This window comes from Taudactylus pleione, unplaced genomic scaffold, assembly GCF_031769625.1.
Source record: "Taudactylus pleione unplaced genomic scaffold, aTauple2 ptg000233l, whole genome shotgun sequence".
Lineage (NCBI taxonomy): Eukaryota > Metazoa > Chordata > Amphibia > Anura > Myobatrachidae > Taudactylus > Taudactylus pleione.
Genome location: NW_028284635.1, coordinates 1,300,828 through 1,372,916, shown reverse-complemented (window position 1 = coordinate 1,372,916; position 72,089 = coordinate 1,300,828). Strand labels below are relative to the sequence as shown.

The following is a 72,089-nucleotide window of genomic DNA, read 5'->3' as shown; positions in this document are numbered from 1 at the left end:
TTTTATCAAAAGGCTGAAGAAACCATTGTATCCATGAGTTCATTTTTAAATGAGTCATGACCAATCAGAACTTCAATAAATCACCATTATTCATTTGAAAGCTAATTGTATACCATTACCTCATTGTTGAAGGTTTAAAATACATTTCAACATACTTCATTATTAAGCAATTAATTATTTAAAAACATACTATACAAATCCTTTTTTGATTGAGACTCTTGATGGGTGAATATAGAAAAATATTAAGAGTATCAATCATCAAAAATGATAATCAAATATATATTCTTTTATTAGTTTATTCAAAAACCTTCATAAATATATAAGATATATAGATGCCCTCCAGTTAAATAATATATTGAAATAAAACAAACTAAAAATATAACTACATAAGGACAACAACCATAAAAATAATAATGAAGAAAATATTAAACACTGAGTACCTAAGAATAAATTATTATAAAGAATATATTATTAGAATTTAATGAATATATGAAAAAAAATAATTTTTTTATTTTTCATATACAAAAACCCTCCAATATAGGAAAACTCATCCATATATATATATATATATATATATAAATAGATAAGCCCCCTATTGTACAAAAATAATAATGTTTTGTAATCTAAAAAATCTAAAAAAAAATTTTTATATATAAAAATATATATATACATAAATGAATGAATATAAACAAAAGAGATCAGAAATCTAATTCAACCATTTCGTTAAGCCCCTCTGGATATAAAGTCCATAATGAATGCATCCAATAAGCCTCGCGGATGCATAGGTTACGATATCTATCCCCCCCTCAAGGGTGGGGGGGATAAATTCAATGCCTATAAGTCTCAAACCTTCAGGGTTCCCAGAGTGTTCCAACCGAAAATGTCTTGAGACACTGTGTGTATCTAAACCATTAAGTATATTCCTTCTATGTTCTAAAAACCTTGTTTTTAAACATCTTGTGGTACGTCCAATATATTGCAAAAGGCATGGACACTGCAATAGATATATAACATAAACACTGTTGCAGTTGATGAAAGACTTAATAGAGTGCTTGACAAGAGAATATTTAGAAGAAATGGATAGAGTTTTATTCTGGATGTAACCACACGTAATACACCGTGATTGGGAACATTTGTAGCAACCGACAATTTTAGATAACCAATCTGTTTTCATAGATTTAGCTTCCACTATCTGTTTTCTCTTAAAGAAGCTTGGAGCTAATATGTTCTTGAGGTTGTCTGCCTTTTTAAATATTATAGTCGGTTTCACTTTCAGCTCTTTTTTCAAAAGTGGATCCAAAAGTAATGTTTTATAATTCCTCCTAAAAATGTTCCCAATCTGATGAGAGCAACTGTTATATTTGGAAATAAAGACAGTCGATTTGTCCAGACCTATTTGGGAAGCTTTCTTCTTGGGGGGCTTTAAAAGAACACTGCGATCAAGATCTTTTAAGAGAATCATGTAGAAGGGATTCAGGGTAATTCTTTTCCCTAAAAACTTCACAGAGATGTGTGGCTTGTTGGTTGAAGACATTCCTCGATGAACAATTCCAACGTAGCCGTCTGAATTGACCCAAAGGAATGTTTTTCAACCATTGTTTATTGTGATTGCTGGAATAGTCTATATAATTATAGGAATCCACTTCCTTATGAAAAGTGCTAGTTTGAATGGTTCCATCTAAGATCGTCAATCTAATATCCAAGAAGGTAATTGTGGAGGAATGAAACATACTAGTGAAGGTGAGGTGATAAGCGTTATTATTCAAATAATCCAAAAATTCCAAAATGGAATCCTCATCTCCATCCCAAACAAAGAATAAATCATCTATGAATCTTTTATATAGGACCAGGTTTGCGCCAAAACACCCCCTCCAAATGAGCTCCTCCTCGAGGGAACCCATGTAGAGGTTGGCAAAACTCGGCGAAAACCTGGTCCCCATAGCCGTGCCAATGCGCTGTAAAAAATAGGTGTGGTCAAAAATAAAATAATTGTGATTCAGGATAAACCGAATAGATGACAATATAAATTCTCGCTGGCCCCCTGTCATAGTATCATCCAACAGGAGATACTTTTCCGCTTCTTTAATTCCTCCTTCATGAGGGATGTTAGTGTACAAGGCAATAACATCGCATGTCAAAAATTTATAATGGGGTAACCACTCAACCGTGGATATACAATTCAGAAAGTCTGTAGTGTCTTTGAGATGTGATCTCAAAGTCACTGTATGAGGTTGCAAAAAGTGATCTATAAAAAAAGATAAATTGGAAGTGAGGGAACCAACACCAGAAATAATAGGACGACCCGGTGGATTGTGTAGGGATTTGTGAATCTTGGGAAGGTGGTAATAAGTGGAAGTGACAGGATGTGTAGGAAACAAAAATTGAAATTCCTTCTTGGATATGATTCCACCCTCCAAGGCCCCATCAAAAAGCACCCTCAATTCATTATGGAAGCTTACAGTAGGGTCCTGTTTGAGAATTATATAAAAAAAAAATTCTGAGAGTTGCCGCATAGCTTCTCTCAGGTAGTCAGACGTGTTCTGTATAATCACAGCTCCACCCTTATCGGCCATTTTGATAGTAATTTCAGGATCTGAAGATAGATCCTTCAGTGCAAAAATTTCATTTGGAGAGAGATTATTTTTATACTTAAAAATCATCTGTTCCCTTTCACACATAACTCTAAACTCCTCTAAAGTTTGTTTATAAAAAGTTTCGATACAAGAGTTTTTGTATTGTAAAGGAAAAAATTGAGATTTTTTTATAAATTTAGAATGAGTATCTATCTATATTCTCAATATCAAATATTTTAATTTTTCTATTTGTCTCAACCTGTACATCTATTAAAGACTCCAGTGTTCATTTTGGGACAATGGCCCACATTCAGAGCCATTACTGCGCATGTGCATACGGCATATTGCGAGCTTTTTTTCTCTCGTTCGTCAAATAGCGAACAGGAAGTGACATGTGAAATGTGATTGACAGAAAAGGCCGTTTTTGGGCGTTGACGGGGGTGGAGATGGAAAAACGCAGGAGAGGCGTTTTTGGGGCGTACATAAAGTTTCAGATGCGTACGGCAAATGTGTTCGTACCAAGTCATACGTCACTGGCTGATCCTCTTTCCGTTCAACTTGCTCGCACAGCTTGGGGTGTGGATTACTCGACCACAATGGCGATGGCCTTGTCCTCTGGTCCGGGCCTCTTCGATGTTTCATCGATTTATCACGGATTGTCAGAAAAACAATCAACTTTGAATTGCAAACCAGCTTGTAATGTGTTTTGAAACGAGTTTTTTGGATTAGCACAAAACCGTACACAGGTGAAAATCTCAGCTGCTAATTTCAGGATTACATAATCAATTAGCGTACATTTGTTTGAATGTTTTTATTTTTGGAATTTGGTTTTGTGCTATTGTAACAATAATGTCATTATGTTTGTGTGTATTTTACCATTTTGCTTAGGAAAGGAGATTTTGCATCCTTTTTTTAATTTTACAGTGTTCCTTAAAGAACCCTTTTTTTTAAAAACACATTTTTTTTTTATTTGGAGGATGTTTTTGGCTTGTGGGCCAGGATTAACTCTCAAACAATTTTTAAATAATGTCACAATACAATGGAGATCATTTGTCAATTTTTTATTTTCAGAGACAATTTTTTCAAGTTTTGGGGTGCATTTTGCAAATACACTTTTTGGGCAGTGTTAGGCAATAATAACGTAAAAAAATCTGTAAAACATATTACCAGTGTTGGCCAACTTAAACAAACACATTAAAAACAATTCACAAGAAAGGAGAGGGAAGTTTTGGCCCGAAAGGAATATGGGGCAAGCACAGAATGAGTGTGGGAAAAGTAGCCAGTGCTGTCATCATTTTTTTCCATGTTTGGCTGGGGTAGGGTGGGCGCCAGACCGTGTCCGGGATCTCCTCTGGCTGGCCTGTCCAGAGGCAGATGTTGGGGCCTCTGGACTAGGCACAGGGCTAGGCACATTTGGAGGAATGGCTGTTGTTGTGCCAGAGGTGGAGGATCCTGATGTTCCGGCAGGAAGGGAGGTCGGCTCCACCATGTGCTGGTGAACGAGCTGCTCCAGGGCATTGGCTATTCTGATGTTGGCCCTGGTATTTTCAGCCAGGGCCTGACCAATGGTCACGTTGGCCGTAGCATTTTGCTCCAGGGCCTCAGCCACCCGTAGCAGACTGGCGTCCATCCTCTGCAGAATCTCTGTATGGTAAACCGATTTAAAATTGAGTTCTGTGAAGAGTGCCACTGCCTGCGAGGGGGATTGCCCTGGACTGGCTTCTGCAGGGTCCTCAGCCGGATGTACTGGTTCCTCCCCTGCAGAGCCAGCAGAAATTCTGTGGCCAAGGCTCCCCTCTGGAGCAGACTCATCCGCCTGTGTCTCTGTGAGAAAAAAGAGAAAAGAGTCACATTAGAATCTACATATTGTCACAATAACATTTCAGAGTTGGTTACATCACAACATTTACCTGGGACAACATGAGGAGCCGCAAAGTCTGGCATGTCTGTATCCATGTTGGACACGCCAAACACCTCCACATCCTGCACACACCCCTGTGCCAGCTCTTCCAAATCATTCAGCTCCAATGACACAGCGGTGGGACCCCCACCTGTCCCCCTTGCATGCCTAGCCCTGTCAGCCAGTTTTTGCTTCAGGCGATATTTGAAGTCTTGCCATCTGTATGTGAAAAAGTAGGCATTATTCCTGCATTATTTTTCCCTGTTTTTATTTTCTAATTTAAGTTTTCACTTACCGCCGTTTGACATCCTGGGCTAGACGGACATAATCACCCACCCTATTGACAGCACTGGCTATCTCCTCCCACATTCTCCACTTCTGGCTTACACCCATATTCCTGTCTGCCTGTGGCAGGATGTCCACACACTTCTGAACCAAAACCTCCATCTCCTTTTTTGTGAATTGTGGCTGCCTTTTCTTTTTGCTAGCTTTGGTCGGAATACTGGACCCAGCAGCCTCTTCCATGTCATCCTCAACACCTATTTACGTTAAATTAATTTGAATTTAGATGTCAATCTTTCACTATATTCTGTTTCCAAATCAGCCTTGATTAGAAATGTGAGAAATACTTACCGCCCACCTCTTGGCCATTGTTTCGCTGGTCTGTAGCCATTTTTCAAGCAAAAACAAGAACTACACCAGACCGTTTGTTTTTTTCCGTGACGTATTTATACATGCGTCCTTATTATTCGACCGCATCATTGATTGTGCGTTCCTATGATCCGTCCTTAATTTGAGTGGGAAAAGAAACACTATTTATGGCTTTTGGCGACTCGAGTCGAGGTGGCGGTTGTTGTTTGTTGGAGGTTACGTTGTACGGAGTGGTTTGTTGGAGGGAGTTGTGTTTGGCGGATTTTTGGATTGTGTTAGAGGCGTTTTTTTTTGGATAACTTTCCGTTCGCATTTTTTGGTGTGGTTTTTTTTAGTTGTGGTGTTTTTTCTGTGTAAGTTTTTTCCCCTCATCCTTTTGTAAAATATGGTTCTCCTTTTTTTTGGTTTGGCCCAAAAATTAATTTTTTGTTTTTTTGATTTTTGTAGGTTTCTTTTGGCTGTGCCCCAACGACGTTTTTGTTCTGTGACTTCTTTATCGTGTATTGGTAAGTTTTGATTTTAACTTGTTTGTTAAATGTTCATGTCTTGTTCTTCGCATATTTTGGGGTCTTTACGTTTTTTTCCCGGGTTTTTGGGGATGTGAAAAATGCGAACCATTTAGCGCACTTTTGTAGGCTTGATTCCCCTTGTAAAAATGCGAACCATTTAGCGCACTTTTATAGGCTTGATTCCCCTTGTAAAAATGCGAACCATTTAGCGCACTTTTGTAGGCTTGATTCCCCTTGTAAAAATGCGAACCATTTAGCGCACTTTTGTAGGCTTGATTCCCCTTGTAAAAATGTGAACCATTTAGCGCACTTTTGTAGGCTTGATTCCCCTTGTAAAAATGCGAACCATTTAGCGCACTTTTGTAGGCTTGATTCCCCTTGTAAAAATGCAAACCATTTAGCGCACTTTTGTAGGCTTGATTCCCCTTGTAAAAATGCAAACCATTTAGCGCACTTTTGTAGGCTTGATTCCCCTTGTAAAAATGCGAACCATTTAGCGTTCAAATTCTGTCTTTTTTTGTTTCTGTCAAATTGTGAAAGTCCTCTCAATGTCGGTTTCCTATTTTTCGAAATGTGTGTTTACCCCCTTTATTTTTGTGCATTTTCAAAAAACAAGATTACAAAATGGCCACCACAAAATCTTAACTTATTATGGTCTTTTGAAATGTAGGTTTTTGAAATCATGACAATACCCCGGCATGTAAGCATCTTTGGATTGTATCGTAAAGATAAGTATTTTTTTTGGGGGGGGGGGCAACATACCTTAACTACAATTCTTACCATTTCAGGTTGATGTTGGTCGTATTATTGTGGCCATACTGCCGGAAGCCGACCAACCTCAATCTCGTCCCAGGCATAGGCATCGTAGGCGTGCTCGGCCCCAGATATATAGAACACGTGTCACCCTTTTTGGAATGCCCGATGTTGAGGTGTTAAGGCGCTACCGTCTTCCGCCCCAAATCATCATAGACACTCTCTCATTAATAGAGAGTGATCTTGAGCGGCAAATTGACAGTCCTACAGCAATACCACCACTTATACAATTTATGGCGGTGTTACATTTCTGTGCCTCAGGATCCTTTCAAACCACGGTGGGAATAGTTGCGGGAATCTCCCAATCCTCCTTTTCAAGGATCCTGAGGGCAGTGATGGAGGCCCTTTTCAAGCACCTCCATCATTTTATTCAAATGCCTTTGGATATGGGTTCCTTAGTGTGGCGAAGGCCAATTTTTACCAAATTGCTGGCTTCCCACACATCATAGGGGTTGTGGATGGTACTCACATACCACTTCAGCCTCCAGCATGGCTGGAGGCCATTTTTCGGAACAGAAAACACTATCACTCACTGAATGTAATGGTGGTATGTGACGCCTCCCTCCAGATCCTGTCCCTGAATGCAAAATTACCCGGGAGTGCACATGACTCATTCGTCATCCGTCAATCAGGGATTTGGCATAAATTAAGCAACCTACAAGCTGGTGATGCATGGCTTCTGGGTAAGTGTAGACCTTTTTAAGAAAGCAATGCAAAGCTTGATACACAGTGATCCTGATTTTGTAATTTCTTGTTCACAGGAGACAGTGGCTACCCTTGCACGTCCTGGCTGCTCACTCCTTATTTGGCTCCCACACCAGGGCCACAAAGTGAGTATAATTCCGCACTTACAGCCACCAGGCAAGTGGTGGAGTGCTGTATCAGCCTTTTAAAAGGCCGATTCAGATGCCTCCACTGCTCTGGTGGCGAGCTCATGTATTTGCCGGATATGGTTTCGAAAATTGTGGTCCTGTGTGGGATATTTCACAACATCGCCATAAGGAGTGGTGTCCCAATGCAGCCAGAGGATGCCTTGCCTAAGGATGGCCCCCCGAGGTTGGTCGGAGGTCTGTATGTGGGGGGGCCATACGTGATGATGTTGTGGCCCGTTTTTTCAGGTAATTATTGACCAAAATGAAGTGAGATGACACAATGTCGACATGTAATAATGTAATTAACAATTTTAATTTTTGTTTTGTTTGTGTGTTTTATTCCATAATATTTATCGTGAAAACCATGACTACTACCTGTTCTTAAAAAATGACTTCATGTGGACACATTGGATTTAACTTCTGGACCAAAATTGTCGTCAACTCATTTGTGGAATCATGTTGGCATGCTACTTCGTCAAACAGTTCTTGATTGTTTTGTTTTTGTATATTTTTGGTGTAGTCTGTTTTTTGACGAGTGTTTTCACTGTGTGTATTGTTTGTCCTTAATCACTTTGTGTTTCTAATTTTTTACTTAATAAATTTTTGTGACATTATAACAAACATTTCCATTCGAAATTACATGCAAGTGTAACGTGGTTCCCAAATTGGAAACTTGATTAAGGACTAATCCATTTATGATTTAAATTGTGCAGTATTTTACCATGCTTAGTGGCTCAAATCAAACACACCAAGGTATTATGGTGAATCAGTATGTTTTGGATTCTCGGCCTAAACAGGTTTCATTTAATATTTACCTTACCCCCCAAAAAATAAAAATAGTTATAACAAACAAAAAATACACCTATTTGTTTTGTTAGGTGTTGAATGTGCCAGCTGACCGAATTCAGATTTCTCGATTCTAAGTTACATTACTTTTAAAAATTTGCTGCAATAGTCGACTTAGGTAAGGTTAAACAATATAATATTTACAGAGAAGGAATGAGACTTCAAACGAATCTTTTTTTTTTTTTTTTTTAAAGTGTCAAAATTTTGTAAAATGTAAAAAATTTATTCCGCAGGATCCCTGCCATGTGATCGAGGAATTTAAAAATTGAGGTACTTAATCAAAAAATCCATAATTTTGTTTGAGAAACAACTGCCAAAGGAAATGCAATTTTCAAACCCAAAATAAATTGGACAAACATTACAATTCAAAGCCAACATTCTTTGCCCAAGTAAATTCGAAATAAACACGACAAAAACAAGAAATTGGAAAAAAAAAAGAAAAACACCGAAAAACTACTTTGGTGGGTACCGTAAACAAGAGATACAAGAATGAGTGTTTGGACATGTGTGATATGTGTAAGGGCCAAACATCATAGACATTTCTAAAACCAGATATATCTAACAAACATTTCCAAAAATTTAACAAATAAAAATGCACAGGCAAAGGAGAACATCCCCCCCAAAATGTTGTAAAAACAAGGAAAAAGGGAAACATACCGTTAACAATGCTGCCTGGACCTGAAGCATCACCATCGTCCTCCTCGGAGGTGGGCCAATACAGGTCTGTAGGAGGAGGGGTGATTTCTGAAGGGGGGGAGGGGGTGGAAAAGAGAGGGGTGGTTGGAGGGGAGGGTGATGAAAAGAGAAAGGGGGGTTGAGGGGAGGGTGAATTTTGAGGGATGGGAAGTCTACTAGAGGGAGGGGCGTCCGGGTCTGGCCATGCTGGGTTGGAGGGTGAATTAGGGGTAGGGTGGGGAGAGGATGATTGGGTGGGAGTTGGGGATAGGGGACGTGGCCGACGGCGTTGCTGCCGATGTCGGCGTATTCTGCGCTCTGCCCCTAAATGATGAATAACAATTTAAGGTTGAATTAATTTTTAAACTTTATCACATCCTGAAAAAATATTTAGAGACGAAAAAAATAAAAACAAACCATGCACACGCAGATATGTATTAAATAAACAAACAGGGCAAGAAGGAAAAAATGCACATGCAGATATGTAGTAAATAAACAAACAGGGCAAGAAGGAAAACATGCACATGCAGATATGTAGTAAATAAACAAACAGGGCAAGAAGGAAAACATGCACATGCAGATATGTATTAAATAAACAAACAGGGCAAGAGGGAAAACATGCACATGCAGATATGTAGTAAATAAACAAACAGGGCAAGAAGGAAAACATGCACATGCAGATATGTAGTAAATAAACAAACAGGGCAAGAAGGAAAACATGCACACGCAAATAGGGCCACAAAATGAAAAAAAATACGAAAAAAAAACTTACTTTCAGCTATCCGCTGTCTGAAACATGCCAGCAAGCGTGGCGTGCGTCGTTGCAGATCCGACCACCAGCGCTCCAGCTGGCCAATCTGTCAGCATGAGCCGAAGGAGCGCAGGCGGCGGCGGGCCTCCGCATAGGCGGATCGCTTCTCTCTGTTGGTGATGGGGGGAGGCTGGCAGGTTATCCGCCGGTCCATTACCTCCATCAGGACTAGCAGCTCCCGCCTGGTGAACGCAGAGGCTCTCATGATGGCAATGGTGGATTTCGGAGAAAACAGTTTTAATAAAGCCAAGAAAATAATTTTGATTGGCTAATGTATTTGGAAAATTAACAGGAACCATTCTATTGGTTAGTGTATGAGTCATGTGTTCGACAGGCTGAAAAATCTAATGTGAGTTATGATTGGCTTAATGCAGTGACATGCGTTAGCTAATTTAAAGCAAAAAATGAAACAAGTAAAATATGCGTCAGACAAAACACGGAAAACAATATGAAAAATGACAAAAACATGTATTTTGGATAAAGGAAACCATTGTTTAATCCATACGTATTCTGCGTGAAAAAACAAACACGGACAAGAGTAAAGTTTATTGCAAATGAAAAAAAAAAAAAATGTGAAGAGCAATTAAGCTAATTGATCTGTTGATTGGCATGATACGATTAAAGGATGTATGCAGAATGAACGAGCAGGTAATCGAAAACTGACAGGCCCACTTCCGGTTTGGACTGGTGCGAGTGTTCCCTGCATGCAAAATTGGAGATGTACGGTCGCAATTTGGCTCGCTCGTTAGCTAGAGGAGGGGTTGGTAGACTATGGGGCGGAAGATTAGCTGCGTACAAAATTACGAGCGAGCGCTTGAATTTGCATTTTTCGTCTCGTACGCCATAAGTGCGTCCAGCCACTTGAGGCCGGGTCTGAATCAGGCCCAATGTTTTGTTTTTATTTCCTGTGGACGGACATTGTGTTTGTTTTTTTGCTGTGATGGCCAATGTTATGTGTGTTTTTTGTTTCCTGTGGGGGCCAATGTGTTTAATTTTTTTTACTGTGGGGGTTAATGGGTGATTTTGGCAGGACAGTCCCCACACTCCTTGCTGTGAGGTCACACTCCCTTTTTTTGCAGGCACGACCCCTTTTTCTGGCTCGTGCCTTAGAAAGCCTGGTGCTGGTTGATGAAAATATGGGGGACCCCTACATTTCTTTTCTCACAGAGCCTTTTAGGGGGGGACCCCATGTTATTTAAAAATATTTTTTTTACTTTTATTCACTTTTAACACAGAAGTTGGCACTGATCTCACTGATCTGTGCAGGCTTCTGTCAAGCACGCTGCTGCCAATGGTTACATTGGCTATCTTGCACCTTGTAATGAAACTTGCACTACAATAGGTGAGTTTTCCTACAGTAACAATAATATAAAACTCACATTTCAGATAAACTCGCACCTTCCAACTCTCAGGATATTAAATACTGCAAGTTTCAGAACAATCTTGCATCATACAGTGAGACTATGCGATTCTATACTTGCACAAAAACTCAGATCTATTACGTTCCCCCCAAAGTTTCTTTGAGGTGTAGGACTTTTTTGGCTATTTTGGATTTCCACTCATGCATTTGATTTTCACTTCGCATTTCTTGAGTTTGCCTCTTGGATATCTTGTGGTTCACTGAACGTAATATTTCCAAAATCCTCATAATATCTTTTTAGTGATTTTCCACTGTTTGTTCATGCAGACCTTCCCTTCTGTGGTTGGATGTTCAAACTGGTAGCTTTTGGTTCAAATATGTCTCCAGCTGCTGACATAGCTAGTGACACAAACTTATGCTGCATTTCCAACTACATATTTTCTTTAAGTGGTGCTGTCTCTTGTAATATAACATTTCATGACTTGACAAGCTTTCTAGTATTTAGATTCCAGAGTCTGTACCCTTTACTCTCTTGGCAATATCCAAGCATTATGCACTTCATGGACTTTGGATCAAGCTTACATCTTTTTTTGAGGATATGTACATATGCAGTACACCCAAAAATGTTCATTCAGACTACACTTCTATTGGTGTCTTGTCATTTAAGGCATCTGTGGGAGCACAATTCTGTAAATAAATCACAGTAGACACTGCTTCCCCCAAAAAACACTAGTTTTGGCATGCATCTTTTAGCAAACAAACAAAATAAATTGCTAGGCGCAATGTTAATTGAACTCAGTCCGGAGAAATATTAAACAATTAATTGCCAACAATGTAACTAAGTAGAAAGAAGAGGTATATACTACTTCAGAACATGATAAAATGTATTCATAAAAACTATTCATTAAAATACAATCACAATAAAATTGACCATATATAAGCAAATACTAATTAATGTCCATTTTTGAGTACCACACTGCAATCAGTCTTATAAGTGTCCCAGGGCCATGATCCAGCCAAGTGATTTTAATTAATTGCAGTCCTGCACATATGCATATAGCTGGCTTAAGTTTTGTAATGTATTGATCAAAATCATTATCACCACCTTAATAGTATTGCTATTATCCACTTGGTGTCAGAAACAGTATTTATTAGTGGTCTGTTCCATACATGGGACTCGGGTACAGCAACTGCTTGTCACATGGGGAAAGAGCAAACACATGATTAGTTGCTTAAACGGTGCTCCAGTCAGTACCCATATCCCCGGCTGCAGTCTGCTTGAAAAGAACATTTCTCTGTGTCTAGGTTCTTTATCAATACCCCAAATCTGGTCATATTTGGAATGAACACAATAGAAGTGTATGTCAACAGCATGTTTAACATTAGCGCCTGTGTCATCTGTGCATGCTTCTGTGTGTAATAAAGGCATTAAATGGTTAAAAAATTATGTGGGGTTCCTTACCTCCTTGAAGAAGTCAGAACCCCTGCCGAAACGCATTGGGGACCCCACTATGCCCACACTCCAGACCCACAGCCTATTCCCACGAAAGCTCCTCATCCCCACAGGGACCTCCGGTTGGCCTCTGCCGTCCCATCCTCACCGCCCCCGCACTTGCAGGTGCAAGCACCTCCACCCCTACCATACCTACCGCAGAAGTGTAACACATCGAGCCCATCCTGGGCAGTCCATCTACCTGCCAGAAGGGTGACTCACACCGCACCCCTGGCTCTCACAGGGGTCCGACCCCCCACCCCAGTGATCCGGCACCAGCGGCAGTTTCCACAAGCAGCTTACCCCCACTGCTGCATCCACAACCACCAGCATCACCCGGTCGCTGACCACCGCACATTAAGAGATCATCGTGAACAACAGCTATTCATCTTCAACACCACAGCATCTTCACTCAGCCAATAAGAACTGCAGCAATGAGTTACCGAGTTCAGGCCATGCCTACCGGTAGGTATAAGACTTCGAGACTCTGATTCACACGCAGGATGCCACCAGGTGATTACACCCACCCACCACACCAATTATCTATTCCCTCTCCCCCCTCCCACCCACCGAGACGTAAAAGACTGTCAACCATAGTGTCCAGCAGGGGTAACGTGCTGGTCAATTGAACCGCACGGAAAGGAGCCCCCTAAAAGGGTCAACCCACCTCCTCAGTCTCTCCCCCTCTCTCACCCACCACCACACCCACCTTGTGCCTGGGACTACATAGGAGAAGCACTGTAACTACTCCAATAAAACAGTTTACTCCCACCCTGTGTCTGCCTCATTCCTTTGGTCCACCCACCCCCACTTATCCACATCATACACACAAGAAACCACATACACATTCCTTGAAAACAAAAACACAAACAACAAATTTGGGCGCTCCAGAAATGGCTGAAAGATGCAAATCTAGATGCAGCTCACCACTAAGGGGTAGGCAGACCCCAGAGAGACTGTCAGGGAGAAATAAAAAGGTGTGGGAGTGCTAAATGATTTGAAGCTGCAGCACAGAAAGTATAAACATCAATAAAATTAAACACATTTATTAATATAAATCTTTGTATAATATGTATAAAACCTGGGAGAGATCTCTAGGTAGAGAGAACATGTATACAAAAAGTGAATAAAGTCTTATTAAGTCTTAAGAGAGAACAAATAAAACATAAAATATCCAATGTCCATAGGAAAAAAAATTAAAAATGATATAAATAAAAATCGGATGGTAGATAAGTCCTCAGAGAGTCCTGGTGATTGGTATGAATTATAGATGTAGATGAAACACCTTATGGTAAAAACCTTTTAGTGGATAATGTTAGCTTACCCGCTGTACCCGCGAAGTAGCTTGAATGCCTGTGTAGCAGACCAATCGGAGGGGGTAGATTCACTTGTGGATCCCGACCGGGAAATAGAGATGTTAGTGCGCAGGCAGAACGGCTCCCAGTGTGGATAGTAGTTTGATGCTGCCGATGTAGCGGCTGTAAAAACCGGCCCACTGTTGTTAAAATGGGCAGTGGCTTGCTCAGAGGCAGTGTCTGCCAGAGAGCCTGACAGGGAGCTCACTTGCAGGGAATAAGCGTTGCCGTGCCTGATTATTGCATGTGAGTGCCACCTCCGGAGGACCCTTTGGAAACCAAGTTCCATACCTCAAGAGGGGGTTCTGAGCCACTCACCCCAGGAGGAAGTCTGTGTTCTTGCATCCCAAAAGGGGGTTTCATATTGCGTACCCCGAAAGGAAAAGCCAAGTCAGCTTCCCCAGAAGGGGGTTTTAGGTCCCATACTCCAACAGGGAGTGTCAAGTTCTGTACTCCAGGAGGGGGCCTTGAGTCTCTCACCCCAAAAGAAGGTTTCAAATCTTGTTTCCCAGGAAGGGGCTTCAAATGCTATCCCCCATTAGGGTGTTTCTAGTGTTATACCCCAAGAAGGGATTTCAAGTGTCACGCCCCAAGAGGAAATCCTCATTTCAAGTTCTTTACCCCAGGAGGGGGTTTCAAGCCTCTTACCCAGAGAGAGGGTTCCTAGTGTCCTTCCCTTAGAGGGGACTTCAAGTGTCTCACCCCAGGATGGGGTTCCCAGTGTAATACCCCAGGAGGGGATTTTCAGTGTTACGTTTCAAGAGAAAGTTCTTGTTTCAAGTTCTTCACCCCAGGACAAGGGTCCAAGTATCCTACCCCAGGATGGGGTTTCCAGTGTTATACCCCAGGAGGGGATTTCAAGTGTTACGTTTCAAGAGAAAGTCCTTATTTCAAGTTCTTCACCCCAGGAGGGGGTTTCAAGCCTCGCACCCCAAGAGGGGGTTTCAGTTTCCTCACCCCAGGAGGGGATTTCAAGTGTCTCACCCCAGGATGGGGTTCCCAGTGTTGTGCCCCAAGGGGGAATTTCAAGTGTTATTCTCCAAAATGGGACCTCAAGTGTCTCACCCCAGGATGGGGTTCCAAGTGTTATACCTCAAGATGGGATTCCCAGTGTTATACCCCAGGAGGGGATTTCAAGTGCCTCATCCCAAGATGGGATTCCCAGTGTTAAACCCCAGGAGGGGATTTCAAGTGCCTCTTCCCAAGATGGGGTTCCCAGTGTTATACCCCAGGAGGGGAATTCAAGTGCCTCATCCCAAGAAGGGGTTCCCAGTGTTATACCCCAGGAGGGGAATTCTAGTGTCTTACCCCAGGATGGGGTTCCCAGTGTAATGCCCAAAGATGGGGTTCGTGGTGCTATTCCCCTGGAGGGGACTTCAAGTGTCTCACCCCAGGATGGGATTCCTAGTGCCATCCCCCAGGGGGGGATTTCGAGTATTACATTTCCAAAGAAGAGTTCAAGTGTCTTACCCCAGGAGGGGGTCTCAAGTTTTGTACCCCAAGAGCAAGGGTTTCCAAGTGTTACTCCCCAAGATGGGGGTTCAAGCATCATACCTCCAGAGGAGGTTTCTAGTTATGTACCCTGGCAGGGGGTATCAAGTCTCATAGTCCAGGGGAAAGTCTCAAGTTTTACATCTCAAAAAGGGATTTCAAAATCTGTATCCCAAGGAAAGATCTCTGGTTCTTTACTCAAGGAAGAATCTTCTAGTGTTGTGTCAAAGTCAAATGCTTTAGTGCCCAATCCGTTAAGAGGTTCACAAGATGATGCTACCACTACATTTAAAGGTATACCTCAGGATCCATCTGATGTTTCTATGTCCATTTTTTTTTATGGAGATATAACGCAGTATTATGCTTTGGTGGATCATTTCATCGCTATTATGAAATCCTCTCCATGGTCTGAAATCAAGCCTACTAATGTAGTAAAATTTATAATTTCATCTTTCCGAGGTAAAGCTTGGGACTGGGTTGAGCCTATTTATGATTCAAAGGATCCGATGCTGTCAGATTTAGTAGCCTTTACTGCGGCAGTCATTAAAGAATTTGGTCCAACTTATCCTTACAGTTCTCTCGAGGATACTCATCTCAACAAAGTCTCCAGTTCTGGGGTACCACCCTCTGCTATTAAGCTCAGATGCATTTCTTTGAGTCCTTCTCAAAAAGATCCAGTACAAAAACAACCTGTCCAGAAGGATAAGACTCAAGGAGGCATAAGGATGATGAATTATAACACAGATTCTGACTATGATCCTGAGTACGATGAAAAAACAATTTCGGTAGTTCCCATGAAAGACACTTTGCAACTTAAGTCTTCTTCTTCTTCAAGTGGTTCGAAAAAGTCTCGGAAAAAGAAGAAGAATCGATGACATCTTGGTGACCAACCTTTCTTGGACCAAGTTGACTATTTCTTCCAATTATTAGTCTCAGAATCCATCTGGTATTGGGAACCTTGTTCTTCTAAATTTTCTAGTTCTTATTGTATCTTCAATCAAGATTTTTGAGTTTCCTGTGTTTTTCAAATATATTTTTTGTGCGTTTCTGAGGAGTTCCAGTTGAGCCTTTATGGGTGTTCGGTGCCCACCCTAAAAGGAAGGGTTACTGTCAGGGTTCAGCCTAGGATCGGCCTCTCTCACCTCCTTGCCGGCGTCCCCTGACTTCCTTGCGGTCAGATGTCTGGTGCAGTGATGGATGTGGGCTGAGTATTCTGCCTTAGGTGCTTTTTGCGAGCTTCCATGGTCGGCTGTGTGTGCTGGGGATCGGAGTTCCCATCATGGGCGCCGCCATGACAGTTCCTCTCAGGTGACAGTACTCCTAACCTATGGTAGCATGATTTCAGTCAGCTGATGCTGTGCTCCAGTAATCTGCTACCCCTGGGTATAAATCCGCCTCCAGAACTCCAGGAAGATGCTGTTCAACTTTGTTATTCCAAGTGCCTGTGTTACTCCCACTGTTGCTCTGTGCTAAATCCTTCAGCGTGTTGCTTCAGCCTGCTCACAGTTTACCAGTTTCCATGCTAAACCTTACTGAGACTTTAGCTTTCTCACAGTACTTCAGTGTTTCATGTCCCTTCCCTGTGTGTCTTTTTATATGTGCTGCTAATTCTATTGCAGCTTTCCTGTGGCTATTACCCTGTATCACTGAAGTGTCAGATTACCTGCTGGTATTAATTAGCTCACAGCTGGTCCTCCCAGCACATGTCTTTGTCAATCTGCTCTGTGTCTTGTCAGTGCAAATCTGCACTTGCAGTTAGCACTCTCCCAGTGTATGCCTATCTTCTCTATATGTCTTGTCTGTGCAATCTGCACCTGCATATATAATTATTCCCAGTATTTTGCCTTTGCCCAGTACCAACATTTCTAGCTCTCCCAGTATTTGGCCTTTGTCCAGTACCACATTTCTAGCATTCCCAACATATTCCTTGAGTCCACTCTACTCTTGTATGTGCAATCCCTAGTATATGTTTGTGTTTTACTCCAGTACCTGCCTGTGTCCACATCTCCCTGAGCTGCTGAGCTAGTCAGCTCCTGGATTTCTTAGTGATTCTTAGTACATTCTCAGTAATCTCATGCAAGCCGGTGATCAGGATTTCTAATTGTGTTCCAGTGTATCTCCAGTGTTCTAGCAATAACTTAACGTAATATAGTTTCCGGTCTTCTGCCATTCCCAGGTACCTGTCCAGAGGGCCGCGACCTGCTCACTTGGTGCAGCGGAAAACCAAATCCCAATTGGAGGGGTCACTGGAGAAAACCACCAAGTGAGTTAGACTCCCCGCCTCTGAGCAGGTCTAGCCAAACCTGGGTTCGGCCGCAAATAGGAGACCTGGCCACAGACACTCCGATAGTCACCTGAACCCCCCGGCTCACCGTCCTCCACAGAGGATCACTTTCACCGGATTGTGACAATCACCTTACAGTGTGGTGCACCACTGACCTATCTGGGACCTTTGAGTATAAACATATCTCACTGTCTGGATGGGTCACTGATGCACCGCATGTTCTTTCATCTTTTTTTCAATCTTATCCTTGCTTTTTTTTAAAAAAAAATTATATATATATATAAATATTTTTTTTTTTATATTTTATATTTTATTTTATTTATTTTATATATATTTTTTTTCATTCTTGCTTTATCCATCTTTGGTTTTTTCACTCTTCCACTTGTCTATTTATGTATCATATCACACGACAACAAGTCGTTTTAATCACATCAATTATATCCATTATATAATTCTACTTTCATCTTTTATGAATTTGTTTGGGTCTAACATAATTGGAAATTCACTATATTATTAATTCACCATAGTAAGTTATAGTAATTGATCATTCAATCACTTGAGCTTTATATAGATGTTTAGTAATTATTATTCATTTTTAATTTTTAATATTTATAAGCCACTTTATTTGCAGTTCCCATTCAAGTTTTGAATGGGTCACATATATATGAACGTGATTTTATTCATGATTTTTTTCATATTACTATTGGGTCCATTAATTTAATTTATATTTATTTTTATTAATTTAAAATTTTTATTAATTTAAAATTTTTTTAATATCTTTCTGATTGACTGGTGTGTATATATATATATATATATATATATTTATATGAATTGATTCTATTTGGGTTAGTATTATGTAATTAATTTATATGTGTATTCATTAATTCATTACTTATTTTTTATGTGTTCAAAAAACATATATCTATGTGTATCTTTATGTTTAAAGACATATATTTTATATATATATATATATATATATATATATATATATATATATTTTAATGTTCATACGAATTGGACCCCTTTTTGAATTTAAATGAGAATATTATTCTAACATTAGATTGATTAATATGATACATTTAATACAGATTATATATTATATAGAATTATTTATTTATTTTTCTTATTCATTTGTCTATGTATTTTTAATTATTGTAAGTAAAAGCAATATGTACTAAATAGAACATTATGTAATGATTTAAGAGTTTAAATAATAATAAATGCTGACTAATTGATAATCACAGCATTTAAGTTAAACACCTGTTACTATTGAACTCTTTAATTAATTCATTAGTAACACTATATCTGACAAGTCTGGCATGGTGAGACACATTGCCTCTGGGAAAACGGCCAGTATTTGGAGCCGAGAAACGCGTTAGGACAGGATTCTCATCATCGGACCGGTCTGATTGCCAGATCCACTTTCCTTGCAACCCGCACATCACGGTCTCCTTTGCTACCTAGAACCATATTTTTGCATAAGTGTAGGAGACCGGCAGATGCGGCAGGACATTCCAGACACCACGTCTATTCCTGCCACTCAGAACAGCTGCCCGACTGCCGCTACACACAGAGCACCTGCACGGCCAGTGCACGTGCTGTGGGAGACCGCTATACAGTGCTGGGCATCAGCACACACGGCACACACATCGCGGGAGACCCTTTATACCAGGCGGCTTGCTGTTCCACACAGGACCATTGCCGTGACTTTTTTCACCTTGGCAGGCAGCATACATCTGATGCTTATGGGCTAAGCTGTTCACCATCATCACAGTCATCCCTATATGAGACACAGCTTTCCATTGAATTACTAACATTTGTTCTGAATTGGTATCACATCTCTGAGTACTCATCATCGCCAAAGTTACGCAAGAGGTATACCTTTTTATTCAAACTATTTTTTGTTTCCCGGCCGGGATGAACTGTGACAATTAAGCACATGTCTTATTAGATTGACTATCAATAATCAGATTCATTTATCATTATTATTTACTATAATTCATGCATGTATATTATTCTATCAACTGTTGATTAATTGGTCCATTACCAGTGTCAATGTACTATATTATGTCTATATATTTTTAGATAATTTTTTAAATTTATGTGTTTATTTTAATCTATCAAGATATTAAATCATCTAATTTTCAACCTATTCAGGTTCATTATTGCTATACAAAGTAGCGCTCCCTGTTCCTTTGTTTTCTCTGCCTAGCACATGGATTTGCCTATCCATAGGTGAGCTGCTGTTTGTATATACACATTTAGTATTTGGTGTGCCCCTCATTGTGTTGTCTTTGTCTTGTTTTCCAAAGATAGAAAGGGCCAACCACAACACAATTTGAGCTGGGTGCTAATTAAAGACATAAATGAAATAGAAAAAATAGCAGCATACACTTGGTTTCTGTAGACCTACTAAAAAACAGACTATCCAAAGATAGTCGTACTGAAACTGTAATACCCTTGGAGTGATGTTGCGCTAATACTCAGAATAAAAATAATTTGTATACATTGACATGACAGAAATGAAAACCAAGACCCCAATTTATATGTTCAAAATACAATTTATAAAAAACACAATATCAATATTACTATAAAATATAATCATGCATAAGATGTATATCTCATATGAAGACCACACCAGAAATCCTTATATGGCTATATAAATATATAAAACACTGAATCAACAGTGCAAAGAATTTCCTCACAGGGCATCAATTTTAGTTTGAAATTTTGTATCAAACTCATATTTCTCACCGGACTTGTATACAGGGTCTTTTAGTCCTCATTAATCAGACCTCTAGAACTGTAGTAGTAGTAGGAGCCTAGATATCTACTACCGATATTGCCACTCACCTTGTATCTGTCTTACTATACGGAGTGGGAGCTGTGCACCTATATGTGGAGACAAAGGGCCTAATTCAGACCCGCTTGCGAGCGCTGAGCGCTCGCAAACGGGTCGATGTTGGCCCAGTGTGCACGAAGGACCTGGCTCTGTCGTGCGCATGCGCGAGACCTGGATAGCGATGGGCAAGCCGTCGCTATGGGTCTCACTACAAAGGGGGCGTGCTGTCGATGGTGAGTGACAGCACGGCCCTTTTGGTGGGCTGGCCGGGGGCGTGGCTGGCCAGATGGAGGCGTTCCCATGGGAACGCCTACCATCTGGGGCCGGCTCCACTGACATCACAAGTGATGTCAGTGGGAGTGCTTTTGGCTCTGATAGAGCCAAAAGCACTCCAGGGCTTGCGGCCATGAGACCCTACCACAAGAGTCTTGTCGCAAGCCCGATGGTCGCGATGGTCTTGACCATCTTCCTGGCCGCTCGCTATAGCTGTGGGTGGTCACTCACAGCTATACGAGTGGATAGGAGGCCAATCTACAAATGAAGGACAGCCCTGATTCAGAGCGAGTGCTCTGTCAGAGCATCCGGCTCTGAATCAGGGCCAAGGACCTTAATACCTGGATTACCACGGCCGCTGGATAAAGGCGGTCTTGAGCTGACTGAATTTCTGCCTTCAAAGCCACGCAAGCCGGGACCATTGGGCGGCTTTGCCCTTAAGCTGGGACTCCCTATTTCAAACATTTCTAAGGACCGCTATTTACAGTGAGCCTCATACTACTACCGTTCTAGAGGTCTGATTAATGATGACTAAAAGATATATTTGCGCATCTGGCTGTGTGTACGGGCAGTCTCCCGATCACCTGTACATTTGCTGTAGAGACTGATGTTACAGCTGTGACGTCCGGACGACATGTTGAGCAGCCAATCGGTAAGTGTGTAAACCTAGCTTAGGAGCTACATATTGCACAATTTACCTGGATAGGTATCCTCTGGATCCATCCTTGGTAACACTCGCGTATGCACTGTCTAATGAGCACGCATACGCAGTGGATACACACCATAAAGTAAAGCAATTGTTGACGCGATCACTTTACTTTACACATCGCAGGGTTGGGTTCCTATCAGACCCTGTCCCTGGATGGAATTTTTAATACATCTGTGTAGAAAAACATTTCTTATTGCCGCAAATAGCAGGGATAAGAAATTCTATTTATCTGTTCTAAAACGAAATAAATAATAAATGGGTGTCTTATTGTTGTCATTTTATACTAATAAACCAGGGCTTGACAAATCCCAGGGGCCAGGTCGCCATGGCTACCAGATTTTGCTGCCTGGCTGCTAGATTTTGCAGTGAGGGAGGAAGCAGATCCTCATCAGCTCCGGCGGAAATTTGTGCCTATAGTATTGCGGTGTTCATATCATGCACAGGAGTGCATGTGCTGAGTGTCGCCTGCAGTGACTGCTGTGCCTCTGTCCGTCCTGGCCTACACTGACTACTCCTTCCAATCCTGGCCTCCTCTGATCCCTGCTATCTGTCCCAGTCTACGCTGATCCTCCTGTACGTCCCGGCTGTCTACTGTCTCCCATCTCCGGCTGCATAGAGCTCTCCGGTAGTAGAGTCTATGCGTGGCCAGGGATTGCAGAACGGCTTCAGAGGGATAGTGGTGTGACCACGAGGGGAGAGGGGTTTTGTTTTACTTTCTGGCACCATTATTTTATGTGAAATGTGGTCCGTTATTACTGTAGGGTGGGTGGTGGAGCTGTGCAGAGCAGTGAGGAGGCCTCCATTTTACTGTATCCATTCAACTGTGACCATTTTATGGACTAGTATAGTGTGTATAACAGTTGCATAACACACAGAGCTGTGCTCCTCACTCACTGCTGTAATTTTTTTGGAGGGATGGTGGTCTGGCTCCTACACTTTCATCTTGACTCCAAGATTTAGAAATATTTGTCAAGCCCTATAATAAACTATTATCTGCATTTGATATATAAGGAGCTTTGTCCATCCCCATAGTGTCCTCTAAGGTTTTTTCAAAATAAATGTGTGCGTGTGTGTGTATATTTTTTATATATATTCATTTTGATCTACTATATATCTAGTAGATCGAAATTAAATTATATCTTGGCCCCCCAACCTAAAAACATTTTGGTGCCTCTTCAGGTGGTGCCATTGTGCTAACTTGTCATTTATTAGACTTGGTGAAGCCCTCACAGCAGATGGGTTCACAGGGCCTGATTCAGAGGTGAATGCATTCGCAAATGCAATTTCGGATGCAGCAGAATTATGAAAACATGCTAATGACTCAGCTGATGTCTTGTGCACAGAGACGCCCACCTCGGGCATCTCACATCCGTCGCTTACATACAAAAAAAGGAAACATTGGTTACACATCAAACATTTGAGCAACCCTATGCTGTGTCAGAATGCCCGTCTCGCTTAAGAAACTAGGTTCTCTACAGCTGCGTAATTTGCAGAGGCTCACTAGGTCACACCCAGAAAACAGTTCCAACAAGGCTGTGTTTTTGCCTTGACAACGTCAATGACAGTGATAAAACCAGTTGGTGAAATCTACACATGGACTGACATTTCCGCAACACTGACATCACACTGCATGTGGTCATAGTACACATTCTGGATCCCGACGGCTACCAATAGGGAAAGGTAAGGAGAGTTGCAGTGTCTACGTTCCTCATGTCAGTTGTTGCGAGCTTCCCCTTACATAGATTCATAAAGGGCCTATAAACATATGTATGTGTTTGTCTTTGTCCAATTTACGTTGTTTATAGAGCACAGTTTAAATAACTTATTAAGCACTTCCATTTATAAACATTTGATACAATGATCTACTTATAGGTTATATTGGAAGCTACTGGCTCATGTTTAACCCTGGGAGAGCTGAATAATGATCCACAACCTTGGGTAAGTGGCAAAGTTTGGCCAGACATAGCTCATGACAGTTGGGCTGTCACTTCCCACTGGGGTCTTGAAAGAGGCTCACTAGGTATATATGGTTTGTTTTGGGAGGTCTGATTTAATAGGTAATGCTCTTGTCAGGATACTTATATTACTGAACATAGAGGAATTTGGACTGTGCTATTAGCTTACCCTGAGACTCTGCCCTGCCATTTGCTGTCAGGGAAATATCTCACATGGGAATTCCACAAGTATATCTGTATTTACTTGATCACTTTTCAAATTTACTGTTTCGCTCCCCTGACCTACTTGAAGATAGAGCTCCTCACGTCAAGGAAGAGATAACAGTTTATAAGGCTATAAAGTTTTGTATGGGGACTCTTGTTACTAATATGTTAATCTACTCCCGAAATTCCTTGAAGATCTGTGAAATGTCACAGACCCATATCCTCTACCAAAAACCACTCCACCCGTGACAAAATTCCATTTAGGAATAGAGAATAAATTAGGTAAAATTCTAACTAGTAACTTTTTTCTTGTATTGTTTATACAATTTCTATTTATGTACTTTTTAAGGCACTGCAAACCCTTGAGGCACCAAATAAATAAAATATAATAAAATAATACTAATAACTTTTAAAGACCCCTGTCACAAATCGCTCCTTTCTGCGCTGCTGCCGGCTCAACCACCTGACTCCCCACTCCATGCACCGGCTATGTGGCAGACCTCCTGTGACTCTTGGCGGCATTTACCTGGCTGCTTCTCCTCGCTGCAACTTTTAACAGTCTCACCAGCTTTCATGTGTGGCAACCCCACCTGGGCACCGCCATGACAGTCAGTATCAGGTCACCAGATCCCCACCAACAGGAAACCAGTATTCTCTAACTTGATGCCTACAGCCAATCCAAACTCTCCCAGGGATATAAAAGGACTTTCTTTGCCGACAGCACTTGCCAGTGCAATGTTGTCCACAGCCTAGCTGTGTGCTATTCAGTGAGCTCCTGTGGATTCCTTAAATTTGCCTAGAGACTCCAAGTGCAATTACAACCTTGCGGCACTACTGGCTTCAATGCCCTGGTCCCATTCCGGTGTTCCAGCATTAAGGTCCCGTTCCTGTGATTCAGCATGCCCGTCCCATTCTAGTTATCCAGCATTCCGGTTCCATACTGGTTATCCAGCATTCTGTTCCCATTCCAGTGTCCATTGTTCCGGTCCAGAGCTACTCTGGGTGCCACATGATTCAGTATCCTGCTTGTTCTAGCATGGTTAATGTACTGAAGTGCTCCCTATTCTATCTACCTGCACCTGTGTGCATCTATCCTTTCCCATCAAGACTCTGGCTGTTTTGACTTCGCAATTAGCTAAAACTGAAATGAGACAAATTTTTAATTCAGGAACTTTACATCCACGGGGTTTGAACCTGGATTTCGAGGTTAAATGGTTCCTGTAAGGACAATCTTATGATTCTCTCTTACACTATGTCTATCTGCACTTTAGCTGCTGTTTGCACTTTTGGGTACTGGCATTTTTTCTTGGGTGATTTAAATATATTTTAGTATTTTAATATTTTGATATTTACATATGTTTTTTACTTATTTATTTCTATGATGCTCCGGTAAAATGGTACCAATATGGATATTCCCAGGGCCCCTCACATATGTTTCCGGGTGTTTCCGATGGACTACATTTATTTCTGATTATGGGCATTTGAGATAGAGTACCTTCCCGATCACCATGGTTACGGATCGGATACAGACCGGATATGACGGGACACCAGAGAAATCTGGAGGAGTAACAAGCGTCCCGGTTGCTTGGAAACACCCGGAAGTGGTCATAGATGGAGGCCCGGTGTGACGGAGGATCATGGGACTTGTAGTTTATTTTGTCTAGGGATTCTGTCACACCAGAGCCGCGGCGATTGGACATTGGGGGTATTTAAGGATTTGGTGTTGGGAGGGGGATTATGCATCTTGGACTGCACCTTGAATAAGAGCTCAGATTCGGAGGTCAAAACGCGTTGGTGGTACGGGGATACCAGGAGTTACTGAAAGACTTCATACCAGTGATTGGAAGCAGAGACACTTGTGCAGCATCCGGAAACTACACAGTGAATTTACACCTACCTGCCTTTTAAGAACTGTCCATTGCCAGTTCTTTACTATAGCTGGTAATTGTTTGCCTTTCAGCCAACTGGGGATACCCCTATGATTATTCATGTTCATTATTTTATTTGGATGTTTGTACATTAAACTGTGCTTCACTATACTTCCTCTTTTATTTGTTTTTGAGACCGCTGTGTCCACTGATGAGGAAGGTCCCCTTGACACATTACTTACAGGAATGTAATGTATATTCCAGGACATGTGAATGAGAGTGCTACTTTTAATTGTCATGTTTATCTTTAAGAGGTATTGGGAACCCCTCTTTTGTCTATCTCTATACATGCTGCAGGTTTAGGCGCACGACTATTACTAGTCTGGTATTTACTTATTACCTCAATGTTCCAGTCTGCTCTAACTAGAGACTTGCTTCTAGTATACAACATAGGTTCCAGTCCGATATCTACATCATCAGTTCCATTCTGATAGTTACATCATCAGTTCCAGTCCAATATCTACATCATCAGTTCTAGTCCGATAGTTACATCATCAGTTCCAGTCCGATATCTGAATCATTGGTTCCAGACTAATATCTATATCATCTGTCCCAGTCCAATAGTTACATCATCGGCTCCAGTCCAATCTCTGCATCATTGATCCAATATCTGCATAATCAATTCCAGTGCTATATCTTACCATCGGTTACTGCCTGAAGTCCAGTTACCATCCATTCAACTGTCATTACTGTACCATTATCCAGATGGTCTCATCTACTACAGTCCCAGTTCAATAAAGCTAATCCTAGTTCCTGTTCATGCCTTCGGGCTAGCCACTACCAGCAGTTCCAGTGCCTCCTTTTATCTCTCTCATGTGAAAAATCTGGATTAAGCCTTCCTTGCTTCATTCACGCCTCATTAGTTTCTGCTTCAGCCTTACACGCATGCCCAAGCCAACTCCAACCCTCAGGCTGAGAGTTTGTACTGACCTAATGGATCCAGCTGAGGATCAGCCCAGACTGCTGGATTTGCACAGGATCTTGTAACTCGTCTTGAACATCAAGAGGCAGCACAGGTTCGTGTGATACAGTTCCTGCAAGAACTGACTAATCAAACAGGTAACATCCAAACTATGCTTAGAGGTCCTGGAGCTTTTGCTACATCTCTTACGATTCCTCTGGCTACAGTTTCCACAACTGCACTTCGTCTTCAACTTCCCACTCCTGCGAAGTTTGATGGGAACCCTAAAAAAATGCATTTTTTTTAAACCAATGCAAGATTCATTTTGAATTACAATCAAGTAACTTTCCTACGGATCGTACCCATGTGGCATATATTATTTCTCTACTCTACAGATCAGCCTTGGATTGGGCTTCACCTCTATGGGAAAGATCTTATCCCATATTATAGTTTATAAAGACTTCATCTCGGCTTTCCGCCAAATCTTCAATGAGCGTGGGAGAGTTACATCTGCTTCTGTAGACATCCTACATCTACGCCAGGGTTCATGCTCTGTAGGCCAGTATCTGGTGCAATTTCAATTATTGGCATCAGAACTCAATTGGAATGATGGAGCACTCTATGCAGCCTTCTGGAACGGCTTATCAGATAAAATCAAATATGAACATGTCACCCGAGATCTTCCAGACAAGCTAGATAATTTAATTTCTCTGTGCACCTATGCTTCAAGGAACGAGCCATTGAAAGGGGGAGATTTGCTCATCCTAAGACTGGGACAGCAGTCTTGCCCTGGTCAGTTTCTCCTCCCAAGGAGGAACCGATACAAATTAATCGTTCCTGCCTATCACAGGAAGAACGCTGAAGACGCCAGTCTGAGAATCTTTGCCTTTATTGTGCTGCTTCTTTTCATCAACTCAACTCCTTTCCCAAGCATCCGGGAACACCCACTCCTAACTTAGCAAAGAGTTGTCAATTCCTCTCCGCAGAAATCCGACTGCATTCTCTCAATCTATCTGCAAGTAGATTCAGGGGCAGCTGGCAACTTTATCACCTCAGATTTGGTCCAGCAGTGGACACTGCCCACCGAGAGACTGCTTCATCCTGTTTATCTCATACTGCATCCTAGGAGGTACATTTACCCTTCAGACTCGACCTGATTGGTGCCTTGCACTCTGAACTTTTTTCTTGTTATTCCCAGGGCATCGCATGCCATAGTTCTGAGCCTGCCCTGTCTCGGTCAACATAATCCTCAAATTGATTGGAGAACCTCTTAAATTACTGCCTGGGGATTTTCCTGCTTTGGTTCCTGTCTGCAGCAAATTCTTCCAGCATGCTCTGCTGCTCCATTCATTTGGATATTCCTCCCCATCCCTATGAAGAATTCACTGATGTCTTCAGTAAAGCTGGCACCAATGTACTTCCTCCCCATCGTGAATGGGATTGTCCAATTGAGTGAATTCCTGGGAAATTCCCACCCAGTGGGCGAACCTATCTGTTCTTGCTTCCTGAAAGCAAAGCCATGGCTAACTACATCCAAGAAAATCTAGAGAAATAATTCATCCGATCCTCTACTTCTCCCGCTGGTGCGGGCTTCTTCATTAAAAAGAAGGATGGAGAGTTGCATTCCTGCATTGACTATAGGGGCTTGAATAACATCACTATTAAGAACCACTATCCTCTACCCCTGATTACAGAGCTTTTTGACCATGTTAGTGGAGAAACCATCTTTACCAAGTTGGACTTGCGTGGAGCCTACAACCTCATACTTATAGATGAAGGGAACAAATATAAGACCGCATTTAACACCCGCAACGGACATTATGAATACCTGGTAATGCCCTTCAGTCTTAGTAATGCTCCCACCATATTCCAACACTACGTCAATGAGATTTTCCATGATCTCCTGTACAAGCATGTTGTCAGGATTTGGCCTGGGATCAGCCGCAACTTTTCACAATGCCGGCTTCCTCTGATCAGCTGCGCAGGTACGGCGGCAGGCGGCTGCATTGTCTATTCTCTCCAGGGGTTGCAGACTCCAGCACTCCCCTTGTGAAGTTCCTGCGGCCTCCGTCATGGGCGCTGCCATATTGTTTCTGTCAGCTGACTGGACTTTCTACCAAGGGACTTTGGCCCTCATTCAGAGCCACTCGCTAGCGGCAGTACGCTCGTTCCGAGCGATGTTCGCACATCTGCGCATGCGTACGGTTTTTAGTACGCATGCGCGAACCAGTCAGTGCGGCCGAAAAACATTTGTACGCAATATAGCAAGTGCCTGCTATTTTGAGTGACAGAATGAGGCGTATGTGGGTGGTAACAGGGGAAGGTGCTTGAAAACGGGGAGTGGAGATCCGTTCGCAGGCGTGCTTAAAGGTCAAAACGGGCGTTTTATGGGTGTGCATAATTAATATAGCAGCGTCAATGACCACGTCACTTGGTTTTTTTTAACTCAGAACTGCTCGCAAAATAGCGGTTGACAAAACCAACCACAAGAATAGTGAGTTCATATCCTGTTCGATGTACTCGATTAATCTAATAAATAGCGGACATGACGTATGGTGCGAGAGGCCAGGGGGCGTTTTTAAGAAATAAAAGAGCGTATGTTTTGCTTGCTCGTTCAGACTTAGAGGTGTGAACAGACTGCAATGTGCGAACGGATCATTTGCATAGCCACCCCTTGTTTTTGAACGAACGAACGCAAATAGCGAACGGCTCTGAATGAGGGCCTTTGTCTGCCTATAGCAAGCTACCTTAGAGTATAAAGCAGGACTCTGGGAAACAGGAAGTTGCCTGAACAACTTCTCTACTTCTAGTTGTTGTTGCACCAGACCACTGTTCAAGGCTCCACGCGGTTATATCTCCAGTGTGCTCTTCCTGTTCACCGCAGATATTCTCCAGTGATACTCTCCAGTGATACTCACATCAGTCCTTACCGACATTCTCTAGTGACATTCAACATTGGTCCTTACCGATATCCTCCAGTGATACTCACATCGGTCCTTACCGATCTTCTCCAGTGACACTCTCCAGTGACATTCAACATCATTCCTCACCGATATTCTCCAGTGATACATCATTCCTTATGGATATTCTACAGTGACACTCTCCAGTGACATTCAACATTGGTCTTTACCGATATTCTCCAGTGATTCACTACATCTGTCTCTACCGATACTCTCTAATGATATTCAGCATCGGTCCACACCGATATTCTTCACTGATACGCAGCATCGGTTCCTAACGATATCCTCTAGTGATATTCAACATCAGTCTCCTACATTCCTCTGTCATACTCCTCGCTATCTACTGGTTACCTAGATAGGGGGCTGTGACTTGCTCGTCGGGCGCTGCGAAGGCCATATCCTCTTGCGAGGGTCACTGGTGAAGACCCCCGGCAGATTAGACTCCACGCCTCTGGTTAGGTCTACACCAAGACCCGGTGTTAGCTACTGGTTCCTGTCTATGAGGAAGTCCAATATCCACCCTCCTTAGCTGCTGCTGCCTTCCCTCCCAGTGACACTTAAGGGCATATTCAATTAGGTGCGAAAAGTCAGAGCCTGGGGAGGTTTTCGCCGTTATTGCTGGTTTTCCATGTGGAAAAGTATCGCGCGGTTCCCCACTTATCCCCGTATTCAATTAGAAATCAGTGAAAACGGCACCCGGCAAATTCGGACCTGGCGAAAAGTACTGTCAAAAATTGGGAAAACACTCTGTACCCCCGAAAAGCTGCACTAACATAGGGGATCACTATAGGGGTGTTCTAGTACCCCTAATAAAGCTAATCTGAGTTGTTTTTTCTTGCTATTAGCTATGCTTGCTTTTAAAGTCTTTGAAGATGTGGTGAAGAATGGCATTAGGCAATATTTTTTTCAGCAAAATAACTAGTCCCAGCAAATTTGGGGTACATGAAAATGGGTGCTAGCATATTTTAAAGTTGCTAAAGTGAAGTTTTAAAAAAATGTTAAAAATCCACTTGCCGCAACCACCTGCAGTCTTTAAAACACCTGGCGCATAATTGGGGACCCCCTGGAGTCTATTTCGCTAGTTTTTTTGTTTGTCCCCCAACTGTTTTTATTTGCCCCCAAAATGAAAGTATTAAGTATTAAAAAAAAAATGTTGACACAGTTTAGCTTGGGGGGACTGTCCCAAGGATGCAGGGGGGTTCCCGCAAGTTTGCACCCCTAAATCCCAATTCTGCACTTTTTTCCACCTGGTTTCATAGGCAAATCTTTTTCGCCGATTCCAATGCATTGACTTTCCTCACCGGCGAAAAGTCTTTGCAAATGAATACAGGGATAAGTTTTCGCCTGGCGAAATAACGTCACTGGCGAAACTTTTTCACCAAAAATGGCTTTTTGCACCTAATTGAATATACCCTTTACACTCAGTCCTCCGACTGAAATTAACAAGAACCAGGTCGTGACACATGTATACATCTATCTGGATATTATTTTGAAATGCGGCAATGATTTTGAGGGACACCGCCGGCAAGTGCAGGAGGTTCTCTCATGTCTCCGTGCCAATCAACTCTACTGTAAATTGTTTCTTCGAAGTCTAGTCTAACCCCTTCCGGGGATATATCATTTCAGGTTCTGGTCTCAAAATGGATCCTGAGAAGCTCCAAGCAATTCAAGAATGGCCACTTCCTATGACCATTAAAGCTCTTCAACACTTCCTCGGTTTTGCAAACTACTATCGCAAATTCATAAAGAACTTTTCCACTATTATTGCTCTCACCCAGAAGGGTGCCAATCCATCTCACTGGACAGAGGAGGCAAAGGAAGCTATTTCAGAGATTCAAACAAAAGTTCATTTCTGCTCCTGTCTTGCATCAACCTAATGTCACACAGCCCTTCATCTTGGAAGAAGACACTACTTCTGTGGGAGTTGGGGCTGTGCTTTCTTAATGTGCCCAATAAATGGTCATCTCCACCCCTGTGGACTCTTCTCTCGGAAATTCACTCCAACAGAGTGTAACTTTTCCATTGGGGATCAAGGACTCCTCACTATTAAATTGGCTTTGTTGGAATGGTGTTACCTCTTGGAAGGAGCTGAACATCCAATATCCATTCTGACTGATCACAAAAACCTCTTGTATCTTAAGACAGTCTATTGTCTGAATCTGAAGCAAGCCAGGTGGGCTCTCTTCTTCTCATGTTTCAACTTCAATTTGTCTTTTCAACCATGGGTCCAGAATTTGAAGGCTGATGCCGGCTCTCGCTCCATGGAGTTAGAGAATGAGACTACCTTCACTGAGAAGCATCTCATTATTAATCCCGTGGCTTTCCCTACAGTTCGAGTAGAATCCTCACCACCTGTTGGGAAAACGTTTGCCAAATCCGCATTAAACAAGTAGCTGCTACATTGGGTTAATTCTTCCAGCTTCACAGGTCATGCAGGCATACAGAAAGGCTTCAAATTCATTTTCAGGTCTTACTGGTGGCCTCCTCTCAAAAAAGACATCCAGGACTTCATCGCCTCTTGTACAAAGTGCGCCCAGCATAAGGTGGTTCGTCAAGCCCCAGCTGGGCAGTTACTCCTTTGTCTGTACCACACCAGCCATGGACTCATTTGTCAATGGACTTCATTACTGATCTCCTCATCTCAAATAAGTTCAATACCATCTGGGTGGTAGATTACCGGTTCACCAAGATGGTTCACTTCATACCTCTCACTGGGCTTCCGTCAGCTCCTAAATCGGCTCAACTCTTCATACAAGAGATCTTCAGACTTCATGGGCTGCCTCTGGAAATCAATTCCGACCGTGGAGTTGTTTGTTGTAAAATGTTGGTGTTCTTTGTGTTCAGCACTTCAGGTCAAACTTAAGTTCTCCACTGCCTACTGTCGAAGCTGGATTATTGGCTGAGACAAGACCAGTTTAAAATTGAATCGCAGCAACACCATCTTGCGACTGGCCGCAAGACGCCATTTTGCGAAATGGCCGCCTTAGTACATGTGGCGATAATACCATTAGCATCATGCGAATGCATCTGTGATCATCACCATATGTTATGGCGATTCACTAAAAGCCTATTTCATTACTTTATGTATTATAAAGGATATATTCCAGAAATGGCTTTACAGTATTGCATTAAGCAAGTGGCCAGGTGACAACTGGCTTGTGTAGATAAGCTTCCTGCATAGTGTTTGCCCACTACGGGTGGTCTGGCTAGAATAAATAAGCAGGCTTCCTGCAATGACATGATTTCGGGGGTTGGAGTGTCACCTTGGGTCTGTCTCTTGTAGTTGGGATATTTTGCATTTTCACACAAGAGACCGACAGAGGTATCTTTCCTTTGAACACAGGAAAGGTGGGAGGGCCTGTTGACAGGACATGTAGAACTATCTATAAAATGTTAGAGACAACTGCACTCATCTTCATACACACATTAAATATGTCTTTATATCAAACCCCGAATACTCACACATTTGATATTCACACATAAGGTTCAATAAGCATCAAAATGTATGATTTAAGTTGGTTAAGTTAGTTTAAATGCTGAGAAATAAAGGTATTTGATAACTAAGGTATTATACATGATAAGCAAGTTGTGTTTGGTTTTGTTCTGATGCGTAAGCTTTTTACAGCATTCTGGTGTTATCGGTGGAGAGATCGCATCATGCAAACTCAAGTTATGGATCGCAGAACTTACAAGCAACAAAATGTTTAAATGTTACAGAGGGCGTTACTAGAAAGATTCCCCTGTTGTTAGAGGCAGGGAGAGTCTATTTGAACCAGCCTGTTAAATGTGCTGTAACATATGCTTCTCCTCTGGGAACCAATGACATCAGCAAGAAACTTCCCCATTGTCCTGTTTTAGTCTGGGGGGGATAAATATGTGTGCCCGGATACTGGTTTTTTAGTCCATGCTGAATGCTGTATGAACTGAAGGTCTCTTGCTGATGCCTTTCTCTGTGTCCAGAGGCGCTGCGTATGTATACTGTACTTGGGTCTGTATTATTTCCTTTTACACCTAAATTGTGTATGTATCAATTGCGTGTAACTGACTGAACTTTTACCTGAATAATACTTGTGCTTTGGAACCACAGATTCCACTCCTGTCTTTATTTGCGGTCAGACTGCGTACGCAAATTAGCGTTATTCTTAGAGGTTTATAGGAAGGATTTTAGAAGGTATAGGCAGGGGTATATAGAGGTTCTGATCCAGTTTTGTTACTACCACCCCTAAACTAATGGCCAGATGGAAATGGTCAATCAAGATCTGGAGTCCTTCCTTCGATTATACGTATCCTCTCAGGACAACTGGGCCAAACTACTTCCATGGGAAGAGTTTTGTCATAACAACCAGTACCACTCTTCCTCTGGTTCATTGTCCTTCTATGCTACTTATGGTCTTCACCCCGGAGTTCCTGAGTTTCAGCCTCTTCCTACTTCACAGGTTCCACCTGCTGACTGCACCCTGCAGCATTTCACTAAAATCTGTTAGTTCCGCTCTTCTCTTGTAAAGGCTTCCGAGCAGTATAAGAGATTCACTGACAGGCAAGCTTTCCCCAGTCTCAAGGAGATCTAGTGTAGCTTTCAATATGAAAATTGAGGTTATAAGTACCTTCTATGAAGTTCACTCTCTGCTACATTGGGCCTGTCACGCTCAGGCTATGCTTACCCTCTGCCGAGGTATTGGAAGATGTGGAACCAGGTTCAGAAACTAACAGGAGGCGAGGGGACTGGATAAATGATTTCCTCATTCACTAGTACCGGATGTTGGCTAGACCTGACCAAAGGCGCAGAGTTTAACTTACTGGGAGGTGTTCACCAGTGACTCCTCCAAGTGGCATTTAGGTTTAAGCTGCACCCAGCAAGCAGGTCACAGCCCTTTGGTCAGGTATCTGGCACTAGTGGGAAATGAAAGAACACTATCACAGAGAAAGTGAAGGAAAAAGATATTGGAAGTTTGTACTGGGGTGATGTATTGAGTACACTCTGTTGATCCAGACGCAAGGCTGACACAGGAGAATGGCACTAGGAGATTGTACTTGGATGACGTACTAAGTACATACGCTGTGGCTTAAGATGCAGAACTGGCATAGGAGAATGGTATGATGAGATGGTACTTGGATAACGTACTAAGGGCCTGATTCAGCAAGGATCGCTATTCTGCTAATACGCACGCACCGCAGTTGCTAATATTAGCAGTGCAATGCAAATGTTTGCAATTGCATTGCGATCACATCTTAACATAAGGATGCCCACTTGCCCTTGCTCACATCCATATACATGGGCAATATAGTGAAATAATCAGTAACATCGAGTAACATCAGACCCATACGCATAGCTAAGGCAGGTCAGACCTCACTCAGGAATTGCTAACTTCAGCACACGCTGAGGCCTTAGACTGCATATGGCATTGCAATGGATACTTTATGCACACCCCTGCAACGTACCGGCACGCCTGCATTCACCCAACCATCCCCCATCACCACCCACAAACGGCACTTCCTGTCAATCACTGAGCTCGGGGTCTGCGTAGCCTCTGCATGCGCACTTCCCATCGCAATTGCTGGTTCGCGCACGCACATTGCGATGCATACGCAGTGCGGAAACATCGGTCGAGTGCGTGCGTTCTTTCCTAGTGCGTTCCTTGTTTAATCAAGCCCTAAGTACGCACACTGTGGCTTCAGATGCAGAAGTAGCACAGAAGATGACTCTAGGAGATTGTACTCAGAAGACGTACTGAATACACACACCTTGGATAAACACTAGGAACAAGTCACTAGAAGCAACGGAGCTTGGAACCTGGAACACTGCAACAGCAAGTCTTCACTGGAAGTAACGACGTTGTACAGGCAACTTCCTGTTGTCCAGAGCCCGGTTAAATACCCTAATGTAGCAGTCCATTGGAGGATAGTGTCAGCTGACAGCAACCAATGCTACCATTGAGTAAAGTGCTAATCAGGATATAGACTGTCATGGCTGCATCCATGGCGGTAACTTCAGGGACCACATCATGGAGCGAGCGCATGGATGTCCTATCAGACCCCAGGTATAATCCTCAGCTCGTCACTCGCCACTGTACCTGGTGTCTGACCACTCAGGAGGTCAGGGCAAGTCGGCGCTGAGGTGAGTAACGTGCAATCCTAGGCCGCAAACCTGACAGGGCCATTCGCCATCGAGTGTGTCATCAACCCAGTTTTGTTCAAGCTAAAACTACCTCCCTTCCTGAGGATAACAAACTCTTCACATTTCATTAATGAAACCATGCATACTAAACCAGTTTCATTCAGAGCAGCCAAAGGCACCTAAAGCCCAAACTATTCGCGGAGTCGAGTATAAAGTGGCAAAGATTCTGGACTCTCTAATCCGTTATGGATGCCTCCAATACTTAATTGACTGGAAGGGCTATGGTCCAACAGATCGTTCTTGGACTTTTGCTTCTGATATCCATGGTCCTCAGCTGATTTGAACATTTCATGCTAAATTTCCACAAAAGCCTGAGGTGTCCTGGGGCCACCTGTAAAGGGGGGAATGTGAATGTAAGGAGTTTAAAGGCAGAGGATTCTGTGTGGATACCAATTGGAATATTATAGTCACCTAGGATAATGGGGGGAAGGGATGTAGTCAGGAAGCCGGTGGTCGAAATGCCAACCGCCGGTTTCCAGACAGTGAAAGCCCGGCACGTGACTAATGATAGGCGTCTAAATACTGACGCCCCACGCCAAAATCCTGATGCCCAGCATACCAAACGTAGTTAAGCCAGGCGTTGGGAGCTCATAGCCGTGGGGGGGAGGATTAGGTTTAGGGACTACCATGTGGAGTTAGGGTTTGGCATTCCCCCGGGAGGTTTAGGCTAGGTTAGGCACCCCCCTGGGAGGGTTAGGTTTAGGGTGCGGGGAGGGGGGGTTAAGGTTTAAGCACCCCTGGGGGAGGTTAGAATTAGGCACTAGGGGGAGAGGTTAGGGTTAGGTACACTATGGGAGGGTTAGGTTAAGGCGGGGAGAGGGGAGGGTTAGGGTAAATACTCACCTCAGTCAGGATCTTCATCTGCCGGCCTTCCGGCGTCGGTATTTCATCCCCGGGTTAAGGTCCAGCGGTAATACATACCAATTTCGGGGGAATGATCTGAGGAAAGTGAGAGAGCTAGGAAGCAAAGTTGTCCAGGAATTTGGAGGGAGGTCCAGGGGGATGGTAAATGACAGGTACTCAAAGCTGTACAAGTTGGAAAAGGCAAATAGCATGAACCTCAAATGTGGAGAATGTGAGAGATAGTTCAGAGGGCATTAGTTGGTAGGAGTAATCGGGGGATAGATGGATAACACCATCACCATGGCGACCCCCGGGTTGAGGGGTGTGAGAGGAGGTGAGGCCCCCAAGGAGAGAGCTGCAGAGGAAGTGGTCAGAGAGTGAAATCCAGGAGATGCAGGGAGTTGGAGATGAAAAGATCATGGGAGGAGACCATTTTATTACAGACCAACCTGGTATTCCAGATGGCTTAGGATAGAGAGACAGTTTGTGGGAGAAATGTGATTGAGATTATCAGGGTTGCTGCAGTGTGGAGGTGAGATTAATTTGGGGGACCGAGATGACTAGAGTGTAGCGATGGTGTGGGCACCTAAGCTCGGGTGGAAACCTGTAGGAGGTGGGCAGGGAGAAAGTTTAATGAGATGTGGATGGAGGTGAGGTGAAGTGCCAGGAAGAGGAATGTGGGAGGATGGATTAGTGGTGGGGTAGTAAAACCATGTTGGCTTAGAACAGGATGAAAGTGGAGTAATGGGAGAGGAAGGCAGAAAAAAGAGGGTAGAGGAAGGGAGGAGGAGGTGGGGGAGACAAGGGGAAAGGATAAAGGTGGAAGCAGGGGGCCAAACAAAGGATTAGGTAGATACTGAGTGAAGGGGTGAGTTGAATAAAACATTGTCATGGTGTGGATGAGGTAAATGGGAGGAAAACTGGAAGTACTGTAGGAATGAAGTATGAATGCAAGAGATTTGCAGAAATGCAAGTGAAAGAACAGTGTTGGCAAATGTGTCTGCACAACAACAAAAGTTTATTATTGAGCGGAATAAAAGTGGTGATTTCATGGGTGCATTAATTGAATAGGAAAATAGACTGTGTTAGTAGATAGAGGATGTGAGGCTAGGCAAGGGAGCAATGGTAGTGTAAAGAGGCAAACTGATATTGGCACAGATACAGTATGCATTGAGATGTTTGTGAAAATCAGAGAGCCAGCAGAAATAGTAGCAATTGAAGTGGTAAGTTCTTGCAGTGACCAAGAGTCCAGTTTTGACTCTCCTGGATATGCAGACAGCTTGGAGTATATTTACTAAAGTGAGGTTTTCAGAAGTGGAGATGTTGCACATAGCAACCAATCAGATTCTACTTAACATTTATGTAGCACATTCTAGAAGATAATAGCTAGAATCTGATTGGTTGCTATGGGCAACATCTCCACTTCTAAAAACCTGAACTTTAAATATTCCCCCAGATGTTTGTAGTGACAAGCTTTTGAACTCACAATTGTTGATACAAATTTGTTCTTATATTGTTTCAATTGTTGAAATTAGGAAGTTAGTGTGTCCTGCTTCAATTTCTCTCCGGATTATCGCTACAGTTATGCACTTTGTAAATCTGCACTTCGGATAATCTGTAACCTACAGCCTAGAACAATGATTCCCAAACTCGGTTCTCAAGGCACACTAAAGGTGCCTACACACTTAGCGATATTTTACACAATTGGCCCGATTCCGACGCATTGTGACGACAAATCGTGTAAAATATGCCCAAATCGTGAGTGTCCACTCACGATCACGATGCCGATGCGCCTCCCCGCAGGTCGTACATCGCATCTTCATATCCGTTGTGCTGTAGGGCATATTTGCTGATCTCGTACACGATGTGGTGCAGATTGCGAGTACTTTTTACTCACGATCTATCGCACGTCCCGTAACTTGACTGACAGATCCCTGTACACGCCCAATCGCCACCTTGTGCAGCATTTTTAAACCCCCTAGCTAGCCCAGGTCATTATTTAAATTTCCAACCAATCGTGAAGATCCTCGTGTGTTGTTTGGTAAGCTCACGATTTATCGTGCACGATCTCACGATTTGGACATCGTACACAATGCACGATAGATCGTGAGGTCGTGTATCAAATTGGTGGCTTTTTACACCAAATCGTGTGCAGGACTGCCAGGGAGCTGGCGAGGAGAGTTCAAGGGAAATCGTACACGATATTGGATCGTAAGCACATCACCAAGTGTGTAGACACCTTTACAGTCCTGGTTTTAGTGATATCAATGATTGTGCATAGATGGTTAAATCAATATAACTGAGGTACTAATGAAGTCACTTGTGCTCAAGTATGGCTATCCCTAAAACCTGGACTGTTAGTGTGCCTTGAGGACAATGCTTGGGAACCCCTGGCCTAGAAGATGATATTTATACAGAGATACAGGCATGTGTGTACACTAATGAAAAGCATTAAGCTGGCCATTCACTATACAATTTTCTGTCAGATATCTGTCCAAACTGGCTGGTTGGAATGAAAACCTGGTAATGTATGGGAGCAAATGACAATCGTCCATTTGCTCACAAACACTGGAAAATAGCCAAAAATGGTTGTTCAGACAAATTGGTTACAACACACAAATTTAACCAATTTGAACAATTTTTTGTCCTTTTTTCAGTATTTAAAACCATATGATCAACTGTCATTTGCTCCCATACATTACCAGGTTTTCATTCCAACCAACCAGATTGGACAGATATCTGACAGAAAACTGTATAGTGGATGGCCAGCTTTAGGGTCCTATTCAATTTGAGGCGAAAAGCCGTTTTTGGCGGAAACTTTTTGCCGTTGACGTCATTTTTGCCTGTTTTGATTTTACTCCGTATTCAATTTGGAAGACTTTTCGCCTAGGTGGAAAGTCAATGCAATGTAATGGGCGGAAAAGTTTCGCCTATGAATAGCAGGCGGAAAAAAGTGCAGAACAGGGGTTTTGGGGTGCAACGCTGCGGGAACCAACGTGCAGCCTTCAGACAGTCTCCCAAAGGTAAACTGTGTCAACATTTTTTAAAAAAAGACTTAAGAACACCCCAAAAAATCACTTTGAATTTGGGGGCGAAAAAAAAATGTTGGGGGACAAAGTTATAAACTAGCGATCTTGACTCTGGGGGGTCCCCAAGTCAAGTATGCCTCAGGTGTTTTTTTCATTGCAGGGGCTTGCGGCAGGTGGATTTTTCACGATTTTTAAAACTTAACTTTAGCAACTTTAAAATATGCTGGCCCCCATTTTCAAGTACCCCAAATTTGCTGGGATAAGTTATTTTCTGCAAAAAAAACCCTCCTGAATATTATTCTTCACCACTTATACAAAAACACTATTTAGCAGCTATTGAGCACGTTTAAAAACACCAAAGCAAAATCGGGGGGTACCATAGGGAACCCCCATGTAGGAGCATCTTTTGGGGGGTGTCAGGCTGATTTCCCCAAAGTTTCACTGGGTCCCGTTTTCGCGTACTTTGAAACTGAATACGGCGATACGTGGGCACACGTGCAATACTTTTCCGCCTGCAAAACAGGCGAAAAGTCCGGGGAGGCGAAAAAGTATCGCGGGTCTGCTCAAATTGAATACGGCTCTATGTCTGTAGACTGAAGAGAATCCTTATAGCAAATTAACTACATTTACATATCATAAGGCACTTTTGAACAATAGCAGATGCCTGATACTTTTTGTAGATGTATATAAAATTCTAGTTACCTATTCAGATAATTAAATCAAGCGGGTACATGAGGTTTAATACTCTGCAGTATAGTTCAGTATTTAAAATTCTGAGTAACCCTATGACTACTGTGGCAGTATCACCAGAGGTGGCACTGGTGAGCAGCAGATTCTGTGTGGGGCAGGGGAGATCCGCCCACACAGACTAAAAAAGCATTGTGGGAAGATGCCTAATTGCTGCCCTATGGATAAAGCTCAGGTGTGGGCTGATGAGAAGGCAGACCAGTCAGGCTGCTGTGGGAAACAATCTAAGTGGGATTGTGGCAGCCAGAGAGCCCAGTGAAGCTAAGCAAGCCATTGGGGGCTAGGAGGCCTTTGTCTGGACCTTGCAGGAGGACCACAAACTCTCGGACTGTGTGACTTTGGAGCAGTAAAGCTGCAGGCTGAGGAAGCCAGGGCCTATATCTGTATGATACAGGGAAGGCCACCAGGACTGTTATTGGCAGACTAGCTGCACCATCAATAGAAAGGGTTCAAGAAGTGAGCTAGTGCCCTAAGAGAGGGTTAGGTTGTTTTTTATTTTCTATTCTTGTTTCCTGATTATCATGCTGAAGCACCATTTTCTTTATTTTACTGGAATGCCATGTGTGGACCCTCATTAAGCACCTAAAAACTGCACCAATCCACCCTCTGCCGAGCTAATTAACCCCAAGCCATCACACTACTTAGAATGGCTCTAGGAACTGAGACGCCGGCACCAGTGAAACAGCATACAAAAACAGAGTTGCTGGATCCAAAACGCCTATAAAATGGTTGCAACACACCCGCGTTTTTTCTAAACTCCCCTACATTACCACCTGCAAACGGTTCTTAACTGTCTATCACTCTATGACTAAATCCTCTCTGCGAGTCACATCGCAGATGCACTGGGATGCACGCGCTGTGCAAAAACATTGGCCAACTGCATAAACATCAGAATATTGTACATCTCTGAACCAGGCCCATTGTGCAGTAGCAGCCCACAGACTTCAGAAAGGATCCGACAGAGCATACTAAATTATGAGGAAAAACAAGCCTGATTTAGCATTTATTACAGTTGTCATTTTAAATCCATTGGTCAAAGCCGGCGATCATCGGGTGTCGTTGTTAAATCGTGGCTTTGTAAATCTACCGTGAATTTAAATGTGTGTTTATGAAGCTAGTTAATTTTACATCAAGTGGAAACATCGGACACCATCAAAATTCTGGAAGCAATACGAGGAAGCGCTGAGAAGTCCTTAGCCTAACCCACTTCCTGTAATTGCAGCATTATTTTGTCACTGCAGCTAGACAGAGCATCCTTTTTTATTGTTTAATGCCAATTTTCAGACTAATAGCACTTTTTTTTGCAGGTGCTTGACGTCCTAAACTGAAGCATTTCAATGTAAAGAATTAATGTTCGAATGTGGAACTCCGGGCTGTCATGAAGTTTCTGTTCCTGCAGAATAAAATTATAAATTAAATCCATGTGTATAGGCCCCCATACACGGGGCGATAAAGCAGGCGATCCGACTGATTGGTGCGATTTGCCTGCTATATCGCACCATGTATGGCCCTGATGTCGGGCCGAGCGCGCTCCCGTGGGGTCGTACATTACACCCCCTGATCTTTCTGCAGTACCAATCGATCAGGGGATGTGATGTGCGATCCCATGGATTACTATGTGGGTGAGGGAGGGGGGAGCCAGCATACTGGACGGCCAGCCACCCGTTCGCACCGTGTGCAGACCGCCCGATATGTGTGATGACTGATCCCGTCGCCTCGCACCGTGTATGAGGGCCTTATGATGCAAACATCTAGTGACAAGTGCCATTCTTATTCCAGTGTGATGAAATGGTGTGCCAACTTTCAGCATGGAGATTTTGAGACTGAAGATGCAGCTAGATCTGACCACATCCAAAATTGTTGATAATGTTCATGACATTTTTTTTTTCAGATCGGAGAATCTAAGTTAAAACAATACCTGAGACACTGGAGATATCCAGGGAACGTGTTGGGTTCATAATTCATGAGCTCTTGAATATGCAGATGTCAGCCACGTGGGTGCCCAAATGTTTGAACGGCGATGAGAAACAAAACGAGTGGACACTTGATTTTGCAGCATTTTGAGCAATCTGGGGATTATTTTTTGCAACGACTTGTCACTGTAACATCACTGCAATCCAGAGAGGAAACAATAGTCCATGCAGTGTTGGCACTCGAGTTCTCCACGAACCAAAGAAAATCAAGACTCAAAAGGTCTGCAGGAAAAGTGATGGCAACATTTTTTTTGAGACTCAAAAGGCATTTTACTGACTATGGCCCTCATTCAGAGCCGTACGCTTTGAGCAGAGCGCACGCTCTGAATGAGGGCCGCCCTCCATAAAAATGGAGCGTCCTCCTGGACGCTCGTATAGCTGTGGGTCACCACCCACAGCCTATACGAGCGTGCATTTTGATGGTCGTGACCATCGCGACCATCGAAATTGCGAGCCGGAGCCTGCGGTTGAGGTTTTCAACCGCAAGCTAGCTCCGGAGTGATTTTGGCTCTATCAGAGCCAAAATCACTCCCACTGACATCACTAGTGATGTCAGTGGGCCAGCTTCTGACGGGAGGCACGCCCCCGGAACGCCTACCAAAGGGGGCGTGCTGTCAATCAACATTGACAGCACGCCCCCTTTGATCGGACACAACGAGCGAAGGACTTTCCTTCACTCGTCGCATCTGGCGCATGCGCACGACGGAGCTCCCTCCGTCGTGCGCATGCTCAGTCCATAACATCGACCCACTTGCGAGCGGACAGCCGCTCGCGAGTGGGTCTGAATCAGGCCCTATCTCTCAAAGGGACAAATAATAAATGCTGCATATTATTCTAATTTTCTGTGCAGATTAAAGCATGCGTTGACAGAAAAAAGGCGGGGGAAACTGAGGAAAGGTGTTCTTCTTTTGCACGACAATACGCATGATCACAAGGCTGGCAAGACAATGACTGATTTGAAGGATTTGGGGTTTGAGTGCATAGACCATCCCAGTGCTTAAAGTGGTCCTAGAGAAGTGGGGGAACTCACCAACCTTCCCCCCCAAAAAAAATTACAATGCGCGCCACAGGCGTGCGTTGAAAAATGGGGGGTGGCTCTAAAAAGAAAGGGGCGTGGTCACAAAATAAATGGGCGTGGTCACACAATTGTATTCCCAATTCAAATTACACCACTCAGCAGCACAATCTTATCTTGATTCACCTGATTCAATTTACACCATATAGTAGTATCCCTTATTCATGTATGACACACAGCAGTGCCCTTTTTACACAATGCCTACATTGGATAGGGGGGCAGTGGGAAAATTGAGAACACGCAGTGGGGAGGGGCAGTGGGAGAACGCAGTGTTATCCTGCTCACCCGTGTCATGTGTCACCATCACCCCACAGAGACTGCATGAGCAGCATCCGCGTGCAATGTTTCCTCTCAGGGCGGCTCCTCTATACACACGGGGAGAGACAGGCGCGCGATGACGTAATCGCGCTGTCTGCCAGAGGAGAGGAGGCAGGACAGGCGGCGGGCCAAATGTCAATCATCATGAGATGATTGACTCTAGTAGTACTAGCACCGCCCACCCGCCACCACAGATATTGATTATATGGGCGGGCAGCGCTGGTGTGCAGCAGAGCCGCGGGAACCGGCCGGGACAAGCCCGCAGCTCTTTTAAGCGCACCACGCCACCACCAGTACTGTATGCCTGACCTGTGTGTGCGGTGTCCTTCATTCTCTCCATCAGATCCCGAGCAAGGAGAGTGGGCCGGCCAGGCAATGGGGGCGTGCCGGACAGGCAAAGGGGGCGTGCCGGCTGGGCAGGCTTATCCAACGAAAGCAGACCCAGTCACCCCACACATTCAGATTGACAGCTGCAGGCCTGCAGCTGACAGTTTATAAAGCCAGGCTAAGTGGGTGGACGGAGGCGGAACTGGTTCCGCCTCCCATTTGAAGTGACGGAACGCAGTTCCACCCCATTCCGGCCCACTTTAACCCCTGGACCATCCACCCTACTCACTAGAAATTCCTCTATCAGACTATTTCCTGTTCCCAAACCTTACAAAAAACTTTGAAAGGGATGAATTTTTTGAGTATCAGCAGCAGAGCAGTGTTTGAATGATCAAACTTCAGAATTTCTTTTGGAAGGGTTAAAGAAACTCCAGAAACGCTATGACAAATGTGTTGAACTTTAGGGTGAATATGTGGAATAGTCTGTAAGTTTCATGGCTCAAGCCCATTTCTATCTTGGTGAAGCCGAGGACTTTTCAACATCCCTCGTATTTTAGTGCCTTGTGATAAATGTTGAAAACATCAGCACTATTGAGGTTTTCTTTCAATGCCCCATCCTTACTTTGATGGGCACCTAAACACCTACCACCAGATGCCACCTAAATATACTTTGGTAAACTACACCCCACATCTGCTTGCTGAACTTGACTACAATAATTATTAGTCACTGTGTAGACAGGGCCTGATTCAGAGTTGGACAGTAGTCGCTAGCAGCGAGTATGATTGACAGTCAGGGAACATTTGGGGGTGGTAATGGGGAGTGTCCGCAGGCATGTTGCGACCTAATCTGGAGCATGTCACATGCTGCGTCTGTGATCACATATGGAGGATATTTGGCTCCTGTGTCTCAGTTTCCACTGTCATTTTGCGCAACCTTAAGGTGCGTACACACTAGGCGATCAGGAAAGACAGTACGATTACGACATCGTAGTCGTACCGTCGTTCCTGATCCCCTGTAGTGTCTGCACTGAACGATCAGTCGTTCAGTGCAGGCACTGTCCATCATTCCTGAACATGCCAATCTGTCGTTATCGTCAGATTGTGTTCAGGCGATGGACAATGTCGGAAACGACCAGCGGGAGCGCGCATCGCTGGTCGTTTCCGACATAAAAGTGCACGATTTGTGCATGAAGACTTGAGCGACTGCACGATTACGATGTTGTAATCGTGCAGTCGCTCAGTAATATCACCCAGTGTGTACCCACCAATAGACTTACTCAGGACTTCGAACACTTGTGGGAATCTCAATACATATCCAGGCAGCTGCAGCATTTGCATATTTTTTCACAGCAGCTGTGTATGGGATAGCAGCTGCCGTTGGCAATAGCAAACATCTCTGAATCAGACCCATAATCACCTGAGCCACTGAGAGAGCTTAGAGAATATACTGCATTTTATGAGTAATTACAGTTAGATATGGCCTGATTCTGAGTCGCACATAATGCCGATGTTGGCGGAGTTGAGATTATTTGCTACTGCGCATGCCTCCCAATTGTTGGGCTGATTCAGAGTTGTACGCAAACCCAATGGTGTGCATTCAACGCTGATATTTGAAGATCTGCACATGCACAGGCTCTGTATTACACATGTGCAGATTTCCTTCTGCTCGTTCGCAGTGCCCGGACACCGCATACTGATTGACAGGCTGCAGCCGTTTGGGGGTGTTATCCTAGAACACAGGGGTTTTATGGGCCACATTTTCTGGGTGTGTTGCAGCCAGTGGCTGCATCCTTGTACGCATCTTCACTGGCGTCAGCTGCGTGAAAATACATACCATCCCGAGCAGGGGTGTACCTAGGGGTCTAAGCACCCCTGGCAAAGTAAGGGACTGGCACCCCCCTATTGGCGTTGATGCTTCTGACAGAAATCAGCAGCAGCACAGACTTTTGACAGAGAGAACTGGCCGCGGGTGCCACCGCCGGGGAGGCACCAGCACCCCCCCCACACCGGCCAGCGCCATCCTGGCCAATAGGAAGATACGCCCCTGATCCTGAGTATCCTGGAGGTTACTCAGATGAACAATGGTCACGGGGCCTGATTCAGAGCCGCTCGCTCTGAATCAGGGCAGGGCTTTTTTTTTGCAGCGGCCTCTTGGCCGCTCGCATAGCTGTGGGTGACCACCCACAGCTATTACGAGCGGCCATGATGATGGTCGCTATGGTCAAGACCATTGGGATGAGACCCTTGTGGTATGGTCTCGTGGCCGCAAGCCCCAGAGAGATTTCGGCTCTAACAGAGCCGGACTCTCTCAGCCTCCCCCAACGGCAGGCATTCTCATGGGAATACCTCCGTTTGGGCACCCCCCCCCGCCCACCAAAGGGGGCGAGCTGTCACTCAACATCGACAGCTCGCCCCCTTTGGTGCGAAACCTGGAGCGACAGATTGCACGTCGCTAGCCGGGTCTCGCACATGCGCACGACGGAGCCGGCTCCATCGTGCGCATGCGCTGTGGGCCACCATCGACCCGGTTTGCGAGCGCTCAGTGCTTGTGACCGGGTCTGAATCAGGCCCACAGAGCAATCCAATACTGCATTCTCAGACATCCATATGCGAGGATGTACACAATGGAACGCCTTTGTAGCAGCATTTGCATAAAGTCACAGACAAGGGACCGCCAATGGATGCAGCCACGGATGCTTCTGCGTCCACTTCTGAATCAGGCCCATAGAGAGGAAAATTTACGATGCAGCGGCTGCTGTAAGACGCTGCTTCCTGTCGGGTTGCAGGTATATATTTAAAACGCCACCCGGAGTTAGTGTAAAGCACACCGGGCTTTACACTGTCTCTGAGTGCCGTTTAAAATATTCACCTGCAATCCGCCGGGAAGCAGCGGTCTTCGTAAATTCTCCCCAGATAGTACAAAGAAACCTGTGCCATGCTGACGACACACGATTTTGTTTGCGGTCAAACGTCAGGGCAGTCGTATTGCTTAATGAAATGAGCAATAAATATTGAATTCCTGACAATAATCCGTGACGCTTGATCTACGGTTACGGCGTCATTGACTCTTTGGTGGCCGGCGATGCGCAGCAGCATTGTGGGTACAGAGAGAGAACACTGCGGCGCCAGCGAAGAATTACCCGCCAGAAAGCGGGGAGCGCCCATTGTTCTGTGACGTCACCAAGTCCCTCCCCAACGCCGCGCGCTCAGTGACGCTGTAAGTGGCGGTTTAAGGCGGTTGTCGGTGTAAGTGGACTGAAGTAGCAGCAGCACCGGGCGCAGGACAGGAAACCAGTGAGGTAAGGGATCGCTCTGCGGTGGTTACGTGTATAGCTTGGGAGGTGCGGGACAAGAAGGTGAACCAGGGCCCTCAGCCGCCATTGCATTACGTGGATCGCGGACCGGCTTACCGGCTGGGTGATAGTGAGCAAGATGGCGGAGCGGAGAGGGATGTGGCACGGTGCGAGACTAGGTCCATAACCAGTACCCCGTTACGGGGCGGGCGGGAAACTCCTCCATCCGTGTAGCCTGATGCACACCACCTGCATACTCCAGTCCCCTCCTCCATCTGCCTTTCCGCCTGTAGTAACCCGAGTCCTGTCCCCTCCATCCTCTCCCCATCTGCTCCTCCATCATGTCCGCGCCCGTAGTGCTGCTGCTAAGTGATCGGGCGGCCCGGTGTATGAGTGATGGGGCCCGGGCAATGGGGGTGGATCGGTGACTATAGAATGGGGATAAGGTGCCGCTTGCTAGGCGGCCGCTGGGATAACCCCAGCTAGACTGTATTTGTGTTTCCATTCCCACATGCATGTACTAAAGGTTTATGTATCTCACACACAGGCCTACATAGTGCTGCAGAGCGATAAGGTGACCAGATAATAGGTATTAAATGCAGGACAGTCTGGAGAAGCAGGTAGTAACATTTATCTTGTATTACAGCTGTGTAAGTGATGAGGGCACTGTGTCTATAATGGAGGAGCAGCGGCTCCCGCCATTCCAGCCCTGCCGCCGCCGCTGTGTGATGTGTCCGCGTGCTCGCTGGCGCCCGGGGAAGCGGCTCCCTCCCTGCAAACAATTGTTACTGGCAGCGGCCGCACGTATAGGGGCATTAGTGGTGCTTACATGTGTGCGGGGCGCATGCGCGGGATAGGGCGGGGCGAGGGGTTTCTGTAATCACATAGCGGGCCCCGTACACTGCCGTACTGCACTGATTAGTAATCGGGGAGGAAGGGGGCGCTTTAAGCACACAGCGGAGTCTGCTGCAGGGCTGTACTGGGTAGAAGGGACCACCGTTGCCGCGGGCCGTGTGCGCTGCGCCGTGTAACCGACCGCTGAGTGAGGATGCTGCTTCCCCCTTGTAACAATACAACCCCGACATACTGTAGTGGTGCTGCGAGTGTGAGTACTGGCGCTTCTCATGTCTCACTAGGTGATCTTTATCCAACCTTCGAGACAAAGTGGAGAAGTTGCTTCTAGAAATCATTTATATAGCAGTCTATGCAATGACAAAGGATTTAATGCTATGGGCAACTTCTCCACTTTATTTCTTGAAGGTTTGATACATCTTCCCCCTGTATCATGTATTTCTGTAGCACAAGAGATTGCAGATGGGCAAAGCGTATTTCTTTTTAAGATCTTCATATGCAGTAGCTTACTGTCACAGTAGCCTCAATAGGAATCCTATATGCGAAGCGTGACTACGTGTAACTGTTTGATTTTGATTTTAAGGACTTGTGAACATTTTAAGTTTTAAATATTTTGTGATGGTCTGCAGTTCAATCTGTTTTTTTTAATATACATGTTGTGTAACTATGAAAATATGTGCAATCTATTCTCCTTTTTGTTTTATGAACTTCATTGATACTGAAAAAACAAAATTAACCAGTCATCAACCTTTTTCTCACCCCCATGTCCCATTTTTCTCCCCCTCCCCTGGCACCTTAGCAGAAAATGGGGAAGAAGCAAAATGGAAAGGGCAAGAAAGTTGAGGAGGCGGAGCCTGAGGAATTTGTTGTAGAAAAAGTTCTAGACAGACGTGTTGTTAATGGAAAGGTGGAATATTACCTGAAGTGGAAAGGTTTCACAGAGTAAGTGGCCCAGGCTAACCTGCTAATGTACCTAGCTTAACTTGTATAGCGAGGATTCTGTCTGTTTTGATATTTGCATGAAGAGCTGACAAGCCCCACAACTTGACCGGTAAAGATGCCTACACACCTAGCGATATTTTACATGATCTGCCCGATTCTGACACATCGTGACAACAAATCGTGTAAAATATGTCCAATCAGTATGGCGAAGCGTCCCCACAGGTTGTACATCGCTTCTTCAGATCTGCCGTGCTGTAGGGCAGATCTGACAATCTCAGTCAGGATGCACTGGATTAGTTAGGAGGCACGATAGATCGTTTGTCACTTTTTTTTTTTTTTTTTTTTTTTATAACACCAAATGGGAGCTGCTGAGGAGGGAAATCGGACACAATTTCTGATCGTGAGCACATCGCTAAGTGTGTAGGCACCATAACTCTAAACTGGTAGTCTTGTTTTCATGGCCTACGTTATGTTGCATTACTGGTTCATGCAGAAGTTGCCCTCAATGTGAAGAGAAATATTAATTCTAAATTGAGTCTAGTCTTGAACCTGAGACTCTTGGAGCATACACACGGTCAGATGAACGATTTGAACTACGAACGACTTTTGACTGCATTAAAATGACTGAAATCGTCAAACTGACAGCAAACACATCAGATGTCATATCGTTATCTAACATCGGGAACGTGCATCGTTCAAACATGTCATATATGTTGGATTTTCCTTCAGATATGAACGATTTTTAAATCATTATCATTCAGAACTGAAGAAAAATCTGACCGTGTATGCACCATTATTCTTGATGGTGTAGATTCACTTGTGTTCACATTTGTAAATATTCTGGTTTACTTTATTTATGCAATTGACTTCAAGCTGTTATAGGTCAATTACATACTGTACTGGCTTTGTCTTTTGCTACATGCTAGTTACCCATGGCAAATGTACATGGTTAAATACTATAGTAAGCAAAGTCAAATGTGAGTGGTATGATGTAAACAATGCCGGTGATGTATCAAGCAGTGAAGAGTGGAGTAGTTGCTCATAGCAACCAATCAACTTTGAGGTAGCATTTATTCAAGTACATTCTATAAAATTGTGGAAGCTGGTTGCTATGGGCGACTTCTCAGTTGGTTCACTTCTGCCCTCTTTTCACCACCTGATCTCCCCCCAATGTGACTAGTTAACCTGCACTATAGTAGGGTTAACAATACTAGTAAAATTAATTGTTTAGTGGATATAAGGCTGGTCCCTTTTCTTCAGCATGGTTACTATTGTAAATAAGGGAAGCATTTCGTCTTTCTCTCAATTGTAAATTTTTTGGGACTACGGAAACTGAGGGCCTGATTCAGACCCGCTCATGAGCGGGTCGATGCTGCCCTAGTGCGCATGCACACAACGGAGGCTGCTCCGTCGTGCGCATGCGTGAGACCCGGCTAGCGACGGGGAAGCCGTCGCTCCGGGTCTCGCACCAAAGGGGGCGTGCTGTCGATGTTGTTTGACAGCACGCCCCCTTTGGTGGGCGTGGCTGCCAGACGGAGGCGTGGGGAACGCCTACCATCTGGGTCCGGCCCCACTGACATAACTAGTGATGTCAGTGGGAGTAATTTTGGCTCTGATAGAGCCAAAATCACCCCAGGGCTTGCGGTCACCGAGACCCTACCGCAGGGTCTCGTCGCAAGCCCGATGGTTGCGATGGTCTTGACCATCGCAACCATCTTTTTGGCCGCTCGCATATGCTGTGGGTGGTCACCCACAGCTATGTGAGCGGCCAGGAGGCCGCTCCAAGTTTAGGTAGGAGGGCCCTGATTCAGAGCGAGCGCTCTGGTCAGAGCGTCCGACTCTGAATCAGGCCCTGAGTTTCTATTTTCCCTCTTCTGTGAAATGGCCTTAAAATGGTGGCATATTAGAATAAGTGTTATGCAGGCAATAAAAGGGGAAAATATTTCTCGCAAATTAAACAACCCACACTATTAACTCAAATTTTTAGATAAATTTTTTTTTTTTTTTTTTATCTTTAAAATTTGATGTACTCTCCTGGAGTACTGTAACTAGTTGGGTATGTAATATGCACCTCTAAAATAGTCTCCAGTGTCAGGGGTCGGAAATGGTGGCCCTCCAACTGCTTTGGGACTAAACATGCCAGGATGTGTAGTTCAACAGCAGCTGGAGTGCTGCTTTTTCCCCACTCCCGGGCTAGGAGGATATTTTAGAGGTGCATATTACATAGAGTAGTTCAGAAGAGACGTTATTGCCCAACCCTGTCCTAGCCAATGAGCTGTATATGAAATTTGCGTGCATTGATTTGGCCTGAAACATGGGTGGTGGTAGTTCAAAGCCAGAGTATGAATGGTTTCACATTATTTCACTCACTAACTCCCTTTCTATACAATTTAAAAAGTAGCTGATGATGCCTTAAACATTTAGGGCCATAGTCATCCTTTCTCCAGTTTTTTTTCGTCTGTTTTTTTTTATTTGTTTTTATTCCGAAAACAGATGGTTTCGCCGCTAATTGAATAAGGCCCATAGATGGAAGTCTGCTGCACTACCAAGATGTGTTTTAAACCTAATAGAACAAAGGACACTAATATGTATTTACATTGCCTAACTTAAACTCCTGGGGGCTTTGAATGTTGGGAGTGGTTTGTGGTGGAACATAGACACCAGTGTCGGTACTCTTTACAAGCACACTAATGGCTATTCATTTTATATGTAATTCTCAATCACAGCATCACTTTTCTATTAGAGTTCAGTATACTGTGTATGTGTGAGATGCACACATCTTTTTATGAAAGCGTTAGCACACAGATGAGTAAAACTGTCTCAAGTATGCATATAGTCCCAATGAAAGCGCTCTGGGTAACATATAGGCAGCACTTGGATAACATGTAGCTGCTTTTTATTTATTTTTTCAGCGCAGACAACACTTGGGAACCTGAAGAAAACTTAGACTGTCCAGAGTTGATCGAAGCCTTTCTCAATTCTCAGAAGGCCGGCAAAGAAAAACCAACAGATGGAGCCAAGCGAAAGTCTGTTTCAGACAGCGAGTCTGAAGACAGCAAATCAAAGAAGAAACGTGAATCGGTATGACAGTCTTCTAATGCCAGGGTGGCTTTTAACTTAAACTTTGGGTATATTGTAAACATTGCTGCATGAAAGGTGGCTTTGTTTTTTTGACACAGTGAATCTGTATTGGAGCAACTCACTGTTTGTCAGTGATTCAAGTATCTCATACATAAAGCGGTATTAAATTAGTTTCTCATCTGCAAGAAAGTTTTGCCTGCCCAACTTTTCGCCTACATCGCGTGTTTTGGAAGTTACGTTATCGTGCGAGTCCCCCACTATTCGCCGTATTCAATTACAAATCAAGCAAAAACGGCAGGCGGAAAGTACTCAGAATTGGGGAAATCATTCTGAACCCCCTCAAAAAGATGCACTAACATGGTGGATCAATGTAGTTGTGTTCCAATTGCCCTAATAAAACTATTTGGGGTACTGAAGTTGTTGAAAATTCTTGTTATTAGCGTCCTTGTAAAAGTGATGAAGAATGGCATTAAGCAGGTTTTTTTTTTTTTATCTTGTTTTTTTGTGAAAATAAGTAGTCCAGTCAAATCTGGGGTACTTGAAAATGGGTGCTAGCATGTTTTAAAGTCTCTAAAGTGAAGTTTAAAAAAAACCTGTAAAAACTTACCTTTTGCATGCACCTGCCTTCATAAAAACACCTGACCCATCCTTGCAGACCCCTAAGAAGGCTATTTTGCTAGCTTTTGTTTGTCCTCCCACTTTGTACGTTTTCGCCCCCAAAATGAAAGTACTTTTTTGGGGGTGTTTTTTCCCTTTGGATTTTGACAATTGTCCTTTGGGGGGCAGTCCCGAGGGTTCTGAGTGGTTTCCCCATGTTTGCACCCCAAACTAAATTTTGCTCTTTTTTTTTTCTCCTGCTATTAGGTGAATCTTTTTCGCCTATTGCATTAACTTTCCGCGTAGGCTAAAACGGGTGGAATTGAATCTGGAGATTAGTTCCGACCACGCGAAAAGCCGTAATCGGCATACTTTTCCGCGGATAACTGCTTTTCATTTCTAATGGAATACGGCCCATAGTCACTTCAGTAGTTTCGTGAGCTACAGGTTTGTTTCACACTTTATAAAATTAGCCAATCCATAGGTTTCCATGGTTCTAGTATTCTTACCTCTGTATGTAGCACAGTACTTGTGTCCTGGATAGCAGAGGCTAATGTATTATATAAAATGTCTGTTCTAACACAATTTAATTTGTTAGTGTATGCTCCGCATAGCACTGCAAACTTGCTTTTAAAGCCAGTATATTTGAACAAATTGACTGTAAAGGGACAATTCCTTTTTCTACTTCAGGGTCCATAGGGGGTCCACAGGGTTGACCTTGGGGTTATAGCTGGAACAGGATCCATAGGCACCACACAGTTAAGCTTTTAGCTCCCAGGATGCACTTGGGTCCTCCTCTATACCCCGCCCCCGAGCCACAGGCACCTCAGTGTAAGCTGGTGCCCGGCCGGAGTCGGTCACCGCGCAGGGGGGCTGCAGGAGCAGCCCCCAGAAGCTTTTTATTTGAAGTTAGATTTTATTTATTTTAATCTCTTTTTACTACAGACTGCAGCGAAGGGCTGTCTGTACAGACGCCCACGCTGCCGCTCTGATCCCCGACTGGCGCCGCGACGCCAGTACTGATCTGGGGATCGCGGCGGGAGGGCAGAGTCCGTACTAGCCGGACTCTGTCTACCTCCCAGGACTGCTGCCGGAGTCGCCGGGGATTCAGGTAAGCCGCGCGTCGCTGGCTAGCGGCGGCGCGCGGAATGCCTTAAATGCAGTCCTGGGGACAGACCGGAGGCTGCTGGCAGTGGCGGCGGGCCCCCCCCCATAACCCGTGGGACCACTAGACCACCAGGAATAAAGGGGCAAGCGGGAAGCCAGCATCCCTGGGGTTATGGCCAGCCAGGGGAGGAAGCCTTCCCTGTCAGCGGCTCCTCCCCTCAGCTCAGCGCGCCTTTCAGCACGCAGTCTGGCGTCGCTGAGCTGCAGTTACACGGCCACTCCTCCTCTGAGGTCTCCAGCGGCCATTTTCCCAGTGGCAGCGCAGATCTCAGGGAGCACGCGGACCGGTCCCCCTGTGTACCTCTCCCCTGATTAAGGACAGCGTACACAGCACTATAGCCCTCCCAGACACTGAATCTGGGCAGGTTGATTGTAGTGTAAAGGTGCAGTGAGTATATCTTCCTGCATGGTATGTGACTTTTGCTAGTGCTGCCTGTCTGTGCTTATTTTCTACTTACTGTCAGCTTATACCTATCCCTTTACTTCTCCTACAAGCCCTACAGGTGTGTGGGGGAGGGGCGTTTCTACTGACCTCACTTATATAGATCACGTATTTGTGAGGTCCGTCACATACAGTTGTGTGCTACTCAGTGCCATATTGTGGGCTGTTGTTCAGCACACCAGTGAGTGCGTTTTACTTCTACCCTGGTGCCAGATATATAATATATTCTGTCATGTCAGACGAGGAGGTTGAGCGCTCAGTGGCTCCGGTGTTGGCCTCCTGCGGACGCTGTTCTGCAGGAGTAGATAGGGAGGATTTGTCACAGGATGGCCTGTGTAGTCGATGCCAGGTGGCTCCTGGCCCATCCAGACCTTCTCTGGCGCAGGAACCACCGTGGGCAATGTTTTCTCAAGTGCTGGTGTCTATTGCGGACCGTCTGTCGGTCCCGACTGCTCTCCCTACTAGGGCGGTGCCCCAGCTGACCATCCCCCATTCCCCGGGTGTCCTGCAGTTATTGCGGAGTCCTCCTGGGTCTCAATCAGTAGGTCCCTATGCGGGGTTGCCTATGTATATACAGGCTTCCCCTGTGCCGCAGCAGCCTGTGGTACCTTTTCAGGCCCCTATGGCGACTCCTCCACCATGGGTGGATGTGCTCTCCAACTCCGTGCAAAATTTGGCGGCCGCTTCCTCGGCTTTTCAGTCAATGTTGCAGACTGACATGCCTTCTAGGATTTCAAAACGCCCACTCATGACACGGGCTGCTCAGGTATCGGACTCAGAGGGTTCCTCAGATGATGGGGAGGTCCCTGATGACACTGACTCGGACGCCTCGGTCCAGGAAATGGATACCAAGTCGTCCATTAATGTGCGAGCACTAGTTAGGGCGGTGCGAGCTATTCTTCTTATAGAGGATGAGGCACCGGTTCCTAAGTCGAAGTTTCCTAGTTTCAAAAAAACTAAGGTGGCTTCTGCTGTGTTTCCCCTGTCGGATCAGTTGACGGATCATATGGCGGTAGCTTGGCAGGCGCCCAGTAAGAGATTCCTTCCTCAGAAGCGGTTGGCTTCTAATTACCCCTTCCCTGAGGCACATTGTAATGGGGAATTACTATTTGGTCCGGACTTGGACAAAATAGTGGACACCCTGGCTAAATCCAAGTCGGCCTTCCTCCCTTCGGCGGCACTGCCTGCTAAGGTTCGGAGTTCGGCTTTTCGTTCCTTTCGGGTTCAGGGTAAGGCGAAAGGTCAGTCCTTCCCGAGACAGTCTGCAAGTAAGACTGCCTCTAAACCCAAGAAGCAAGCCTGGAGTGCTCGGCGCCCTTCTTCCAAGCAGGAAGATAAACCTGCGGCCTGATGGGACGGGCCTCCCTCTGGGGGACCTCAGAGTGGGAGGCCGACTTCTATTTGCCCAGTGCTGGCACAATACCACCACGGATGCCTGGGTTCGAGAAGTGGTCTCCCAGGGGTACGCCCTGTCTTTTCGGCACAGACCACCCCACCAGTTTTTCTGCACAAGTCCTTCTCAGGACAAGACCAAGGCGTTACAGGTTCAGGAGGCTATAGAGTCCTTGCTGAAAGCAGGGGTCATTGTTCCCGTTCCTCTATCTCAACGAGGGACGGGGTATTATTCGTCTCTGTTTCTGGTGCAGAAACCCAATGGTTCTCATCGCCCTATCCTCAACTTGAAGTCTCTGAACAAATTCCTCAGAGTTCCCAAGTTCAGGATGGAAACGTTACGTTCCATCATTCTGGCGATGGAACCGGGGGATTACATGGTGTCCCTGGACATCCAGGACGCCTACCTCCATGTTCCGATAGCATCTTCACACCAGCGGTATCTGAGGTTCGCTATCCTTCTACACCACTATCAGTTCCGGGCGCTACCCTTTGGTCTCTCCACGGCACCGAGGGTGTTCACGAAGATTATGGCGGTCATGGCCGCACATCTTCGGAACCAGAATGTACGGCTGCTGCCGTATCTGGACGACCTCCTGTTGCTGGCGAGCTCCCCGGAGGTACTGCTTCAACATCTCCACCTGACGATCGCTTGCCTGCAAGCACACGGGTGGTTGATAAATTGGAAAAAGTCCTCCCTGATTCCATCACAGCGGATGGTTCATTTGGGAGCCCTGCTGGATTCGCGTCAGCAAAGGATCTTCCTGACTCCGGAGAAGGTCGCCTCCCTACAGCTGCGGATACACAGTTGCCTGAGCCGTTGCCGCCTGTCGGTCCATTCGGCTATGAGAGTTCTGGGGTCCATGGTGTTGACATTCGACATGGTGGAATTTGCCCAGTTCCATTCCCGGCCCCTGCAGGGGCTGATTCTATCAGAATGGAACGGGTTACCTCACCGGATCCGCTCTCAGGTGCTGGTGTTGTCTCCGGACGTTCGGCAATCTTTGGCTTGGTGGCTTCAGACAGCTCATCTGGTTGAGGGGCGCCCATTTTGGATCCCAGACTGGGTCCTGCTCACGACGGATGCCAGTCTCCGGGGTTGGGGGGCAGTGACCGGCTCTTTGTCGCTTCAGGGTCGTTGGTCAGCGGAAGAAGCACTTCTCCCCATCAACATCCTGGAACTGCGGGCAGTATACAGGGCCCTGCAGTCGTCCGGCCCCGCTCTTCATGGAAGGGCGGTACAGGTGCAGTCCGACAACGCCACCACGGTGGCGTATATCAACCACCAAGGCGGAACTCGCAGTCAGGCAGCGATGTCGGAGGTGTCTCGTATCCTGACTTGGGCGGAGGGTCACATTCCGGCGATCTCGGCGGTCTTCATCCCCGGAGTCCTCAATTGGGAGGCGGACTTCCTCAGCCGTCACGACGTGCATCCCGGGGAATGGTCGCTTCACCCAGAGGTGTTTCAGCTACTCGTGGACAGGTGGACTGCCGGAGCTGGACTTGATGGCCTCCCGTCACAATCACAAGTTGCCCGTTTACGGGTCAAGGACAAGAGACGTAGGCGCAAGTCTGGTGGACGTGCTGTCGGTGAAATGGACGTTTCACCTGGCGTATCTGTTTCCTCCGCTATCCCTGCTTCCTCGGGTTCTGCGGAAATTCAAGCAGGACGGCGGCATGCTCGTGTTGGTAGCTCCGGCGTGGCCCAGACGTCCTTGGTACTCCGATCTCAGGAGCCTCTCCATCGACGCTCCGTACCTTCTTCCTCAGCGTCGGGACCTGTTGTCTCAGGGGCCCTGCCTTTACCCAGATCTGGGTCGGCTGTCTTTGACGGCGTGGCTCTTGAGACAGCCGTCTTGAGGTCTCGGGGCTTCTCCAGTTCGGTTATTGGTACCATGCTCAGGGCACGCAAGCCTGCTTCAGCACGGATTTATCACAGAGTGTGGCACACTTGCTTTCAGTGGTGTGAGTCCAGACATTATGATCCTCAGGTGTTCCGAGTTTCTAGGATCTTGGAATTTCTTCAGTCAGGATTGGATCTCGGCTTACGCCTTGCATCTCTGAAGGTTCATGTGTCCGCCTTGTCCGTGTGGTTTCAACGGCGGATTGCAATACTACCAGACGTTCACACCTTTTTCCAGGGTGTTCTCAGGATCCAGCCTCCCTTTGTGCCTCCTGTGGCTCCTTGGGACTTGGCGGTGGTGCTACGGGTCCTGCAGGGTCCTCCGTTTGAGCCTCTTGAGGCGGTGGAGCTCAAGTGGCTGACATTTAAGACGGATTTTCTCCTGGCAATTGCTTCGGCCAGGAGGGTGTCTGAATTGGGGGCGCTTTCCTGTCGCCCTCCTTTCCTGATTTTTCACCAGGACAGAGCGGTGCTCCGCACTCGTCCTGAGTTTTTGCCCAAAGTGGTCTCGAAGTTCCACATTAATCAGGAACTTGTTGTGCCAGCTTTTCAGTCCCCTGATCTTTCAGCTGGTGAGACTTCCTTAGATGTGGTCCGGGCGCTTAGAATTTATGTAGACCGGACGGCTTCGGTTAGGAAGTCTGATTCCTTGTTTATCCTCTTTGTTGGCAGGCCAACCCCTCTTGTGAAAACCAAACAAACGTTAGCCCGTTGGCTTCGTTCCGTTATTTGTGAGGCTTATGCTCAAGAGGGTTTACCTGTGCCAGCCTCTGTTAAGGCTCATTCCACTCGTTCTGTGGGTCCCTCTTGGGCTGCTAGAGGTGGCGCTTCTGCTGTTCAGCTGTGTAAGGCGGCCACTTGGTCTTCTATTCAAACGTTTTTGAGGTTCTATGCGTTTGACACCTTCGCCTCTCAGGATGCTTCCTTTGGGCGCCGGGTGCTCCTTTCAGCACAGGAGCGTCCCCGCCCTTAGTTGAACTGCTTTGGGACATCCCCAAGGTCAACCCTGTGGACCCCCTATGGACCCTGAAGTAGAAAACAAGAGATATGGTAAGAACTTACCTTTGTTATCTCTGTTTCTACGAAGTCCATAGGGTCCACAGGACGCCCGCCCTGACGCACCTGGCTTCAAATGGGCTGTGTGGCTGGTCACCGGTTTTCCGTCTCCTATTGCTGTGAGTATGGTTTCTTGTGTGTTCCAGTCTTCCTTCTCTCTGTTCCATATTCTCCTCCGGCCTAGGCTGCTTACCAACTGAGGTGCCTGTGGCTCGGGGGCGGGGTATAGAGGAGGACCCAAGTGCATCCTGGGAGCTAAAAGCTTAACTGTGTGGTGCCCATGGATCCTGTTCCAGCTATTATAACCCCAAGGTCAACCCTGTGGACCCTATGGACTTCGTAGAAACAGAGATAACAAAGGTAAGTTCTTACCATATCTCTTGTTTTAAAGCAGGGCTTGACAAAAAAATGTAGGAGCCAGGATGAAAGTGCCTTTCTGCAGTGCCCCCAGTAGTGGTTCCCTTATGTAGTGCCTCTTTAATCAGTGCCCCCCCCCCCCCCCCTATGCATTACCCCCAGTAGTAGACCCCACTATGCAGTGCTCCTTTAAAAAAAAAAAACGCAACTTACCTGATCCCCGCTCCTACTGACGACCACCGCTGGCTGCTCTGCACTATGGGAGAGACGTCATGATGTGATGTCTCTCCCAACCTGCTGCGGGGTGAGCTGGAAGGTGGAGCTCATGAGTGAAAACCTGGTCGCCACGCAGCCAAATCTGGTCGCCATGGCGACCTGGCCCCCGGGTTTTGTCGAGCCCTGTTTAAAAGAAATTGTCAGGACTAACTGCATTCTGACATAATATAGTATGTTTGAATATGTAAACTTCATGTTTAAATGTTTTTCAGGTTGATAAACCAAGAGGTTTTTCTAGAGCCTTAGAACCAGAAAGAATAATTGGAGCTACTGATAGCAGTGGTGAACTGATGTTCCTTATGAAATGGTGAGTACAGTATTGAATGTTTAAAAAAAAAAAATACATTTTGGCCATATGCTGCACACTAACCTTTACATCTGTGAGCAGAACCAAATGTTGCATCACATTAATTGTGTTAATATGTATGCAAAATGGCATTGCTAAGACTTGCGTTAAATCATGTCACTAAAGGCCAAACAATTGAAATGCTGCTTTCGGTTTGTGCATTACATGATGATGGCTTGGGTTACCATTTTATATATCTATCTATGGCGTCATATCTATATGCGTATCTCTCCTGTGTTGTACAAATCATAATTGCTGGTATCTTGCACAACGGAAATTTAAAGCGTAGGAAACTACATTAGCAGCAATTTCTGATGCGTTGCTTGTGTACTTGTGTAAGTGGAGCATGCTGTAAATGGAATTAAAATTATTAAACCTTTTCTGGTAATATGGGTATTGAATAAGAACAGTCAGGTGCATAAATATTGGGACATTGGCAGAATTTTCATATTTTGGCCTCTTCACCACCACAATGGCTTTGAAATGAAACAAACAAGATGTGCTTTAACTGCAGACATTCCTTTACCGTTCACCAGATTTGGATGTAATTATCCTCAAATTAAATCTGAAAGTCTGCAGTTAAAGCACATCTTGTTTGTTTCATTTCAAAGCCATTGTGGTGGTGAAGAGGCCAAAATATGAAAATTCTGCCAATGTCCCAATATTTATGCACCTGACTGTATTTTTATCATAAGTTGACTTGGTTTGAAAATCTGATTTATATGCAGTGCATTTAGTGACCGTGTGTGACTACAGACATAACCGCTTATTGAAGTACACCAACATCTCTCTATGGGGTGCAAAGCAAAATCTGCAAGATTGGCCCACAAGGTTCCAGCAAAACGTCTGAAACAGACACCTCAGCCATCAATAACGCTAGTTTGCGTTGCTTTGAAGTTTTGCTTTTGTTTTTTTAAAGGTGATCTATAATTGGTGCATGGTGAAATCAAAATTTTGTTCAGTCAGGATTTTTGTTTTTGCTCAACTTTTTTTTTCTAAAAAATGTGTGTATATATATATATATATATATATATATATATATATATATATATATATATATATATCACACTCCAATTATATAATGGTTTGGTAATTGTTTTATTTCAAAGCAGACTTACATTTGCATCAATTGTACTGTGTTGGTATGTATATAATAAAAAAAATAAAGTGTGTGTGTATAGTATATATATTTCCTGGTTAGGGTGCGCTATCTGCGGTTAGTGCGCCCTAACCAGTGAGTTTTAGACACTTCTGCTCGCGCACTCCTGAGTGCGTGCAGAAATGCTGGTGCCGGCAGCTATCGCGCCCTGACAGAACAACAATTGAATTGCTTTGCCGGGCGTCTTTAATAAAAAATAAAGCAGCTGGCTAAACATTTGAATTCCCCGCACTGTGACTGAGCACACAGTGCAGAACTCTGAGCAGTGTGCAGGCAGGCGTGCATGACCTATGTCATGCCACCACGTCTCTATATATAGGTCACTGTCCATGTGAGCCTTCCTTAAAGAGCTCAGCACTGCCTGGGCCAGCAGTACAAGTAAAGTCAGCTCTGACTGCACTGAGCTCTCAGCACTAGTTTGCCACGTTACAGTGGTTGAAAAATGCTGATATAGATGTGTTTCCTCAGCTCGCATTTAGACTATCCTGAAAACTGCGGCGATCTCAGCGACTAGCAATGAGAGCTTTCTTCAAAAGTGATGGTTGAGAGGTACCGGGGCTGCCTGGGTGTGAATATGCTTGTGGACTATTGCCATTAATGTTCCAGATGCAAAACACATACGAAAGTTTTTGAAAAGGTCCTTTCTTCCAGAATAAATGTTTATGTACCATTTCATATATAAACTGTACAATTGATGAGAATGTCTGCTTTGAACAATAAACATAATTTCCAAACTTATTTATGAAATATGAACTTTGTTTAGACTTGAGTAAAAAAAAACCTGACCTGATTGAGCTAAATTAGTTATATATTGAGATTCACCATCCAGAAAACCTTAACCTCAGGGAATAAAAGTGAAATGCAGGCCAGTGTCATTAATTTGAACCCATGAAACTTTACAGTAATTTTTTTTTTAAATTAGATTTTAATTTATGGAATTAAATTTGGTATGGCAAACTTTCTGCCTCCAGTATAAAAGATGGGGCAACCACAGATTCTGTTAGTATGAATAAAAATCACTCAAACCAATAGCAACAATGTATATAATAAAATGAATTGTATCTTTATTAAGACTAAGCAACCAATGCTTAATAATTAAATTAGAGCAATAAAACACACATGTAAATAATATTACATATAAATAACGGTTCCTAAAATGTATAAATGCTAAGTCCCGGACTTTTAAATAAACATTTAATGAAACTCTCTGAAAAACTCCTCCATGGACAAATATAATTTTGGAACTGTTGTTAATTAGTTCATCATCCGGTAATAAAGTCAAATTATAATGAATGGATATCAGTATTACCTTCCGTGTAGTTGGATCAGACCCAGATCTTTGTTTGGTCACAACGTGATGATGGTTGCCGTGACCAAGGATGGCTGGCCTCCCGATCTCAACCCAGCTGATGATGGAAATGCAGAGGGGAGTGAGTGGTCGCTCTAGTAATCCAGGTCCGGCACAGGGGGGCAGAGACAATGAACTCCAGACTCTGTGAATGAGTGGACCGTCTGACCAAGGTACACGCGCTCTAGCCGGCTAGCGGGGAGACTTGGGAAGGGTTGTGAAACGCCGCTCTGAAGCTCCGTGGCAGGTGGAGGTGGAACAGAGGGCTCTACGTCCCGGATGAATGTGGAGGATGTTACACTGCAAGCTGATGTAAATGGCTCAAGGCTTGCCAAGCGCAGTGTATAGACGTGAAGAGGGAACCAGTGATAAAAATCCAGGAATCAGAAACCGGGTGGGTGTAGGTGTAGCGGGTACCAACGTGTTTCAACGTCCTTCTGACGCCTTTTTCAAGGTGAATGAGGCATTGCAAGTTTGAACAATTTAAGTACCTTCAGCAATTAATCAGCATTAAATACATATGAGTATAGTTAATTACTGGTTTGAGTGAAAAAGCAATGATTTGATCCTATCAAAGGGACACAGACAACTAATAAAGCAGGCACTTTATAAATGCACATACCGTACATATATTTAATGGTAACCATTAAATATATGTATGTGTATTTATAAAGTGCCTGCTTTATTAGTTGTCTGTGTCCCTTTGATAGGATCAAATCATTGCTTTTTCACTCAAACCAGTAATTAACTATACTCATATGTATTTAATGCTGATTAATTGCTGAAGGTACTTAAATTGTTCAAACTTGCAATGCCTCATTCACCTTGAAAAAGGCGTCAGAAGGACGTTGAAACGCGTTGGTGCCCGCTACACCCACCCGGTTTCTGATTCCTGGATTTTTATCACTGGTTCCCTCTGCACGTCTATACACTGCGCTTGGTAAGCCTTGAGCCATTTACATCATCTTGCAGTGTAACATCCTCCACATTCATCCGGGACGTAGAGCCCTCTGTTCCACCTCCTCCTGCCACAGAGCTTCAGAGCGGCGTTTCACAACCCTTCCCAAGTCTCCCCGCTAGCCGGCTAGAGCGCGTGTACCTTGGTCAGACGGTCCACTCATTCACAGAGTCTGGAGTTCATTGTCTCTGCCCCCCCGTGCCGGACCTGGATTACTAGAGCGACCACCCACTCCCCTCTGCATTTCCATCGTCAGCTGGGTTGAGATCGGGAGGCCAGCCATCCTCTGTCACGGCAACCATCATCACGTTGCGACCAAACATAAAGATCTGGGTCTGATCCAACTACACGGAAGGTAATACTGATATCCATTCATTATAATTTGACTTTATTACCGGATGATGAACTAATTAACAACAGTTCCAAAATTATATTTGTCCATGGAGTTTTTCAGAGAGTTTCATTAAATGTTTATTTAAAAGTCCGGGGCGTACCATTTTATACATTTTAGGAACCGTTATTTATATGTAGTATCATTATTTACATATGTGTTTTATTGCTGTAATTGAATTATTAAGCATTGGTTGCTTAGTCTTAATAAAGATACAATTCATTTTATTATATACATTGTTGCTACTGGTTTGAGTGATTTTTATTCATACTAACAATCTGTGGTTGCCCCATCTTTTATGCATTTTTTTTATTCAGTGGGACTGACTACCCCACACAACCACATTTGAATCTGTTTGGTGTATATATCAACTCTTCAGCGCCTGGGCTATACCTTGGGTCTTTTCTGCCTCCAGTATCTGGGCTTCGACAAACTGGTCTCAAACATACTGATACTTTTGCAAAGGTGTATTCATAAATATTTTAACCTTTGTTTTCTAGTAACGTAAGTGATTACTCGGTCTGTATGTACTTTGCATTGTATCCAGTAGTTTCTCCCCCAGCGTGTCTAGTGACTGTAAAATGCTGGTATCCTGACCATGTTTATTAAATCTGTCACTGACGTGTGGAACAATTTACATCGCTTTTTTTCCTGCTTTATTGCATATGATTGGTCCTGAGTTGCTGTATCTCAGCTTACATTATGCTGTCAGCCTCAACTGTTAACAATATAGTTGACCTATTTAAATGCTGATTTCTATATAGCAGCTTTGTGATCTTATTGCTATGACTCATGATTTCAACGTTCGGGTTTTTTTTTTTTTTTTCGTTTTTTCTTTACAGGAAAGACTCGGATGAAGCAGACTTGGTTCCTGCGAAAGAAGCAAATATGAAATGTCCTCAAGTTGTAATTGCATTTTATGAAGAAAGACTAACATGGCACTCCTGTCCAGAAGATGAAGCGCAGTAAAATAATTGCTATCTACATGTAGACTTTTTTTTTTATTGACTTTTCGGCCACTTGACTCTACTTTAAGATTGTGTTTACTTTTTTTTTTTTTTTCTCCTCCTGAATATACCACACCAGTAATTTGGCTGAATGTGGCCTGCAAAATGTACATGGTCTATATAGAGCCTTTAATACTTAAATGTATTTGCGGTTTAGGCTTTTTTAACTCTTCATTCTACTGAAGTCTGAGTATCTATAATGCATACTTGCAAGTGTTTTGTAGCCTTCAGTTGATGTGCATGTTAATGCTATAGCCTCATTTTTCTCCTAGGTTATTAGCTCCAGTCCCTGCTTCATTGGAAGCGGTCTGGAGGACTTTGTAGTAAGTGGAATGTTACCTGATTGTATATTGTTTACTTCAATGTAAATACTGGTGAGCAGTGTTCAATAAATAGTTTTATATTCTCAAATGTGTGCATTTAGAGATCCATAATGTTTAGAGTACTGTGGTGTTTTGAACTCCCCAGCTCCCCCCTCCCCCTTATTCCCCAACACATGCTAATCTGGATTGTTAATGTTACACTTTATATAGCATTATCCAATTACAGTGTTAAGATTGTTGAATTGCTCATACCAGACTAGAATTGGACCCTTAAAAGCAATGCTGTAAGACAGCAATGCTAATCGGTGCCATCGTCCTGCTATAGTACTTTAATTAAGTTTACATAATGGCAGAATCATTTTATAATATCAGAATAAGGTATATTTGATGTGACAGTTACACTGAAGTCTGTAATAAACAGTAATGTGATATATTATGCTTACTTTCAGAATATATTAGTAGCCTTATTCTGTCTATCAAATTAAGAGATCTCTGCAGGAAACCCTAAGCTCTACAAAGCAATTAAAGTTGATTTGACATAAGTGACTGTATTGATGAATCTTATTCAGAAGATAACTGATGTGTTTGTACTAGACTAAACAAGGTTTCTTCTTCAGGATCCATAGGGCTCCACAGGGAGACCTTTGGGTATAGGTGGTTGAGGAACGGGCACCACGCAGTTAAAGCTTTAGCTCCCAGGATGCATGGGTCCATCCCCCCCCCCCCCCCTATACCCCGAGGCACCTCCGTTTCGTCAGTGCCTGGCCAGAGTCGGGTCACCTTTATGCAGCGGGCTGCTTAGGCAGCCAAAAAAGCTATTCTTTTTATGATTTTACATAGTTATATTGTATACTGAGCACGCAGCAGTAGACTGTCCACATGACATCTGCACTGTCTCCCCAACACACCTCCGGGCACCGCAATGCCAGTTTCGGTATGAGATTTCGATGGGCATCCCGGGGTCCTCGCTAGCCGGCCCTGCGGATTGACCCAGACTGCAACCCAGACGTTAAGGGGGCAGGTAAGGCGTGGTCACCCACGATTTGGCATTCATACCTCCAGTCTCTCTGGACAGACCGGAGGCACTGAGTGTGGAAACAGGCTTCGTCCAGTTGATCCACTAGACCACCAGGGTACATATGGAGCGGGAATCCAGCATCCTGCTGGGTAAACAATCATCATGGGGCGGTCAGCTTTCCCCATTAAAGCCCCGCCCCTCAGCTTAGGGCACCATTCCTGAGGTCTAGCTTCCCTGAGCTGCTCTCCTCCGACGACCACACCCCCTCAGGTCTCTGGCGGCCATTTTCTCTCGGGCACAGCCACCGCGCTCTCAGGGAAATGCAGGGTCCAGTCCCCCTACATACCTCTACCTGGAGTCAGTGTCTGGTAGGCTATAGCGCTCCATACTCCATACACTGAGTCTGTGTAGTTTGATTGTAGTGCCATTTGCAGTTATTTCTGCATTGTATGTGACATGCTAGTGCTGCCTGTCTGTTTCCTTCTCTGTCAGCATATATAGCTCCCTTTCCTCTTCAGGGTACATAGGCTCCACAGGGAGACCTTGGGGTTTAGGTGATGGCAAGGATATCTGGGCACCACGCAGTTAATTTTTTATTTTTTTTCCTCTCCCCAGGATGCCCCGGGCCTCTCCCTATACTTCACCCCCAGGCCAGAGGCACCTCAGTTTCGTTTGGTGGCCGGCGTCTGTTCACTGTAACGCAGTGGGGATGTGTCACACAGCCCCTCAAGATTTCTAGAAGTTTTTTTTTTCTACTAGCGGACAATCCAGTTGGACATCCATGTTGCCGCTTCATCACCCTGCTGACGCCGGTACTGATCTGGGAATCGCGGCGGGAGCCCGGGGTCTGTGCTAGCCAGACCCCAGGGCACTCCCAGGACTGCAGCCGAATTTGCAGGGAGGCAGGTAAGTCGCAGATCACTGCTTGTGGTGACCCGCTTGAATTGCAAACCATTCCCCCCTGGATCTCTGGGGACGGACTGGGGGATGACAGTTGTGGAGCCAGGCATGGAACCTGCGCTTCCACTTAGTCCTCTTGGGGGACAATATGTGGAGCGCAGTATGAGGAAATTGTGCTTACAGCACCCTGCGGGTTAAACTGGTCAGGGGAGTCTGCTCGATCCAAACATGGCTGTTCAAGGAAACTACTTCTGCAGTATTTCCTTTATCGGATCAGCTAGTGGCGCACATGGAAGTGGTGTGAAAATCGCCTGGGAAGCTTTTTTTTTTTTTTTTCCTGAGGAACATTGCACTAAATGGGAATCGCCTCATGTGGTGGACTCCCATGTGACACGCTTAATCAAAAAGTGCTACTCTACCTATGCCATCCATTTCATCCTTAAAGTAAACCACGGATAGGAAGGTAGAGGTGGGTTTAAAGTCAGTTTTCTCTTTCAGGATTGGTTGATCTCCTGGGTGGCCAAGGCTATGGATTTCTGGGCAGATTCCCCTGAAGAGTCTTTTCTGTCAGATGCTACCACAGGTCAAGTGGCTCTGGTGGGTAATTCAACTACATATATCAACTAGGCTACTTTGGATGCCACTCTTATCCTCTAGGATTTCGGCTGCTGCACTGTCAGCTTGCTGTTCCTTATGGCTGTGCTCTTGGAGAGCGGACTCTAAGAAAGGATTAGTGTCTCTACCCTACAATGGTAAGATCTTGTTTGGTCCTGACCTGGACAAGATTGTGGATACGTTGGCAGCGGCTAAGTCGGCGTGTCTGCCTTCAGCATCTACTACTTCAGGAACCCAGACCTCGTCCTTTCGGCTCCAAGGTAAGCCTAAGGGTCAGCCCTTTCCTAATCAGCCCTCCAAAAGCATACCAAGCCCAAGAAACGGGCCTGGAGTACCAGGCGTCCAAAGCCGATGACAAGTCTTCAGCCTGACGGGGATCCCAAGGCGTGAGATCGACCTTCAGTTTGCCCAGTGCTGGTGTCAGACCACCACAGACACTTGTTAGAGAAGGCTCTCGGGTACGCCCTTGCCTTCCGCAGAAGTCCACCCCAGCAATTCTTCCGCACGAGCACTCTGTCAGTGCAAGGCATTACAAATCCAGAAAGACATACAATCTTTGCTTCAAGCAGGAGTTGTTATCCCAGTCCTGTCTCCTCAAAACGGAATTGGTTATTACTCCAATCTCTTTCTGGTCCAGAAACCGAACTGATCATATCGACCTATCCTCAATCTCAAGTCCCTAAACAGATTCCTCACGGTACCTTGGTTCAGGATGGAAACCCTCTGCTCAATTATACTGGCTATGGAACCGGGGGATTTTATGGTATCGCTGGATATTCAGGATGTATACCTCCATATTCCAATTGCTTCATCTTGCCAGCCTTTCCTCCGTTTTGCTATACAGCAACAACATTTCCACTTTCGGGTGCTGTGCCGTTTGGTCTCTCCACAGCTCCTCAAGTGTTTACCAAGGTTATGGCTGTCATGGCAGCCATAACCTATCTACAGCATAAGGGGGTTAGCCTGTTGCCTTAACTGGAAGACCTTTATTGTTGGCAGGGTATCCAGAAGTTCTTCAACGCCACCTACAGCTGACTGTGTCTGCTTCAGGCTCACGGATGGAGGATCAATTTGGACAAAATCCTCCCGAACTCCATCTGGGAGCTCTGTTGGATTCCCAACAGTAGAGAATCTGACCGCAGAAAAGATCTCCACTTTGCAGACGCAAGTACGCAGGTACCTCCACAGTCGCCGAGTGTCAATCCACTCAACAATGTAAGTACTGGGGTCCATGGTTTTGATGTTTGACATTGTGGAATATGCCCAGTTTCATTCCAGGCCTCTGCAGAAACCTCCAGGTGGAACGGATTACCCCATCAGATAAAAGGCACAATCGATGGTGCTCTCTCCAGTGGTGCGTCTCCCTTGCCTGGTGGCTGCAGACATGTCACCTCACCAAGGGGCGCCTCTTTTGAATTCTGTAATGGGTCCTCCTGGCGACAGACGCTAGTCTCTGGGGTTGGGGCGCAGTGACAGGTCCACACAGCTTTCAGGGGCAGTGGACACCAGAAGAATCTGCTCCACAATCAACATATTAGAGCTTTGGGGCCCTTCAGCAAGCCAAACTCTTACTTCATGGAAAATCCGTACAAGTACAGTCAGACAATGCCACGATAGTGGCTTACATCAATCATCAGGGAGGAACTCTTACGTCAGGCGTCTGTGACAGAGGTGTCATGCATTCTACAATGGGCGTAAGGCCATCTCCCAGCCATATCTGCAGTGTTCATTCCGTGGGTCCTCAATTCGGAAGCAGACTTCCTCAGCCTTCATGACATGCATACACGGGAATGGTCTCTTCACTAAGAGGTGTTTCAACTCCTAGTGGACAAGTGGGGCCTTCCAGAAGTGGACCTCATGGCCTGCAGACTCCACCACAAGCTGCCAAGTTACGGGTCCAGGACAAGAGATGCCGCGACGCTCTGTCAGTAAAGTGGACCTTCCAGTTTGCGTACCTGTTTCCTCCAGTCTCCCTTCTTCCTCGGGTCATTCGAAGGTTCAAGCAAGAGGTAGGAATGGTCCTGCTGGTGGTTCTTGCGTGGTCCAGAAGACATTGGTATTGAGATTTTCGGAGTCTCTCCATCGACACTACGTTGCTGTTGCCTCAATATCCGGACCGGTTGTCTCGGGGTCCTTTTCCTTTACCCGTATCTGGGTCGTCTGTCTTTGTCGGCGTGGCTCTTGAGACTTCCCTCCTTAAAGTCCCAAAGGTTTTTCCAGCTCTGTGGTCAGTACCATGGTCAGAGCCCGTAAACCACCCTCTGCTCGTATATATCACTCATTGTGGCATACTTATTTTCAGTAGTGTCGTCCCAGGGATTATACCTACAATTTTAGCTTTCCTTCAAGCAGGTTTGGACCTTGGTCTCTGCTTAGCCTCACTGAAGGTGCATGTTTCTGCTTTATCAGTTTGGTTTCAACGTAGGATTGCTCCTTTACCAGACATTCGTACTTTCCTGCAGGGTGCCCTGTGGATTCAGCCTCCCTTTGCCCCTCCTGTGGCTCCTTGGGATTTGGCTGTTGTCCTTTTTTAAGGCTCTCCAGAGCCCTCCATTTGAACCACTGGCAGACTTAGGGGTGCTTTCCTGTCGTTCCTGATTTTTCACCAGGACAGGGCGGTTCTTCAGACTCACCCTGGGTTCCTTCCTAAGGTGGTCTCTACTTTACACATTAATGAGGAAATTTATTGTTCTGGCCTTTCAATCCCCAGACCTCTCGGCACGTAAGGCCTCATTGGAGGTGGTACGTGCTCTCAGGACTAATGTGGACTGTGCCAGTTCCCTTTGGAAATCAGACTCCTTATTTGTCCTCTACGGTTTTCCCAAGAAGGGATGGCCAGCCAATAAACAGACTTTGGCTAGGTGAATTCGTATGATATGAGGCTTACACTCAGGAGGACCTTCCTGTTCGCCTTCTGTTACTGTTCATTCTACTCTGTCTGTGGGTCCATATTGGGCAGCTTGCCATGGCGCCTCGGCTGTTCAGCTTTGTAAGGCGGCCACCTGGTCTTCTATCCAGACCTTTTTTAAGGTTCTATACATTTGCTTCTCAGGATGCTTCCTTTCGGGCGCCGGATTCTCCTGTCGATCAGGAGCGTCCCCACCCTTGAAGGACTGCTTTGGACATCCCCAAGGTCTCCCTGTGGAGCCTATGGACCCTGAAGAAGAAAATGAGCGCTATGGTAAGAACTTACCTTTGTAATCTCTTTCGTCGAAGTCCACAGGGCACCCACCCTGACGCTCCTTGCTTCAGATGGATTTCACTCTGGTCACCGGTTTTCCGTCTCCTTTATATAAGAATGTGATTCTTGAGTGTTCCAGACTTTCTTCTCTTTTTTTTTTTTTTTTTTTTATCCTCCTCCGGCCTTTGGCTTGTTACGAACTGAGGTGCCTCTGGCCTGGGGGTGGGGTATAGGGAGAGGCCCAGTGCATCCTGGATGGAAAAAAAATTAACTGCGTGGTGCCTGGATATCCTTGCCATCATGTAAACCCCAAGGTCTCCCCGTGGACCCTATGGACTTTGAAGAAAGAGAGATAACAAAGGTAAGTTCTTACCATAGCTCCATTTTTTTTTTTTTTCTCTCTGACTTTGTCCTAACATACAGGTGTATTCAGGGTTTTTCCTGTGCCTCACATCTATAAAGCTAAGTATTTGTGAGGCTTGTCACATACAGTTGGTTATTGCACTGTGCCATATTTGTGCTGTGTGCTCCTGCAGCTTGCCCAAATATAAGACTGGGCCAGTATATTGCATTCCTACTAGTATCCTACATTTTCAGTGGTTACATTATACCCAGTGCCATATTGCTCTACAGCTATGTCTAGCAAAGGCAAGAGTAACAAACAGGCATCTGCACCCATACTGCTATCATGCAAATTATGTGCTGCAGGCTTAAGTAAGGAGGATTTGGTATAAGATGGGTTATGTAGTAAGTGTTATACTCCACCAGGCCCATCAGGTTCCCCAGCGCCTGTACAAGAGCCCCCCTGGGCTTCTTTCTCTGAAGTGCTGGCTAGTATTGCGGACCGCTTAGCGGTTCCTGCTGTAATTCCCTCTTTGGGGTTGCCACAATAGGTTCAGGCGATACAGGTAACCCCCCCCCCCCCACCCACCATGGATAGGTGTTCTTTTTGAAAGGGAGTAGAGGTTACCCACCAGACACTGCACCGAGTTAAACTGTTGCAAGGTGAGAAGCCCCTACCCAGTAAGCCTTTTAAATGTCCTGTGTTATCTTCACAGTCCACGCAACTCAGAGTCTGAAGTATCATTTGAGGAGGCAGAAGATGGTGATCTCTCTAACGCTGACTCCTCTGGTGGAGGATGAGTCTGTCCAAAATTAATATTCCTGTCTTGATACGAGCTGTCAGACCCATCTTACTAATAGAAGAGGACGAGACAGCCCCTAAATCCAAGCACTCTCTGTTTTAAATGACAGAAAGTGGCTTCAGCAGAATTCCCTCTTTCTACTTCAGGGTCCATAGGGGGTCCACAGGGTTGACCTTGGGGTATAGGTTGGGAACCAAATCCGGGCACCACGCAGTTAAAGCTTTTAGCTCCCAGGATGCACTTGGGTCTACTCTCACTATAACCCCACCCCCAAGCCAGAGGCACCTCAGTTTAAGTTGGTGCCCAGCCGGAATCGGGTCACCGTTTAGTGCAGTGGGGAGCTGATTAGCAGCCCCTAAGCTTTATTTTTTCTAAAGGACAGAGTTTTTTATTTTTCCTTTGGATTCTTCAGAGCGGCAGCGTCGGACTGTCCATAGGACGTCTAAGCT

The 72,089-nt window shown here is 44.8% G+C and overlaps 1 protein-coding gene across 5 annotated transcripts; it reads left to right on the top strand.

Annotated features, from left to right (window-relative positions):
• The first annotated feature begins 47,021 nt into the window (after nucleotides 1–47,021).
• On the top strand, nucleotides 47,022–64,892 carry CBX3 (chromobox 3). 5 transcript variants are annotated; one of them, XM_088479433.1, is made up of 6 exons: nucleotides 47,022–47,190; nucleotides 47,732–47,804; nucleotides 48,839–48,978; nucleotides 51,891–52,059; nucleotides 59,462–59,556; nucleotides 64,294–64,892. In XM_088479433.1, exons 2-6 carry the CDS (start codon nucleotides 47,781–47,783, stop codon nucleotides 64,418–64,420), a joined length of 555 nt encoding a protein of 184 aa, XP_088335559.1. In that variant the 5' UTR covers nucleotides 47,022–47,190; nucleotides 47,732–47,780; the 3' UTR covers nucleotides 64,421–64,892. The 5 variants fall into 5 exon arrangements, with proteins under 5 accessions (XP_088335559.1, XP_088335561.1, XP_088335558.1 ...); XM_088479432.1 differs by having other exon boundaries at nucleotides 47,027–47,190; nucleotides 48,836–48,978; XM_088479435.1 differs by lacking the exon at nucleotides 47,732–47,804 and having other exon boundaries at nucleotides 47,026–47,190.
• Nucleotides 64,893–72,089: the final 7,197 nt, after the last annotated feature.

What these genes read in the sequence shown, in the direction of transcription:
- CBX3 (XM_088479431.1), top strand. Translation starts at nt 48,233, where the DNA reads ATGCTGCTTCCCCCTTGTAACAATACAACCCCGACATACTGTAGTGGT. An exon ending in ACTGTAGTGGTGCTGCGAGT is followed by an intron (nt 48,290 to 48,835) that starts GTGAGTACTGGC and finishes CTGGCACCTTAG; the next exon opens with CAGAAAATGGGGAAGAAGCA. An exon ending in AAGTGGAAAGGTTTCACAGA is followed by an intron (nt 48,979 to 51,890) that starts GTAAGTGGCCCA and finishes TTATTTTTTCAG; the next exon opens with CGCAGACAACACTTGGGAAC.